Source organism: Bos indicus x Bos taurus, chromosome 18 (assembly GCF_003369695.1).
Source record: "Bos indicus x Bos taurus breed Angus x Brahman F1 hybrid chromosome 18, Bos_hybrid_MaternalHap_v2.0, whole genome shotgun sequence".
Lineage (NCBI taxonomy): Eukaryota > Metazoa > Chordata > Mammalia > Artiodactyla > Bovidae > Bos > Bos indicus x Bos taurus.
In genome coordinates, this window is record NC_040093.1 from 8928149 (window position 1) to 8995050 (window position 66902).

General features: G+C 53.8%; 6 protein-coding genes, 1 long non-coding RNA gene and 4 other non-coding genes across 17 annotated transcripts in view; 8 read left to right on the forward strand and 3 right to left on the reverse strand.

The window, feature by feature from the left end:
- The first annotated feature begins 2951 nt into the window (after positions 1–2951).
- On the forward strand, positions 2952–9365 carry KLK15 (kallikrein related peptidase 15). Its single transcript, XM_027515006.1, has 5 exons — positions 2952–4374; positions 7402–7558; positions 7861–8144; positions 8270–8406; positions 9034–9365. The coding sequence occupies exons 1-5, from the start codon at positions 4332–4334 to the stop codon at positions 9184–9186; spliced, it is 774 nt and encodes a 257-aa protein (XP_027370807.1). The 5' UTR covers positions 2952–4331; the 3' UTR covers positions 9187–9365.
- Positions 9366–10760: 1395 nt separating this feature from the next.
- On the forward strand, positions 10761–15879 carry KLK1 (kallikrein 1). 2 transcript variants are annotated; one of them, XM_027515009.1, is made up of 5 exons: positions 10761–10856; positions 12648–12807; positions 14538–14824; positions 14955–15091; positions 15665–15879. In XM_027515009.1, the coding sequence occupies exons 1-5, from the start codon at positions 10811–10813 to the stop codon at positions 15818–15820; spliced, it is 786 nt and encodes a 261-aa protein (XP_027370810.1). In that variant the 5' UTR covers positions 10761–10810; the 3' UTR covers positions 15821–15879. The 2 variants fall into 2 exon arrangements, with proteins under 2 accessions (XP_027370810.1, XP_027370811.1); XM_027515010.1 differs by lacking the exons at positions 10761–10856; positions 12648–12807 and adding an exon at positions 13870–14354.
- Positions 15880–16124: 245 nt separating this feature from the next.
- Positions 16125–29966, reverse strand: LOC113876140 (transmembrane protein 202-like). Of its 5 annotated transcripts, XM_027515013.1 has the most exons (6): positions 29689–29966; positions 22924–23118; positions 20359–20559; positions 17433–17579; positions 16960–17142; positions 16125–16803 (listed from the first exon to the last, which is right to left on the reverse strand). In XM_027515013.1, exons 3-6 carry the CDS (start codon positions 20474–20476, stop codon positions 16634–16636), a joined length of 618 nt encoding a protein of 205 aa, XP_027370814.1. In that variant the 5' UTR covers positions 20477–20559; positions 22924–23118; positions 29689–29966; the 3' UTR covers positions 16125–16633. The 5 variants fall into 5 exon arrangements, 4 of the variants coding, with proteins under 4 accessions (XP_027370814.1, XP_027370813.1, XP_027370812.1 ...); XM_027515012.1 differs by lacking the exon at positions 22924–23118 and having other exon boundaries at positions 16960–17088; XM_027515011.1 differs by lacking the exon at positions 22924–23118.
- Positions 29967–30377: 411 nt separating this feature from the next.
- C18H19orf48 (chromosome 18 C19orf48 homolog) lies at positions 30378–37172 on the forward strand. Of its 2 annotated transcripts, XM_027515015.1 has the most exons (5): positions 30378–30443; positions 32305–32342; positions 33762–33800; positions 34805–34845; positions 35273–36871. In XM_027515015.1, the coding sequence occupies exon 5, from the start codon at positions 35327–35329 to the stop codon at positions 36155–36157; it is 831 nt and encodes a 276-aa protein (XP_027370816.1). In that variant the 5' UTR covers positions 30378–30443; positions 32305–32342; positions 33762–33800; positions 34805–34845; positions 35273–35326; the 3' UTR covers positions 36158–36871. The 2 variants fall into 2 exon arrangements, with proteins under 2 accessions (XP_027370816.1, XP_027370818.1); XM_027515017.1 differs by lacking the exons at positions 30378–30443; positions 32305–32342; positions 33762–33800 and having other exon boundaries at positions 35273–37172.
- On the forward strand, positions 32125–32215 carry LOC113876871. Its single transcript, XR_003506609.1, has one exon. It is a non-coding gene; the product is annotated as a small nucleolar RNA SNORD88 (small nucleolar RNA).
- LOC113876870 lies at positions 33584–33677 on the forward strand. The gene has a single exon (XR_003506608.1). It is a non-coding gene; the product is annotated as a small nucleolar RNA SNORD88 (small nucleolar RNA).
- Positions 34625–34718, forward strand: LOC113876872. Its single transcript, XR_003506610.1, has one exon. It is a non-coding gene; the product is annotated as a small nucleolar RNA SNORD88 (small nucleolar RNA).
- Positions 35111–35202, forward strand: LOC113876869. The gene has a single exon (XR_003506607.1). It is a non-coding gene; the product is annotated as a small nucleolar RNA SNORD88 (small nucleolar RNA).
- A 1335-nt stretch (positions 37173–38507) lies between the features above and the next one.
- Positions 38508–43828, reverse strand: ACP4 (acid phosphatase 4). Its single transcript, XM_027515018.1, has 11 exons — positions 43721–43828; positions 43545–43649; positions 43387–43473; positions 42468–42614; positions 42064–42162; positions 41617–41712; positions 40065–40197; positions 39902–39984; positions 39386–39528; positions 38975–39153; positions 38508–38899 (listed from the first exon to the last, which is right to left on the reverse strand). Exons 1-11 carry the CDS (start codon positions 43826–43828, stop codon positions 38784–38786), a joined length of 1296 nt encoding a protein of 431 aa, XP_027370819.1. The 3' UTR covers positions 38508–38783.
- Positions 43829–49161: 5333 nt separating this feature from the next.
- Positions 49162–49670, forward strand: LOC113875628. The gene is made up of 3 exons (XR_003506318.1): positions 49162–49302; positions 49399–49458; positions 49581–49670. It is a non-coding gene; the product is annotated as an uncharacterized LOC113875628 (long non-coding RNA).
- Positions 49671–66717: 17047 nt separating this feature from the next.
- GPR32 (G protein-coupled receptor 32) overlaps positions 66718–66902 on the reverse strand; it is a 965-nt gene continuing 780 nt past the window's right edge. Inside the window, 2 exon segments of the mRNA XM_027514517.1 lie at positions 66718–66753; positions 66756–66902. The exon segment at positions 66756–66902 is cut by the window's right edge and continues 780 nt beyond it. Of these exon segments, the coding sequence (XP_027370318.1) occupies positions 66718–66753; positions 66756–66902 (183 nt within the window).

Below are 66902 nucleotides of genomic sequence, written 5' to 3' on the forward strand. Positions count from 1 at the left end.
GGAGGAGGAGAGTTTGGGAAAAGAGATAAATGAGTTATGACACGCTAACTGAGACAGACCTGGGGCTTCCCCCGGGTGGGTTGGGGGTGCCTCCCAGGAGCGTGGCTGCCCGAAGCTGGAGTATTAGGGTCAGATGGAGAACTCCTTGGAGTGAACCATGGAGCTGATGAAAGAAAGACTCCAGGGAGTGTTCGCAGTTAAAAGACTAGGGCGGGACGAGGGCCTCAGTGGAGGTGAAGAATGTCTGGGGAGATGCCCAGGGGGACATTGATTCCCCACGTCTGACTCGGCCGAGTGGGCGGGGCTAGGGTTGGGGCGTGGACATCACCGCGTCGGGGGCGGGGTGAGAAGGGGCGCCCTCCCCAGGAGCTTGAGCTCAGTTCAGGTAGGAACCTGGGCTGCACGCTGGTGTGAGCTCAGAGTTCCATCTGTGTCAGGGAGACGCTCAGAATACGTGCCTGTGAGAGCTAGTGGGAGGGACAGGTACACGTGTGGTGGTGATGGAAAGCGCTTAGCCTGGCACCTGGGATGCCCTTGCTATGATTACCCCTCGCCACCACCCGGCTAAAGCAGAGGGAGGTGGCTCCAGGGGTGGAGTTGAACAGACAAACTAGGTGACAGAAGGCAGGGTTCATCTCACCCTCCGTGGTGACCTTTGCTGTGATGCCCCTCTCTGGGTCTCAGTCTCCACCGTATGGTATATGTGTGTGAGTCACTCGGTTGTGTCCAACTCTCTGCGACCCCATGGACTGTAGCCCGCCAGGCTACTCTGTCCATGGAATTCTCCAGGCAAAAATACTGCAGCGGCCATTTCCTCCTCCAGGGGAGCTTTCCAACCCAGGGATCGAACCTGGGTCTCCTGTATTGCAGGCAAATTCTTTACTGTCTGAGCCACCAGAGAAGCCCCAATATTAAGGAGGAAGCCGTAATAATATCCACCTCAGGGGGCTGTCAGAACGATAAATGAGATCATGCGAGGCCAACACTCCATAAACAGCAGTCGCTCAACTGCCAAAGCAGTGACCCACTGTGAGTCCAATGGCTTTGAGCACAAATTTGTGGCAAGAAAAGGAGACAAAATAGTTCTAGAGTAGATTCCAGCCTGGGAAGTCAAACTATAGACGGGGTCCCAGGACATCTGAATATGACAGGGTTCTAGAATGCCTAGAGATGTACAGTTCTGGATTATTTTACTATCTTGGGTTTGAGGGCAGGAGGAGAAAGGGTCAACAGAGGATGATGGTTGGATGGCATCACTGACTCAATGGACATGAGTTTGAGCAAACTCCAAGAGATGGTGAAGGACAGGGAAACCTGGCATGCTGCAGTCCATGGGGTCACAAAGAGTCAGGCACGACTTAGCAACTAAACAATGACAACAAGCCTTTCTAGTCTAGAATCCGAAGGTCTGACATTCTAGAGATTTTGAAGGTCTATGGATCTAGAATGACTGAGACCTTAGGATTCTGGAATAACTAAGAGCGTGTGGTTCTGGAATGTCTGAAAGACATCTGGAGGGCTTAGATACCATCATTCTCCCATATTATCTGTGCAGAAGTCAAGGGCTAGGCATTGGCACTAACATCCTTAACAGTCAGCCCCAATCAGGCAGCCCCTTCCTGTACATGTGATGGATTTCCAGAAACATGGAAGAACTATGTCTATAACAGTTCCCATCTTTTGCTGGGTGATCTGAGATCAGTACCTCCTTCTCCTTGTGTCTCCTCATTAAACTAGCCATGATAGTCTTGAGACAATTTCCCAGGATCCTCTATGGTCCTGAGACTAGAAAACAAATCTAAATTTCCAAAGCTTTGGGTTATCTTAGTGATGATCTCCATTCTCCAGAAAACCAGAATCCAGATTTCAAGCACAATAAAGACGATAGGATCCAGAATAGACTCCAGCGTCCCAGTCTCTGAAGTCATGCTCTAGAGTCAGGATTCTAGGAATCTCAGATTCATGGGAAGCCAGGCCCCTGTCTCCCAGTCCAGTCTTTTAAATACACAATACAGATTTGAAACACGAGACTTCACATTTCAGAGTCTATCCATGTAACCTCAGAGTCTAGACCCACACTCTAGAAATCCAGACCCCCAAAACTGAAAATCCAAAATTTATCATTTATATTCCAGGCCCCAGAGCCTCGAGTCCTATATTCCAAACACCAGACTTCAATCTCTTAATCTGGACTCTAGTATTCAGAGACACCAGATCTAGAATCTAAGCCTGAGACCTGGCACTCAAAGGCCAGAGTCCAGGATACAGATTCCAGAAGTCAGACTCCCAAATCCACCCCTGACTCCAGGTCATGAGTGCTTGGTTCTAGGCCCCAAACTCAGAATTCAGAATTGGAGATCCAGAATCAAAGATCCAGAATCCAGAATTGGGATGTTCAGACTGCAAGATCCAGAACTGGGTGTCTAGGTCCAGAATCCAAGATCCAGAACTGAATATCCAGATCCAGAATCCACTGTTCAAAATCCAGAATCAGAGATCCACGATCCAGAGCAGAGAGTTGAGAATCCAGAATCAGGGGTCCAGAACTTGGGGGATCCCTGTCCAGCTCCAGAGTCCAAGATCCAGAACCCTTATCCAGGCACAGGAAGCTGGGCTCTAGAATCCAGTTTCTACACTCCAGACCCCAAATTCCCGGTTTACATGCTCCGGACTCCTGGCTCTGTATTTTGGTCTCCTCCAATTTTCTGCTCTTGCCCTACTGCCTCCTCTACCCCCACCCCCCAGACAAACCGCCCCTGGGAGGGAAATTCCTCCTCATAGACTCAGACAAAAACTTCAGCCTCATAAATGCTCATTAGGCCTTGTCCCGCACCCCACCAGCCACCTAGGCGTCCCCGCCTGTAAACTGACTCCCAGCCATTTCCCACCCCACCCTCCCCGCTCCTCCAGGACCCGGGTGGAGCTGGGAGCTTATAAATTCAGGCATTGGGGTGCCAGCTCCCTTTCTTCTGGCATCCAAGCTGCCCCAGATGCTGCTGGAGGATCTGGAGGGGGTGAGATCCTTGAGATGGGGGAGAGGGCTTGGAGTGAGGAGGGACACAGGTCTGCGCTGGTCTAGGGGAAACAGGAGATGCCCGGGTTCCCGGGAGCAGATATGGACTGCCTGGAGGGATTTTCGTGTCAAGGGCACCTGGGGAGGTCCATGTGTTCTTTACCGAGACACCAAGCTGGACCTGAACCAAGAAAATGTCCTGTAGATGTAAGAGGGAGCTGCAGTGGGGAGGTGGGGGAGGGGAGGGACCAAATCAGAAGGACATCTTCGAAAGCATTTGTACCAGAGCCAGGAACCAAGGTCACGAGTTATCACCGGAGCAGTTCAGCTCAGCACAATCTCCCTGAGGCCTCCCGTGTGCCAGGCGCCTGGCTGGGCAGTGCTGGGGACGCAGAGAGGTGCTGACCTGAGCGTTCCTGGGGATGAAATCAGAGCAGGCACTCTAGGACTCATAAGAGATACCTGCTCAATATCATGGTCTCCCAGCTCAGCTGAGGGCTGAGCCTCAGCGGGCAAATATGAATTCAGAAGCTGAAGGGAAGACGGACTTTAAGCCCCAAGCTTGCCCAGCACCATGCAGTGCTGGGATTCCAGAGTCCAGTCAGGCTGGAACTGCCCTTAGGGAGTTCTGGGTCTGGAAGGGGAGGCAGACACCACTGACTTGGCAGAGGTCAGAAGTGGACCTTGGAGGGAATGGCATACCTAGGAGGAGGAACAGCCTGAACAGAAGTGTAGAGGCATGACATTGCAAGAAGGGAAAAAATGGAAGAATCAACTGCCTCTAGGGCCAGGTCATGAGAGACCTAGCCAGTGAGGCTGGAAGGGGAGAAAACACTCAGGTCGTCACAAGTGAGGCTGGGGGGACTGGGACTTTATCCCGGGGGAACTGGGGGTCTGCAAGGGCTGTGAGTGGAAAAGGAACTGGTCAACTCCAAGCACAGGGGCATTCTGTGGGGGCCATGTGGGAGGACAGGCTGGTGGGGGGTATGGGACTGGTATAGGGTTTGCAGAAAGAATGAATCTTGAACCAGAGCCCTCGGGCAAGTGGATGGTGTTGGCGTCTGCCAGGCCATGGGGACCCCGTGGAGTCTGACTCGGTGCCTGGAGGAACAGCAGACTCCTGCAAGAGGGGGAACCCGGGAGGAAGAGCAAGTTGGGGTGGAGTACAAGGATGCTGAGAAGAGGTGTCTTGTCTTAAGAAAAAGTGGGATGAGTTTGTGCCTGGAGGGGTCCAGGTGGAGGTGTGAGGGGCCAGCCTCACACCAGCTTACCCTCTCCCCTCCCCAGACTTCAGCAGAGCCCTGGTCCCTCCGTCACGATGTGTCTTCTCCTCACCTTCTCCTTCCTGCTGGCGTCTGCAGGTGAGGTGGGCCCAGGTCGGGTCCAAGGGGACCATCTGAGGCTCCCTGTCCCCACCCCCACCTCAGCCACCCACCAACGTCCCCCCCTGGGGTCCCCACCCTACCCCAAGCTCTGTCGGGGGCCCAGGGCTGCTCCGGAGTCCCCGTGATGATGAACGCAGCCCTTGGAGGACCCAGACCTGAGTTCGGGTTCTGAGGCTGTCCCTTTCTCGCTGTGTGACCTTGAGGAAACTGCTTCCCTTTCTGGTCCTCGCGCACCTTCTCTAGAAGATGACCTCCCTGTAACAATAATGGCAACGTTTCCATAGTACGATATAGGTAAAGCTTAGGCATGCATGCATGCTGAGTTGGGTCCAACTCTGCAACCCCATGGACCACAGCCCACCAGGCTCCTCTGTCCATGGGATTCTCCAGGCAAGAATACTGGAGGGGGTTGCCATGCCCTCCTCTAGGGGATCTTCCCGACCCAGGGATTGAACCCGCGTCTTCCTGCATCTCCTGCATTGCAGATGGATTCTTTACTGCTGAGCCCCTGGGGAAGCCCCATGGGTGGGTTCTACTGCCCTCATTTGACAGGGGAGGGGGCTGTGACTCGGAGAGGGTAGCCTCTAGGTCAAGGTGACCCCAGGTGACAGGAGAACTCCAGACCAGGTTCAGCCACCCCCCATGGAGAAATTAAGTGTAACCTGATGCCTCTACTCTGGACAAGCAGAAGGTGGACTGTAATTAACCTCTCCCCACATGATCCTCACTCCTGGGGGCCCCTCAGACCTCCCCCCAACCCCGCTGCCAGCCTCCCCTCTGGCGCTCTCCATGATTCCTCCTCTCTGCCCCCACCCTGTCCCCCCACCTGCCTGCTGCACCCGACTGGGGCCTCCACCCTCCTCCAGCTTCAACTGGCCAGGTGCAGCCTCAGTGCCCAGCTGTTCAGCCCGCACTCTCCGACCTTCTCCGTAGGACAACCCCACCCTTCCCGTGTTAAGCCCCTTGTCCACCACATCCGCGTTCTCCCCCCTCCCCCGGCCTGGCCAGGGCCCTTGGCCCAGTTCCTGACCCCGGAGCCGGGTAGCGTGTGGCCATTTGGTATGGCTGTGTGAAGCCCGCCCCGGTGTGCGTCTCTGTGTGCCTAGGGAGCTGTCACCTTGAGGAGACATATCCACATTGCCCAGTGCAGGGGGTCATGATCTTGACCCTTCCCTGTTCATGTACTTGTGCACAGTGCAGTGTGGGTGGGGGGAGTGTGTGTGTGTGCAAAGGTTACCTTATGTGTCTACATCCTGACCACACATGTGAACCCGGTCCCCAGCTGTGAAATGCAGTTAGTGACCTTGAACACCAAGGCAGTGACTTGAAGGCTGATCTAGAGATGGATAAATGTGTCCTGTCCTGGCTGCCTGTGTCTCCAGCAATGTGTCATTGACCTTGAATGCCACCTCTGTGTTCCATGTCTCCCTGGGTCTGATCTAGTGGGTTCACATCTGAATTCTGGCCCTCTGGGTCGGTTCTATAACTCTGAATCTCCACAAAGTGGCTTGGGAAGGAATCACAGTTTTGACCTTGACTATATTTATGTGAATCTGCACATACATCTGGCTTCCTTTGGCTAAATTTGTGTCGATGACTTGAAGATCCACATGTGTGCCTACATAAGTAAATCTGTATGTCCTTTATTTAAGATAACTAATATTTATTAAGCAGTTACAATGTGCCAGGCATCATACACACCCTCTCTCTTTCCCTCTCTTGCTCTCTCTCCCACTTAATTCTTAGAACGATCCCATTATACAGATGAGGAAATAGAGGCACAGAGAGGTCAATTTGCTCAAAGTCTTGCAGATAATACATTTGAATACAGGAGTTTTTACTCTATCACTTCAGATTGAACCACTACACTATAGATTCATGTTGGTGACCAGTCTTTGGGGACCTGAGTGTGTATTGGTGTCTCTTCCTGTGTACCCTTATTAAAGATTTCACTTTGTTGTTCAGACCCCATGTGCAAGTATGCAAACCTGTGACCCTGTATATGCAGACCCACACAGGAGACTTGATCTGAGCTTCTATGTCCAAATCTGTGTCTGTAAATGTGTGTGTATGCACACACGTACATACACTAACTATCCCTATTCACATACACACATGGAGTTCTGTGCTGTGATTCTTAAAGCTGCAACCCACGTACGTGCAAATGAATTTCAGCTTAAAGTGTTGGCAATATCAGTTCCTACGTTTAGAAGACTGCCCCTATGTTTGTCCATGACCTTGTGTGGCCACATCTGTGTCCTTGTAAGACACTGCGTTTGGCTGAGATGTCCAGACTCTGGAGCCAAGACTTGTGTCATACATATTGAGAGGCCACATCTTTTTGATGGCTGTGACAGCTCAATGGGTGACCTTGAATGGCTGGTTCCAAGTGACCATCTGTCTGGACCTGAATCTATCATCCTTGTCTCCACTTCCTCTCACAGACGGCTTCCTGCCCTCTTGTCCTTTCCCTGTCCTCGCTCCCAGAGTCCTGTATCAAATGGGTGGGGGCTAAGGGCAGGGACACGGTTCTGGAGGGAACAAGCAGCAGTTGGAGACTTCCCTGGCTGTCCAGTGGTTAAGACTCTGTGCTTCCACCGCGGGGGACCCTGGTTCAAGCCCTGGTGGGGAAACTAAGATCCCACATGCCACGTGACACGGCCAAAAAAAAAAGCCCTTTTTTTGTTTAAAGTAGCTGTTGTAAAAGCTAGAGAGAAAGTTGTGCTAAAAAATCAATAGCAGGGGCAAAAAAAAAAAAAAAATCAACAGAGGTGAATTTCCTTAGCAGTCCAATGGTTAAGACCGGGGCTTCCGCTACAGGGGCCACGGATCGGTCCCTGGCTGGGGAGGTTCTGCATGCCACTGGTCGAAACAACAACACAGACAACAACAGGGACATCTGAAGAAGTTGGGGGAATGTGTGGTGAGGGCAGGGTGCAAGGAAGTGTAGGGTGCAAGGGAAAGGACTCTTCCCTCAGGGATCGCCCCTCTCTCCTTTCTCAGTGGCCCAGGACGACAGTGACAAGGTACGGAGGGATGAGGAGTGTGTGCCCCACTCCCAGCCATGGCAGGTGGCCCTCTTCGAGCATGGACGCTTCAACTGCGGGGCTTCCCTCATCTCGCCGCAATGGGTGCTGTCTGCAGCCCACTGCCAAACTCGGTATGAATGCTTAGGGTCCTGAGGCGGCGTGGTGGGAGGGTCTAGGAATCTGAGAATTGTGGATTCTGAGGGAGAAAAAAAAAAGAGCTGAAACCGGGAGATTGAGTTCCGGGTGTGTGCATGACTTTGGCACCTTGGTCTCTGAGAGGCAGGGGCTGGAACTATTGGCTCCAGGGCCTTAGGGAAAGCGTAACAGGATCTCCAGATTCCCAGAGGGTCTGGGAACTCCGAGTTAACCGCCCCTTGATATTTCTGTCCTCTCCTCACTGGGCTTGCTGGTAACCACTCGCCCGCCCGCACAGCTTCCTGAGAGTGCGCTTGGGCGAGCACAATCTGCGCAAGCGCGATGGCCCGGAGCAACTGCGGACTGTTTCTCGCATCATCCCACATCCGCGATACAAAGCGCTGAACCACCGCCACGACTTGATGTTACTGCGTCTAACCCGACCCGTGCGTGTCACCGCCGAAGTGCGCCCGATCCCGCTGCCCGCGCGCTGCCCCCAGGCCGGAGAGGCCTGCGTGGTGTCCGGCTGGGGCCTGGTGGCTAACAAGGAGCCTGGGGCCACAGGGAGCCCCGAGTCACAAGGTGCGTAAAAGGATGGAACTGGTTGTCTGGCCTCCCTCGAGGACCTTATTCTCCAGGGCTCTCAGGCGGAGGGGACAAGGGCCTGAAATTTTACAGATTCGCTCCCACTCTACCGTCCTCTGCAGTGAGACTCCCGGATAGGTTGCACTGTGCCAACATCAGCATTATCTCCACCGCGTCTTGTAACAAGGACTATGCAGGGCGACTGATGGACACCATGGTGTGTGCGGGCGTGGAGGGCGGAGGCATCAACTCCTGTGAGGTCAGAGCTGACAGGGAGCCATGGAAGGAAGGGAAAGGGCGGGGAAAGGGGTTTGGGAGTTAGAACAGGGGGGCGGGTTTTGCTTGCTGTGGGCCAGGGAAAATGCTGAGGATAGGTTTGAGGAAGGGAGAATGAAGGGCCCTTAGGATGGAGGTGAGGTGGGAGATGGGCTTAGAGAGGTGATGGGTTTGGGTTGTGTTTGGGGTGGATGATGTGGTTTGGGCTGGCCGTTGAGGATGGGTATGAGTTTGGCTTGTTTTCAGATGGTAAATATATCGAGGTTAAGTGGAGGATGGAGATGAATTTTGTTTGGGATCCAAAAGACGGAAAGATTGGGGCTGGGTTGTGTTCAAAGTGAGGATGGACGTGGGTTAGATTAGATTTTGAATGGCAAAGGTGGGGGGTCAGGTTGGGTTGCTGGGTGGGGGGGGTGCAGTTGGACATGGGTTGTATCGAGCTGTGTTGGGTTGAGGTTGGGTTCGAATGGTTTGGATTAAATTGAGTCCTCGTATGTTGAGCTGGGATGGGTTTGCATGGGGGTGGAGGTGGATTGGGTTTTGTTTGAGATTCTGAATGGTGGTGAAGATGGGAATGGGTTCCCATGCAAGCTTCCCCTTCTTCCCACAGGGTGACTCTGGGGGACCTTTGGTCTGTGGGGGTGTCCTGCAGGGCATTGTGTCCTGGGGTGATGTCCCCTGCGACACGACCACCAAGCCCGGTGTCTATACCAAAGTCTGCAGCTACTTGGAGTGGATTAAGGAAACCATGAAGAGAAGCTGACCGTTTGGGCCTACCACCTATGTCCCAGCAGCCCCATCCTGGCCTGGAACGGAACTGGGCCATCCCCCCAAGACCCGATCCAAAGCCCAGAGATTAGCCATGGACTTGCCTGTCTGAGACCAGAGCTGGTGCTCATGGTCACCTGTTTGATACCAAAATAACAGAAAACACTGATGCAAGCTTCTCTGTGGAAGTTTCTGCAACTTACTTCTGGGGGTGAAGGGAAAAAGGGGTCAGAGACTGGGAGGGGAAACCAGAGCCACCAGATCCTGGTCCTTTTCACCCGCTGCCCTGATCTTTAGGTGAGAAGAAACGACATGAAGCAGGGCCCTCTCTGTTCATTCAGCACCTTTTGATCTTGAGCCAAAGATCCCACCTCAGTCAGCCTGGCTTTCCCCATCTCATGTTGCTGTCCTTAGGATTAAATGATGTGATTCATAGGGACTTATTTGAATAGTCCCTGGCACTGAGAAAAGACTGTATTTCCGGACCCCAGTGCAAGGACGCAGTATACATGGGATAGTCGAGAATGACTTCCTTTTCTTCAAGATTGAGTTCTGGGCTTCCTGGTAGCCATGGCAAAAAGGCAAAGACTCTCCTTTCTGTAGGCAGGTTCCTGACATGCAGCAGAGGTTGGGCCCCCGTGAGCTGCTTTGAATCTAGTTCCTGACCCCCCAAATGTGATTTTTTTCCCAAGGTCACCGAATGTTGGAGCACATGAACCTGCCTTCTGATACCTAAATATTTTATGGAGGGGAGGGTGGGTTGGAATTTGTGGAGAAAATCTCTTCACCCTGGAAGGCAGGTATTCCAGGATCTCTGGGATTTTGGAGGACATGACTTTGAGCATCCAGACTTGGGAAACCAGGAGGAGGTGGATAATGGAACACTCCCATTGTCTGGGGGTCGGGGGGACATTAGATTTTGAGATGCTGGGAAATTCACTCTGGAAACCATTGAAATGTCATAGTTCTGCATCTGGAGATGCCAGGATTTGGTGAGGGGTACCTAAGACTTTATTATGAAAGGAACAGTAGATTTAGGGACCTGGATTCCAAACCTGGGAATTCAAGAGTCAGGGCCTTCTGAAAGCCCAGACTTATATTCTAGAAGGTTGCTGGAACCTGAGATATTGGCATCTTTGGCTCCAAGAGGTTCAGGGAGAAAGGAATCAGAACCCCACTGCTGGTATTTGAGGGTGCATTGGGTCTTGGGGGTACATAGCCTTATGTGGGGTTAAGGTATCTGGGGCTTGGTAGTGGAACTCAGTGGTTCCTCCACCATCCTGTTCCTGCCCCCACTCACCCCTCTCCCCCTCTGCTCACCGGCTCTGGCCCCACGAGCAAGCTCCAGGCCCTGCCCCGGCTGGCTTCTGGCCGCAGGAATGCTTCCAGCGCGATTGAGGGCCTGCAGAAGAACAGGTGCTCAGTGTCCCATCTGTTCCACAGCTCTCGGGGTGGGAGAAGGTTGTCCAGCCCCCAGGAAGCAGGGGCAGGGCTTGAGCCAGCATCTGGTTGCCAGCAGGGCAGGGGTGGAGCCCTGGGGAAGGGGAGGAGGGCTTTAAAAGCCTCCTTCGGGGAGGCTCCCCAGCTCCAAGCTCACCGCCTGCCTGTCCCTGGACACCATGTGGTTCCCGGTTCTGTGCCTTGCCCTGTCCCTGGCAGGGACCGGTGAGACAGTGGGGAAGATGGGGGAGGGTGGGGTTGGGCCCTGATTCTCCAGCTATCCCCCCATCCCCGCTCCGTAACTCCTTCCCCTCCCACCTGGCACCTCAGCCTTCACCCCTCCAACCCTGTCCAGCCCAGACCAGGATACCAGGCTCTTTCTTATCTCTCCCAGCCACACCCTAAAATCCAGCCTGTCACTCCTCACTGTCACCTTGCTCCCACCAGGTCCTTCCTCCCTCCTGGGAAACAAGCAGGGTTTCCTCCTCTTCCCCACTCAGATCCCCGCCCCCGTCCACTTTATAGGGTGGATCCCCGTCCATGTCTGTCTGTCTCTTCCAAGGAGCACCCCCAACCCCATCGGACGCTGGGACCCCAAGCCCCCGCTGCTCTCCCTAGTTCTCTATGGCCAGATGGTCTGGCTTTTGAATCCCCAAGTCCTACCACACCCTGGCGATTCTCCCCATCGAGCTGTCAGCTCTCAACTGGCTCCTCCAGTCTTGCCATCTGATGCCCCCTAAGCTCCTCAAGATCCCCGAATTCCAACTAGATACCGATGCTTCTTCAAAAACAGACTTTCTGGTCTGTGACCAGGTGGGCCTCCCATCTGGTGTGGGAGGTTTTGGAAGTGTCTCTTCCTCCCCTCTTTGTTCCAGAATCTCCATCCCACACCCCCAGCCTTCTCCCCACCAGGAAAAATATCCGGAACGCACAACCACATGCCCCTTTCCATGTGGGATTTCCGTCCTCCCCCACAAGCCAGCTCTTCTCCAGCTGAACTCCTCCCACCCAGCTCTGGTTTTCTGGGACCCCCTGCCACCTCTTCAAGATCCCAACACACACCTTCTCAGCCCAGCTGTCCTGTCCCAAGATACCTCAACATCCGATTCTAAAACCTCCCCCATCAAATGAGTTCTGTGTCCCCACAGCTGCTTGGCCCCTGGCATGTCTTCCCCTTCGTTTCTATTCTGGCCCTGCCACCAGGAGAACCCCAGGTCCCCAGACCGTGAGCCCCATCCCAAGAGCCCCATCCCCATGAGAATCACCTGAATCCAGAATGACCACCATTCCACCTTCCCTCCTCCCGAGCTCCTTCCCAATCTGACCCCAACCCGGTTCCAGAGCTCTAACTCTTCTTAGATTGTCATTCCTGGTTTGCAGGACTCTGACCCTCACAGGACTTCTTTCCCAGTCTAATCCTTTCATTCACTCTTTGATCCAGAACCCCAGATTCTCCCAAATCTCCCAGCCCCAATCCAGGAGTCCCCAGATCCCTCTGATGCTCTTCTTGGCCCCTCTAACCTGAATCTGCAAATCTGCCTTCTTTCCAGAGCCCCAGTCAGCCCCTGCCCTAACCATTTCATCAGCCTTCGAGCCCTTTCATCCTCCGAACCCTTCCTCCCACAACCTCAGACTCAGCCTCCTGGGGACTTTAATCCTCGGTTTCCCCTCCCAGAACCCAGAGCCTCCCTTCCTCCAAACCAAGAAACCAGGCCATCCAACCCCCACACCAGATGCCTGCTGTACACGCTGTCTTGTCATTCCCTCCCTAATCCCCGGGGTCAGCTCTGTGCTCTGCAGAGTCTCCACACCCAGGATCGGCCTCCAACACCACCCCACCACCCCAGGGATGGCCCCCAGAATTCCAGGCCCTTTGCACGGCCCCTGGCCCATGTCCTTAGGCCCACCCCCAGCTCTGGTCAGGCACTCCCACGGCCCTACAATCCCACAACTGGGGCCCTTCGCCCCACTGCGTTGCCCACCCTCCCCACCTGACCCGGCGCACCCCCTCCGCAGGCGCTGTGTTCCCCATTCAGTCCCGGATCGTTGGAGGCCAGGAGTGTGAGAAGCATTCCCAGCCCTGGCAGGTGGCTATATACCACTTCAGCACCTTCCAGTGCGGGGGCGTCCTGGTGGCCCCCCAGTGGGTGCTCACAGCCGCTCACTGCAAGAGCGAGTGAGTAGGGGCAGGGGGTCTGAAGGGGGCCCCCGTGCACACAGGATTAAGCAGCCAGCACTGACCCTCGGGTGGGCTTCCCTGGTGGCTCAGATGGGAAAGAGTCTGCCCACAATGCCGGAGGCCTGGGTTCCATCCCTGGGTCGGGAAGATCCCCTGGAGAAGGGAGGGTCGGACACGACTGAGCAACTAACACACACACACACACACACACACACACGCAGGCACTGTCCCCTCGGATAACCTCAGGGGAACACACACACACACACACACGCAGGCACTGTCCCCTCGGATAACCTCAGGGGAGGCTGGGGGCCTCAGGCAGAGACGGGGTTGGAGGGGGTTGTGGTCCAGGGTCACAAGGCGAGAGAGGCAGGGCTGGGACTGGATGACCCCAGGGAAGCCTGCTCCACGGTCGTCTGGGTCTCTTGAGTCAGTCCTCCTAAGTGTCCCTCTGTCTTTCTACGTCTCCCTCTGTCCTGTCAGTCTCACTAACTGGTTCTGTGTGTCTGTAACGACGATTTATGTCTATCTCTCTCTCTCTTCTGTCTCCAGATCTCTGTCTCTCTCCCTGTCTCTGTCCATCTCAAGGTCTTTGCTACCATCTTTATCACCCATGTGTCACCCTCCATCTCTCTGCCTTGCCCCCCATCTCTCTGTCTCTCCCTGTCTCTGTCTCTCTCTCTCTCTGTCTGTCTCTGTCTCTGTCTGTCTCTGTGTCTGTCTGTCTGTCTGTCTGCCTCTCTCTCTCGGTCCCTCTTCCACCACTACTGAGCACGCCTCCTCCCCAGAGAAACGGAAGAGACTGTCCCCATCCGTGTACAGAGGGTTGGCTCTAGGGGGACACAGAGAAGGGCTGGTGTCAGCTGGAGCTGGGGAGGCGGGGGCAGTGGAGGGAAGGAGGAAGAAGAGGGAGGGAGGGAGCTGGGGCAGGAAGGGGACGCCGACCTTGGGCCGGGGGCCAGGCCACCTGCCCGCTAGGGAACCAGCCCCTCCGCGGCAGCTGAGCTGGTCCCAGGCCCCGCCCCCTTCCGCCCCGCCCCGCCTCGCCCCCTCCCCCCTTTTCTCTGTCAAACTGACCCGCTCGCCTCCTCTGCCTCTGTTCCTCATTCTCTCTTCCTCCCTCCTCCTGTGGCCCCGTTTTCGCTCTCCTTGCTCCTTCTGTCTTTGCCCTCCCTTCCTCTTTTTTTTGGTCTATGTCTCACCGTCTCCGTCTCTTCCTTATCTCCGATGTGCTCTGTCTCTCTGTCTCTCCCACCTCTTTCCCATCCCCTCTACTGTTCCAAGCTCTTTTTCACTCCGTTTCTTTGTCTGTGACTGTGACATTGTCACATTCTCTTATTTTTGCGCTCACTGTTCTCTGTGACTCTATCTTTCCTGTCTCTCTCTCCTTCGCCCCTCCTTTCCTGTTTCTCTTTGGACCCCTCCTCATGGTCTCCTGCTCCGTCTCCCTTTCCTCCCCCACTGCTTGCTTGTCAGTCCTGTCTGACTCTTTGGGACCCCATGGACTGTAGCCGCCAGGCTGCTCCGTCCGTTGAATTATCCAGGCAAGAATACTAGAATGGGTGGCCATTCCCTTCTCCAGGGGATCTTCCCGATCTAGGGATTGAACCCGGGTCTCCCGCATTGCAGGCAGGTTCTTTTACCGTCTGAGCCACCAGGGAAGCCCTTCCTCCGCCCCGCCCCACCCCACCCCCACTCTCAAGGTCTCTATCCTCTCCTTCCCCCAGCAATTACCAGGTCTGGCTGGGTCGCCACAACCTGTTTGAGGACGAAGACACGGCCCAGTTCGCCGGTGTCAGTGAGGACTTCCCAAACCCAGGATTCAACCTGAGCCTCCTGGAAAACCACACCCGCCATCCAGGAGAGGACTACAGCCACGACCTCATGCTGCTCCGTCTGCAGGAGCCCGTCCAGCTAACACAGAACGTGCAGGTCCTGGGTCTGCCCACCAAGGAACCCCAACTGGGGACCACCTGCTACGCCTCCGGCTGGGGCAGCGTCAAGCCAGATGAGTGTATGCTGGCACCGCGGAGCCCGGGCACCGGGCACCGGGGTGGGCGGGAGGAGGGCGCTGGGGACCTGAACTCCAGAGTCTGAGGGAGGTGTGGGGTCTGGCCGCAGCCGCCTCTCTCCCTGGCCCGCAGTCTCTTATCCAGACGATCTCCAGTGTGTGGACCTCACCCTCCTGCCCAATGAGAAGTGTGCCACAGCCCACCCCCAGGAGGTGACAGAGTGGATGCTGTGTGCTGGACACCTGGAGGGCGGCAAGGACACCTGCGTGGTGAGCCAACCTGCACCCCCCCCCCACTCCGGGGCCTTCAAGTGCTGGGGGAGGGGGCTCAGATTCTGCGCTGGGGTTCAGAGCTAAGCAGGCATCTGTCTGCATCCTGCATCGCTTCGCAGCTGTAGCTCGCTGCCCCCTTTCCTTCCTGTATCCCCAACCTCCACACACATCAGAGTTCACGCGTTCCTCCCTCTGACACATATTTCCGGTCCAGTCAGAGAAAGCCTCGGGGAGAGATGAGCTTGAGGGTGGGAGGGTCCTGTAGGGTCCTTCTCCTCTTCCGCACTGACCTGCCTGCCGGGACCATCTTGCTCCTGAATCCTGCCCATCGCGGGCAGGCACTGGACCCTGAGACTCCCTCCCCATCGGCAGGACTCCAGCCACTGTCCCCTCTGTTGGAATCCGCGCTGATGTTCTTAAGGGAGTGGGCTCTGGAGACAACTATCTCTTTCTCCAGACATGGGGAGTTACTGTCTGGATCTGTGCACTCGCGTCTAAGTGCTAGAGCTCACCAGGCAAAACACTCAAGTCTTTGCTAACCTCTCTCACACTCTCCCCTTTGTGCTGTAGGGTGACTCAGGGGGCCCGCTTATCTGCGAGGGTATGTTGCAAGGAATCACGTCATGGGGCCACATCCCGTGTGGCACTCCCAATAAGCCCTCCGTCTACACCAAAGTGATTTTGTATCTGGATTGGATCAATAAGACCATGACTGACAACCCCTGAATGCCCCCGCCCTGTCCCTTACCCCTAGTAAAATCGAATATGCATCAAATTTGCATCAAGTCTTGGTGTCGTTTGGGCTTCCAGACGCTGGACACCTGGGAACTCGGGACCCATCCAGCCCAGACTAGAGCCTCCCTCCCCAGCCCTCCCGGACTCTTGGCGGGAGATTTGCAGTTATGAGCAGCGGGGAAAGGAAGGGTCAGAGAGGCAGGTGTAGACAAAAAGGCTCAGGCCCCAAAGGGCAAGGCAAGGACTCTGAGCCCCACTCTTCCTTGGAGGGAGAGCAGGAAACGGAGGCTCGGACTCTGAGAGAAGGAACCCACGTTTTATTAATGGCTGGGAAAGCCAGGAACGTGAAGGACGGTGGAAATGTAATTGCAAGCCACGCCCCCCCGGGGTAGGGCCTGTTTCGCCGATGAGCGGGGCGACATCCAAGGCTGGGCAGTGTCATGTCGGTCCGGGGGGCCAGACTGGACGTTCTGGGGCGGTGCTAGCCCTCGGAGGGGTAGAAATGCCTATAATGGAGTGAGGCTTCGGGCCACCGCCAGTGAGAGCCGGACACCCGGGGGCGGGGCCTCGCCAGGCTCGGGGGCGGGGCCACACCGCTCTGGCCGCGCGCCGAACGCGAGTGGGCAGCGTCGGACTTCCGGGGTGGGGGCAGGGAGAGACTTGCTGGGCGGGAAGGCCAAGGTGAAAGGGGTGGCCCGGCACCTGGCGGCGGTTACTATCAGTGTCCTGAGAAGCTCGGGTGCAGCCGGCTTCAAGAGGCTTGGACGAGGCTGGAGGTGGGGGGTGGGGGCGGGGGGCAGGCTCTTAAACGGACAGGTCCTCGGCGTGCTTGGAGCCTGCGTCCGACGACAGCTGTTCGGATATGGACTTCCGGGTGTTCTGCAGCGAGGCCCACCGGCGGTAGCTCATCCGCCGTTCCGTGGAGGACGTCCCTTTGCCCCACATGCCCATGTAGTTTAAGTAGCTCAGGATTCCTGGGGGCGGGAGTGGAGCTGCTAGATGGCCCCCTAGGCCCCGGCCCTTCCCTGTAGGCTGACCTCCCGTGGGGTCCACCCCAATCCGGTCCGAGGCCCTGCCTGGTACGCTCGCCCGGGGCCCCACCCCCTGCCCTGCCGAGACCCCGCCCTCACCGGCCCACAGCATCAAGGCGCTGGCACCCCAGCTCAGGTAGGTGGTCACCAGGTAGGATACCTGTGGCCTCGGTTTGAGCATCTCGCAGTTGGCTATAAAGAGCGTCAGGCTGAGGAGAATCAGGAGCCCTGCACTGAGATGGGGCCAGAGATGGACACGAGGCTGGACAGGGACCCAGAGACCTCCAGAAAGAGAAGCAAGCCAGAGACATCCTCTCCCACCCTGCATGACTAGTGTGCCCGTGCGCGGGGACACACACATTCACGACAGAAAGATACCAGGAGTGGGGAAACAGGAAGAGAGTGAGGGATATAGTAGTTAGAACTGAGAAGCCTACAGCAAGGGGCAGGGGCGGGGGGACGCAGAGCTCAAGAGACATTCAGAGACCCAGCTCAAGAGACATTCAGAGACCCAGCAGGACAGCAATTCTGGGACACGCCTCCCCGAAGCCTTTCCCCAGGGCGACACTTACCAGTGAAGGAGCTGAGGGTACTGAAGACGAGGTCAGTCTTGTTAAGACGGCGGAGTGCTGGCCGGAAGGAGAAGCCCATGGCCAGGAGGAGAACTAGAGCCAGGATCACGGCCAGGATCATGAAGCCCATGCTCATGTGGATGAGAACTGGGGGGAAAGGAGGTAATGCCCCAGACTCACCCCTACTCTCCAAGGTCATCCTCCAAAGTCATCCCCAACAGACACCCCTGAAGTTTAGCCACAGACATCCTCAGTATCGCCCCCAATGCCATCGCCAAAGTCACCTCCTAGAAACTCCATGATTCCCACCCTCACAAAGTCAACCCCATGTACCCATAAAGTCAACCCCAAATCATCCCCACTTTCTTTAAAAAGTGTGAATCGCTATGTTGTACACCTGAAACTTATATAATGTTGTAAGTAAACTATACCTCAGTTTTAAAACAAGTCATTCCCACTTGCACCCTCAAAGTTGTCCCAAATCACCCCCTTCCCCCAAAGTCAACCCCAGTCATTCTCATAATCAACTCCACACATACCTCTAAGATCACCCCACAGATGATCCCTGAGTCACCCCCACCCACATCCTCAAGTTCAGCCCACAGAATCATCTCTAGCATTTCTAGAATTATCCCCACAGACACCCCCAAAGTTACTCTGCTCGTACTCCCAAAAGATTTCCCACAGCAGATCACGTTTATACCCTCAATACCAACCCTCCACTCCCAATAGCACCCTCGAAGTTACCCAGGACAACTCAGTCACATTAATCTGTAAAGTCACCCTACTTCTCTCCCACTCATACCCCAGGGTTCCCTAAGGACCCCATTCACACCCCTAGGCCTCCCCATATATACCAAGGTCACCCCTAGAGCCCCTCACAGACATTCTCCAAATAACCCCCCAAATGTCCCCCAGAGCGCACACACAGATATACACACAAGAAAACTTCCAAATACTCTAAAATCAAAGTACCTAAAAGACATAATCACACTCAGTTTGAAATTGACATCCAGTTTTCATTTCAGCATGACAAGAGTTTTAGCCCCTTCTGAGAATTACATATCTTCCTTTTAGCCCTTTCCTACTTTACCTACTTTTGAACAGCGCAAGACTGTTTCATCCAAATGAGCTAAAACTCCATCTGCTTTGTTACTGGAAAACCGCATGTATATACAAAATAGAGATCGTGCTCTCGGGATCAATAACATAATCCTGGTTCAGTGTTTTTCACAACATACTCTGCCTTCTGGGATCACAGAAGTAGTCATGTAACTCAGGCTGAGTCAATCACAGTGCCCCAGTGACTTAGGCAGTGGTGATTGGCTCAAACATGGGCACATGGACCAAGGCCAACCAAACTCTTCCCTGGGACTTTTTCTAACTGAAACTGTCAGGTACCAGCTCTTTCCTCTCTAATCAAGAAGATTATCAGCTGGGAACTGCCTCAGACTTACATCCAGCCTCATGGAATCCAGCCAACCACAGAATGACATCGTCCTAACCACAATAAAATGGTTCAGGGAGAAGTGAGAAATCTCAGGGTAATAAATCTGGTCCTATGGGAGCCAATCCTGAGACCCTCAGAAGACAAGTTACTCTCTTTTCTCCATGGTTGTGTACAGGAAAAACAAAATGGGACCCCAGAAACTGCTGACAGCCCCACTGCCGCTGTACAGCACAGCTTGCCTGAGGGCCCAACACACAGGAAGCCTTCAAGGAGAGATGGCAAGAGACAGACACCTTTTGAGCACCTGGATCCAGCAGTACCTGAACCTGAACAATTTATGCCTATGGACTTTTCTGTAACTTGAAACGAGCTTGAGTTTGAGAGGTATAAGAGAAAGAAACATCCCAAGTAAGTAAGATTAATACTACATAATGTTCTGAAAGTTTTATGAGAACTTATTTGCGATCTGAAATGAAGGTAGGTGCATTGACTTGGGGCAGGGGTGGAAATCCTTATGATAATAAGAAACCTGGATGAAACACTTACTGTAATATGTGCCAGGTGCTATTCTAATTCTTTTGTGTGTTTTAACTCATGTATTCCTCAAACAGCCCACAAATAGGTACCAATATCACTGGCATTATAGACATGAAGAAGCCAAGCCACACAAGGGTAAAGAAATATGCCCAAGGTCACTCAGCTACCAAGTAGCTGAGCCAGGGTTCAAACTCAGGTGTTCTGGCTCCAGGGTCTGGGCTGACTCTGTGGTAATGCTCAAAAGCACTGGAAAAGCAGAGACCTATAAGGAAGCAAAATATTTCTGGGCTTCCCTGGTGGCTCAGCAGTAAACAATCTGCCTGCCAAATGCAAGAGACACAGGTTCGATCCCTGGTCTGGGAAGACTTCCACATGCCTCGGGGCAACTAAGCCCATGCACCACAACTACTGAGCCTGTGCTCTAGAGCCCAGGAGCTGCAACCCACATGCCCTAGAGCCTGTGCTCCACAACGAGAGAGGCCACCGCAGTGAGAAGCCCGTGTACCGCAACTAGAGAAAAGCCCACACAGCAATGAAGACCCAGCACAGCCAAAAACAAATTGTTATTAAAAAAAAATTCCTGAAGGAGCTAGAAGCCATCTTGTTTTCTTTTTAAAAAATAAAAATAAAAAGAGTGGGAGAGAGAATGATGGTGTCTTTAGCCATCTAATCATGAAGCAGATTGGGGTTTGGCCAAGTGTAGTACTCTTCTTCCCAAGCATAGTGCCACTCCCGTTGCCTCATAAGCCGCATACAACTCCAGGAAACTCCCTCCCAAGGCCTTCAGAGAATTTCCAGAGAGCCCCTCAAGAATCCTAAAGATTTCCCTGGCAATCAAGAACACCCAAAGAGGTTCCTCCAGAGGTTTTCTCTGTTGATCATCTCTAAAGACCACCACCCCATAGAGAGCCCCAAAGCCCGCCCCATCCCCCCACTGACCCGTGACTTGGCGCAGGTCGGCACATGTGTGCTTCTTGCAGTTGGTCCAGAAGCCCACGTAGCCAGTGTAGGCGCCGTGCAGGTAGGCCATACGCCCGTCCAGCACGCTGAGCAGCATCGCGGTTGCCAGGATGATGAAGACAAGACACCAGGCTCGCAGGACGAACTTGCGGTCCTCCTCCCATGAAGAGATCGGTTCCACTGGGGAAGAACAGAGTTCCTGGGGCCTGGCTCAGCCTGCACCACTGTTAAATCCTGGTTTCCACCTTCGAACACAACCACATCCCCCCGCCCGCCCACCCTCACCTTGCCTGTTACCCTGTATGCAGTTCCCTTCCACCCACAGCCATCTTCCCAACCCCACCCAAACCCCAATCCCAGCTGCATCCTCATCTCTGTTTCCTGTCCCACCCCAGCACCATCCACAACCCCATGCCATCTCCAGGATGCTCCCTGTCCTAAACCCCGAACACAACTCCATTCCCATCTCTGACCCTGACGGCGCAGGTCACCTCCCACCTACAACCCATCCTAAACCCAAATCTACTTGTTTTGTCTCCAGCCTCATCTTCTGTTCCCTCATTCCCCAAATCTCAGCTCAATCTCTGCTCCCAACATCATCCCCTTATCTTCATCCCTGTCTCAGATCCCAACCCAGGACACGGACAACTGTGACACGGGCTCCCAAGGGTGCTCACGAGGCCAAGACCCATGATGTCAAAAGAGTCCCCACCAGGGCTTCCCTGCTGGTCCAGTGGTGAAGAATCTGCCTTGCGATGCAGGGGACACCCATTCGATCCATGATCCAGGAAGATCCCACATGCCTCAGAGCAGCTAAGCCCGTGCGCCACAACCACTGGGCCTGTGCTCTAGAGCCAGGAGCCGCAACTGTGGAGTCCATGTGCTGCAATTACTGAAGCCCGAGCTCCACAACAAGAGACGCCACTGCAATGAGAAGCCTGCACGCTGCAACTAGAGAGTAGCTCCCACTTTCTGTAACTAGAGAAAGTCCTCGTGCAGCAATGAAGACCCGGCAGAGGCAAAAATAAAAGAGTGGACACGGGTGGTGCACCCAACAGTCACCAAGGGCTATGGGAAGAGACCCAGTCTTTGGCAAGATTCAGGGAAAGGTTAGGAGACAGAGAGGCAGAGGAGAAGTAAAGAGAGCAAGACGACACGTAGAAATTGAGAATAAAGGGATGAAATTGATTTGTAGAAGGCCCTGGGGTAAGGGGAAGGGTGGGAACAGGCAGGGGGAAGGAATTAGAGATTCAGATCTCAGGCCCTCCAGAAACTGCAAGAATTGACCTCAGATGTGGCCCGTGACCCAGCGCTGCCACCGCTGTGTCTAGCCCTGACCCCACCCAGGGCCCCTCTCCGATCCTGCTCTGCCTTCACCCTGACCATTCCTGATCCTCTTCCCCTAACCCTGCCCTGTCCTGACAGCTCTCTGACCCAGCTGTGACCCCATTCCTGACCCAATCCTGAGCCCACCCTGACCCAGTCCAAGCCCCCATGTCTCTCACGAGCAGCTAGAGTAGAACATGAGTCCATGGCCAACGTCCCAACCTCCTGGAACCCCTCCAACTGTCATGGAACCTCCCCCCCAGCCTCAGTGCCAGGCCAGACTAAAGCTCCGAGGCCTGCCTGTGGACAGTGAGAGAGACCACGACCGACAGGAGAGGGGACAGAGAGATTCAGACCCTGAGGGACGGAGCAGGAGGCCCAGGAGAGACCAATGGGCTTCCAGGAGGATACAGTGATGGTTGGAAAAGGGGGATGAGGCGGTTGGCAGGGTGTTGAGTGCATCCAGGCACCGGCCTTGTCCCATATCTCCACATGGCCCAGAGGTCCCATTCTGGTCAACAGAGCACTCAGCCGGATTCCCTCCCGGCCGCTCCCAGCAACTCCCAAGGTGAGACCCAAAACCTTTCATCCAGCACCTTCAGGTCCTGGCTCAGTAACCAAGACTCTCAGTCCTCCCCCGAGACTCGCCGGGTCAGTATCCAAGAGCCCCTGCCTATCATCCACAGTCGCCGGGTCAGTATCCAAGACCCTCAGCCCAGCACCCTGACTCGTCGGGTCAGTATCCAAGAGCCGCTGCCCATCATCCACAACCGCCGGGTCAGTATCCAAGACCCTCAGCCCAGCACCCCGACTCGCCGGGTCAGTATCCAAGACCCTCAGCCCAGCACCCCAACTCGCCGGGTCAGTATCCAAGACCCTCAGCCCAGCACCCTGACTCGCCGGGTGAGTATCCAAGACCCTCAGCCCAGCACCCCGACTCGCCGGGTCAGTATCCAAGAGCCGCTGCCCATCATCCACAACCGTCGGGTCAGTATCCAAGACCCTCTATCTATCAACAGTCACCGACTCAGTATCGAGGACACGACGCCTGTCATCGGCTCTCACCGGGCCAGCATCCAAGACCCACTATCCGTCACCTACAGCCGCCAGTTCCACCCCCGAGACGCTCCCCCAGTTTTCCAAAGTCGCCTCTTCAGCAGCCAAAACCCCCTGCTAACTACTCGCACCCCTCTGACCAACATAAAATCAGTGACCTACCACAGCCAACTAAGTGTCCAGGGTCCCAAGTTAAGTCTTCAAAGCTCCACGTCACCAGTCCGGGCCAGAGTCGACGTCCCCCTCTCAATTACTCACAGTCCCGAGGCCAGTATCAAAAGCGTCGAGTCAACTGTCTGGACCTCCCAGGAGACCATCAGAGACTCTTTGAGCAGCTCCCAAATCAGCCAGTCCATCCTGGAAAACAACGCTCAGAACTTACCATCGGCCTCCTTCGAGAACAATGCTGGCAGGTGAGAGGCAGGGGTGCAGGGAGTAGGGCGGCTTTGGGGTCCAGAGTTCTAGGAGGTGGGGTATCAGGCAAAAGTCAGGGACCAGGGAGGCACGGTCAGTATACAAGGTAGAGGTCGGACTTAGGGGTGGCAGGGATGAAGGCTGGCCCTGGATGGGGCACGGCATAGAGCCTGGACCTGTGATTCCACCCAGCGATTGGAAGGGGCGGTGGCAGCTCCTGGAAACTAGGATCTGGAGGCCAGGGAGCCTCAAGGCTGTTCCAGGGTGAGCAGGTCCTAGAGGGGGGACCTGGGGGATACAGGGCATGGAGAATGGACACAGAGAAGAGAGAGTCTGAATGTCAGATTGCCCAGGATTCTGACACGAGGACCTAGAAGCGGGGGTGGTCGGCTGGGCTGGCTGGCTGGACCCGATGCTGACCCTGGTGGTGCGCCGCCCACTGCAGGTATCTGGGCAAGTGTAGGCTCAGCCACTGTCAGCTGCCCATGGGCTGGTGGCTGCTGCACGAGGCCAAGAGGATCAGCCGCCAGCTGAACCTACTGCTGAGCCTGGCCAGCATAGTCATCATCGGTCTCATCTCTCTGGGCCAGCCCTGGATCCACTTCCAGGTGCCCCTGGCACCCCTGGGGGACCCTGGCTTCCGGACCATCCCCATCGACACCGTCTTCGTCGTCCGCTGCTCGGATATGGCCTGCCTGCACGAGTATGACCAGAATGCTTGTAAGGCCTGCCCTATACTCACTACTCCTGGGGCTCCTCTTTCCTCTTTGTTTCAGGGACACTCCCCGCCTTCCTGCCTCCCCAGGGTTGATCCTCTCTGCCCTGGGTTGGTCCTCCTCCTCCCCATGGCGGGTCCTCCCTTTTCCCAGGAGGGTCCTCACTGCCTCAGAATCATCCTCACTGTCCCTTGCTCATTCTCACCTACGTGATACTCATCCTCACAGTTCTCACAACCTTAACATCTTACACCCTACCCCTAAGGAATCTGTCCACATCGCATCAAGTTGGTTCCTCAATGCCCACCCCGCTCATCACTGCCCCAAAACCTGTCCTGACTGACCTGGAGGTGCATACCTTAATGCCGAAGGCATCTATCTGCCTCAGTCTCCCTTCTCTAGAGCCCAGTTTCAATTTTCTTACAATGCCGGCGGGGGGCGGGGGGCACAAAGAATTCTCAAGGAAGACGGCTTAACAATGCCCCTAGGCTCCCGGGAGACCTTCTCCCCGCCAGGCTCGGGGCCTGAGGGCCTATCCCAGTGTTCCTGCTTCTCTTCCTCCCCTAGACTTGCTGGACTTTGCCTGGGCCTTCCTCCTGGTCGCCAGCATTACCAACTTCATCCTCTGCATCATTCTAATAAACATCATCTTCTCCACCAACTCCAACGTGCCCTTGCTGGACTTCTCCAATGTCATCATCACAGCCCTCACAGGCACGGCGCTGAGACCCTCCCCTGAGGAGCCAAGTCAGGAGCGCCCAAAGCCCGTCCTGATACCCAGCCCCTCCCCACCACGCTCCAGTCCCACCTCCGTCCTCGCCCTTCACCCCCCCACCCCAAGCCTGTCTCCCTCCACATCTCCACCCCATCTTAGGACAGATCGGTTTCCAACCCAACTTCTCCAGCCCCGACACCAGCCTCCACGTCACCTTCCGCCTCCACCACCAACACACCTCCAATTCATTCATATTCCCATGCATGATGTCCGTTCTCGTCCCCACGCCCACTTCGACATTACCTTCTTTCCAGCCCCCAAACAATCCCTGTTACCATCTCCGACCCCTTTACAAACCTTGACACCAAAGCTCCATGCCTAACCCATCCTCAAGACTCATGCCAAATTCAACCCACCCCTGTCGCCTATGAGTCTCAACCTCCAACTCAAGCCCCATCCATCTCTGATCCCGTCTTCTTCATCCCCAACCTCAACTACCACCAGACCCTGATCACCTATGACTCTCACTCTCAGACTCAACTCAATGCATTCCCGCCCCCATCTTCTCACCTGTCTCCAATCCATCCCCATTCCCAACCCCAGCTCAACCTCATCCCCCTAAACCTCAGAGTCCATCCCACAAATATCCACTGTCCAATACTCAACCCCGTGGTCAGTTTCAACTCCATCCCAGATCCTATTTCACCATCACCACCGCCACCACCAGCTCTGTGATTTTGTTCAAGCTAGGTCGTGTTTCTGAGCCACAGTTTTCTCATCTGTAGGAGGGGGGTGAAATTCCCTACCACGTGGAGACACAGGGAGGACTGAATTAGAAAATGTCAGTACATGATGGCAGCTATTTAGCTTTGCACACAGCCTTGCCATGATAGTCCTCTCTCTTTTCCAAATAACTCAAAATCGATATTCTGATTACAATAGTTTAGTTTTCCATTTGCGTGCCAAGTTCTGCTTTTTTCGAAAAGCGGTGGCGGGGGTGGAGAGGGGGCTGGGGGGGGGGGAGGGGCACTTTAATTTGGAAATGAAGGATATTGTGTTCCTGTCTCCTGTAATAATTGATCACAACAGTCTGTTGCATCAAAAGAACATTTTTGGAGAGTGATAGTAGGGGCAACAAGAGAGAACACCCAGCTTCCTGTTTTCTTGCTAGTAAAAGGTATTTTATCCAGTTTGTCCAGTAACTCTTCCTGATTGTTTAAGGAACAAAGTGTAGAAAACATCTCTGCTTTGTGTCATCTAAAGTAGGACATTTCTCTGTAAGAAAATCACATCTGGGACTTCCCCAGCTGTCCGGTGGTTAAGACTCCATGCTTTCAGCACAGGAAGAATGGGTTCTGATCCCTCATTGGGGAACTGAGATCCCGTGTGCCACTGAACGCAGCCAGAAAAAAACATTTTTTTTACCCACTCCCCCTTTTAATTAGATGGAAAGCACTTATCTCCTATATTATTTTTCAAAACCATAAAAATTACCCTGTGCTCCACTACAGGAGGGGAGGAAAAAGAGTCTTTTCCTTTTCACAAATTGTCTTTTTTTTGTTTTTTAAGATTTATTTATTTTTGACCTTGGTGGGTCCTTGCTGCTGCACATGGGCTTTCTCTGGCTGCAGTGAGTAGGCACTACTCTTCACTGATTACAAGGCTTCTCCTTGCGGTGGCTTCTTAGCACGGGCTCCAGGGCGAGCAGTCTTCAGTAGTCGAGGCACATGGGCTTAGCTGCCCCACAGCATGTGGGATCTTCCTGGAGCAGCATCGAACCCATTTCCTCTGGATTGACAGGCGGATTCTTAACCACTGGGCCACCAGGGGAAGTTCACCAATTATCTTTAAATTCATGTCATTTCAAAATAAAATTAAAATATTCAGAATGATTAAGTTTCTTGTCCACTGCTTCAGAAACCCAAAATTCAACACCCAATAGAGCAATGATAACCTCAGTTTTTGAGGACCCACTGTGTGCCAATCTCAATAACTCCTCATGACGACCCAAGGAGATGGGTCCTACGACTACTCCCATTTTACAGATGAGGGAAATGAGGCTCAGAGAGATGGGAGTGGCTGCCCTGAGGTGGGGGATACAGAAGCAAGAGCTCCAGTCTGCTAGCTCCAAAGCCTGTGGTTTTAGACGTCACCGTCGCCCGGCTAAAGAGCCAAGCCTTGCCCTTACCCACGTCCTCCACCACGATACTGTCAGGAGCCTGCTTTCCTGCCTGTGAGCAGAGGTTCATGAAGGTGAAAGCGAGTGGGAAAATAAGGAGCAAGACCCTGGCAGCCACGCAGTTCTGGGGAGGGGTCCTGACACACGGGACGCCTGGCCTCCTAACACCTGTACTCATGCAGGGACCAGCATGATCCTGGGTATCCTGTTCTACCTGATGCAGGCCCGGGAATACCTGCAGGAAGGCATGACCTACAAACTGGGGTGCAGCTTCTACCTGGCATGGACCGGAGTCTTCTTCTTTGTGATGATTGGTCGGGGCCAGGGCAGGGTTGGGGTTTGGGGCTTGGGCATGGATTCCAGGATGCAGATGGGGACCGGGGTGGGATAGATTGGGGATGGGGGGGAGCTTGTGGACAAGGAGGACTGGACTGAGGAGGGAGATGGGGTTGGGGATGGGCATAGGGCTGGATGTAGGGGCAGGGTTGGGGTTTGGATTTGGGAATGGGTTGGGGACCGCATAGGGGTATGGGGCTAAGTTTGGGTTTAGATGTGAGTCTGGGGACGTGACAGGGAGCATAGCTGGGCTTGGAGAAGCGACTGGCATCAGGCTTGGGCTGGTGAACTCTGCGCCTCACCCTCTCTGCTCTCTTCCTTCCCCTAGGTTTCTTTTCCTATTTGAACTACATAAATTTCTGGTCCCTCCTGGCGAACCAGGCCATCTGGACTTAAGAAGTGGGAATGTCCCCACCCTCAAGTCTGCTCTGGCGGCTCCCTGTCGAGCAACCTACCAGCCCTTCTCTCTAGCCCCCGACCCCCCACCAAGAGTCTTGTCCTTTTTTCAGTCCCCTCTGAAATCCCTCCAACTCAGATTAATGATGTGTATTTTCAAATAATCTGTACTTCTCACCCAGAACGTTTGTTTAGTTCAGTACCTTGTAAGCGGTCCCTGGAAATGCCACGCCTCCTTGGGGCCCTCTTGGGGAGAGGGATGGGTTGGGGAGGGACTTGGGGGAAAGAGACGGGAGAGGTTCCTGGCATACAGATGGTGCTCAAGCAATGTCTGTTGAACAGCTGACTCTCCCCAAGCTCTCTGGGCTTCATTCTTCACACTTGTGACCCCCTAACAATGTGCTCTTCCTGGCACCCACATTTCACCTCTTGCCCTTACCCCTTACAGCTCCTGCCATCACCCCTTACTTCTCTCCACACAAGTCTATTCCTTTAACTTAAAAAAATTTTTTTACAGTATCCCACTCCTTCCCTATTTATTTATTTTAAAGGCTGTTACATGTAGCCAGTTTTTGCAGATGGTTTGGGGGATAAAGACAGTACAGTTGTCCCTCGGTATCGGCAGGGAATTGGTTCCAAGACTCCCTTGGATACCAAACTCTGGGGATTCTCAAGTCCCTTATATAAAATTGCAGAGTGGATTTCCCTGGTGGCCCCATGGTCAAGAATCTGCCTGCCAATGCAGGGAACATGGGTTCAGTCCCAGGTCCAGGAAGTTTCCACGTGCCATAGGGCAACCAAGCCCATGTACCACAATTACTGAGCCCACACTCCAGAGCCCATGCTCCACAACAAGAAAAGCCACCACAATGAGAAGCCCCCGTACCACAGCTAGAGAGTAGCCCCTGCTCACTGCATCTAGAGAAAGTCCATGTGCAGCAATGAAGACCCAGCACAGCAATAAATTGATTTTAAAATTGTAGGGTATTTGCATATAAACTATGCACATCCTCTTGTACACTTTAAATCATCTGTAGGTTTACCTATAATATGTAATGTAACAGAAACGCTATGTAAACAGTTGCTGAGGCACACACCAAATTCAAGTTTTGTTTTTTGGAACTTTCTGGAACTATTTTTTCCCCCCAATTTTTCCACCTGAGATTGGTTTAAATGTGAAATCTGTGGACACAGAAAACCAACTGTACCTTAATCTAGTTAGAGTTTAGTCTATAGTATGTGCTCATTAAGTGTTGTTACAATAATTGTTCCTCTTGTCGCCCACAAAAGGCTTTCCGATGTATTCATTTTTAACAAAAAGTGAGCTGCAACTATGTGCAAGACACAGGGTCTATAGCCAACTGGACACAGATCCTAGTCTTTAAGGAATTGACAACTTTGCAGGGAGGAAAACCTCCCCTACCCTGCAAAACCCAAAAAGTGCCCACAAGTAGATATGTTAGGAGAGAAGAGCTATGAAGGGAAAGAACAGAGGGTCAGGGAGACCAGTCTGGAAAGGAGAGGGTCTGTTATATAGAGTGGACAAGCAGGGGCTCCATGCTAAGTTGACCTCTGAGCAGAAACAGGACTGAAGAGACAGAGCCATGGGGACTGATTGGGGGGAAAGAGTTCCAGGCAGAGGAGACCACAAAACCAAAGTTCCTGGGGTAGAAATGTCCTTGACAGGATCGAGAAAGACCAGGGAGGCCAATGTGCTGGTGGAGCCTGAGCAAGGAAGAGAGAGGAAGGAAAGATAAGGGCAGAAAGGGAACAGAGCCCAGGTCACTCTGGGCCGTGTGGGCCACAGTGGGGACTTTGCATTCCTGAGTGAGGCAGAACCAGTGAAGGAAACGTTGTCACTTCTTTAACGTGCAGAGTTTAGGTCTCTTCCTTTTACTTCAGATCACAGTCTCCTCACTAGACGGGAGAAAACCCCAGTGATCAGGGGAACCAGCTAAAGCGTGTTCTATTCACACAAGGGAATACTTAGCTACTGCTTAAGGAATGAGGTCACTGTGTACTGATGGGAAGAGACTACGTATGGGACAAACTGGAGTTTTTTGTTTTTGTTTTTTTTAAAAAAGCATCTTTACCCATAAAACGTGTGTGTGTGTGTGTGTGTGTGTGTGCGCGCGCCCGCACGTGTCCATAAAATAAAAGTCCACACCAACCTGTTGACATTGGCGACTGTACGCAGTAGGAGGATTGAAGTAGAGGTTTCATTTCATACGTTTAAAAAAAAAAAAACTTTTACAATCATGTCAGTTGCAAGACACTCCTCAGATCTCCAACCATACCAAGACTCTAAGTTTCCAGGCGAGCCCGGGCCTCCAGCCCGCTCCTACCTCGACCCAGGGCGGGGGCCAGCCTTCCAGCCTCCGCCTAGCCCCCTCCCCACCTCTCACTGCGCAGGCTCGGCCTCTAACTCGGCGCCACGCAGACGCTTTCCCGGAACGCCCCCTTGTCAATCTCCGCGCTGGCCCCGCCTCCCACCCTGCGGCTGGGACTGTCTGAGTAGGCCCCGCCCCCGCAGCCACAGCGCTCACCCCTGCCGCGCTGGCAATCCCAGCGGCGTCGCCTTCCGGCTCCGCCCACATTCAGGGAGGGGCCGGAAGGCGCCTCTCCCCCATGGCCCGCCTCTCGTGCTGTTCACAGAATTGCCTGACTCTAATGCAGGATAACTGCCCCCAGTATTTGCTTGCTCCCATTTTCTCCGCCTCCTGGGCCAATGTCTCATCTCCTGTAGGAAGATTATTATTCTTATTTCCTTCCTCAAGCACCAAAGTACAGTTTCTGACACCGGCGTCTGTGCTGGACACCTCGGGGCAGGCCCACCTGGCGCCGCGGGGCGGGCCGTGCGAGCGGCGCGCGCAATAAAGCAGAGCGCGCTGCGACTCGCACGTGCGTTGCAGAGAGTGAGGTTTGGGTGAGCTTTCCCCTGTGGTTCCTGTTTGCGGGAGGGCGCGCGTTGGGGACTGGGTCACGCGTGTCGTGTGTGCCCGGGGCTGCAGCGGGGCGGGCACGCCGTGGCGGGGACGGTGTCAGGGCTTTCGTAAGCACTCGGCACCCGCACCTCGAGGCGGTCCCTGAGTGTTCCCTTCGGGGCGGGCAGTGGCTCGCTCGGAGAGGGTGGTGGCTCCCTGGGGGCGCCCAGCGGGTGGAGGAGGAGTCCTGCTGCCGAAGCGAACGCGGATCCCCCGGGGCTGGCCCTCCTTTGCGCCTCAGTCTGGCTGCGCCGTGTCTGCTGCCCACGTTTCAGGGCTCCGCCATCTTGTCCATTTCTGGAGTTATTTTGCGGGGTGGGGAGATGTGGGGGAGGTGGGGAAGGTAGGTTTATGACAGTCTTTCTGCCTGGAGGTTTTCCACTCCAGTGTTAGCTTACACGTGCTTTCCTTAGGAAATCTGTATTCTGATTTCATGTGGCTGGCGTTTTGTGCGATGTACAACAGAGGCCGCGTGGGAGGTAGAGACAGGACCTCGAGGGTTGCCAAGGAAGGAGTGGGATCTCTTAAGTGAATTACTGGGTTCTCTTAAGTGAATTACTGGGTTGTGTCAGAACCAGAGGGGAGTAATTGTCGGACAAAGCAAAGGGGGCCTTCGTTCACTTTCAGGAGTCATTCTGACACAGTCATTTAAATACCAGTTTTGTGCTCGCTCAGAACATCAGAGTTTTGTTAAGCGTTAGTTCTGGGCTAATGGGGCTTTCTGGATAGCGTTTTCCCAACTCCCGAGCAATACCACACCTCCTCCAAGGAGATTCAGCCCAGGAATAGCTAGCAGATTTTCTGTTTCTCTACCACAAGCCAGCAAGAATCTCCTCCAGCTTTATTTCTCCTTTTAGAAAACAGTTAATTTTATCCTAACCGTTGCCTTGTCACAAGTGGAAGGCAGTTTCTCATCCATTCATCACTCCTTTGCCACTGTCCCATATATTCCCTTTTCAGGCCTTTTCGTTGTTAAAATCCCCAAACATACAGGGAAATAGACGCTTAACAGTACGTTTCACCATGTTTGCTTTTTGTGTACTTCATGTTTTGGAAATAAATTTCTTATTTCATCCAAAATCGTGAACACAGTGTCTCTCAAATAGCATTTTTTCTATTTAATGACAATGGTGTCATCGTCCTCAATGAGATTAAATCGTTCAGGAGGCCATCTCCTGTCTGCTTTGTGGTCATAGTTCCTGTCATTTCCAAAATGTCTGTCACTGTTTTGTTCAAAACTGGCTGTGTTTTAAGGATCTCTGGTGACTGCTTCTGCTGCTTGTACTTCAAGGTTTCTCTTTGCCTCCTTATACACCACCCTCCACCCCCTGGACAGTTTCTTCCAAGGGATTTGCATCTTAGTAGTCACTGTTCAGGGTCGGTAGCCAGTAGAGTCAATTCTGGAAATCTGCAAAACTGGGTAAGGGGAGTAGTCAGCAGGTTCTCTCCACGTGGGTTTAGGACAGTCCTTTGTGGACCTGTGACACTGGGGAGGTGAAGGCATCTTGGTGTCACCACAGGGAAGGCTGTGGGCTTTTGTACCCTGTGGAGGACTTTGTGTTTTCCAGTCTCTAGGCACTGGGTGACGGTGAGTGGCCTTGGGACCTGGTTGCAGAGGGACCCGGGCTCCTGTGATGTCCAGCACTGGGCTCTGATTACCCCCTGAGGACGCAGTGCCCCCAGGACCTTTGACACCTGGGGATCTGAGGGGCCTTGGTTTTGATGTTCTCTGGATCCGCCCCCAACCCCCCTCCCCCCCAGACTCTCTTCCCCCACCCTCACCAAATCCTTCCTGTGTTACAGGTGTGTCTTCAAGCTGAGGGGCCACCCACCCCACCTTGGTAAGAACCCTTGCTCCCAGTCCCTGACCCACCCAGATCTAAACTGTCTCACCCTCATTTGGGGTGACTTTGCATCAAACATCTCTGTGACCTAGTTTATCTGCCAGCAATCATGCAAAGCCCAACTGTCCTGTTCTTGGGCTTAGAGATGTTAGTCAAGTGATTGCTCTCCTGAGCCTCAGTTTCTGTGTCTGTAGAGTGGGTACAATCCATCAGGAGCAGATGGGCCCTAGTCCTCTGCCCAGTTGGGTGGGGGATAGTGATGCCCCCTGCCTTCAAAGGTAGGGTTTGAATATAACAAGGAATATGGACTGCAGAAGGGGAAATATATAGTCTGTCCATGGTATCCATGGGGATTGGTTCCAGAGCCCCACAGATATGGAGGGCCCAGTGTAAGTTTTTGGGTTTCAGGGGGAAAGACTAATCCAAAGTCTGATTTTCAGACTCAGCAGAAAAGAAGCAGAAAGGCTGGAAGCACTATCATTGTCACATTGTAGGGTGGTGGTTGTGGGATTTGTAGACAGTGTACCTTTCAGCAGAGTTTAGGCAGCTTCCCATGAATCATGCATATGTAAACTGATACAGTTATCAGGTTTACCCTCAATTTACACAATAGCCACTGTCAAAGAACATGGTTTATCTGGAGACTGTCTCAAAATGTTTCAAGTCTTACAGAGTGTTTCACAATTGTTTCAACAGCTAAATCATCAAATAGGCATGGGTATGTGTGTTACTGGAAAACAAACAACTGTTCCCAGTTCTAGGAGGGTTCCTCCCCCCCCCCCCCCTATTCAGTGAAGTCTGGGCCTAAATCTGTATTCCCACTAATAAGGTTGACTTGAAATTGATGGAAATAGATTACTTTCTAAATACATACTATGGAGAACTGGAAGTGTAGTCTCTGGGGAGGTTTAGATTCTTGCTGACAAGTACTTGAGGGGGTGAGAAGCTGTGTCCTCTGAAGGGTTAGCTCAGAATGGGGAACATTGGAGCACCTTTTTGGAAGGGCTCTTCTCTTCATCCAAAGTGGTGTGGGCCGAGAGGGAATTTCTGGGGAAGTGTGGAGTTGGGAGGATGCCACTTGGACAGGGATATGTGAAGGGGCTGAGAAGAGGAAGCCCTAAGGGATGTGTAACACCTGTAGATTTATGAGGCAGCAGAACTGGTGAGATGGAAGCGTTTTATTCTGCATCGGCCAGTCTGAGGACGGCGGGATTGGGGTGTGGGGTTTGAGGGCACTGGGACCCCCGTGATGGCCAGCACTGGGCTCTGATCTCCACTGAGGACACGGTGCACCCCGGGACCTTTGACACCCGGGGGTCTGAGGCGGGGTCCCACCTCTGGGGAGAGATGGAGGAGGGGGCGTGGTTGCTCCACACCCCACCAACCTCCAGCTCCCCAACCCCTTACTGTCTGCAGGTGGTTCCTCCAGGAGTTGAGCAGCCTGGCCACCCTTCGGTAAGTAAAGAAGAGACTCCCCTTGTTATTAATACTGTAATAATCATAATCCAATTTACAACGGCATCAATTTGTTAATAAAATGTATAGAGTATGGTAATATTAATAAAGATGGATGCTGAGCACTTAGTCTGAGCCAGGCCGCATTTCTAAGCCCCAGAGTCATCCCGCCAATAACCTCATGATTTGAAATAGGTGCACTTTTGTCACCACTTCACAGCTGAGGCGGAGGCACATAAAGATCGCGATTTACCCATCCTCGGCTCCTTCTGGCCAGGAGGGGGCTTATTTCTGCAGCCCCCATCCACATTCAGGGGGACCGGGTGGTGGGGGCTTTCTCTGTCACCCCTCTTCCCTACAGTTGAGCATACAGGACCAAGGAGGTGGATTTTGATTCGTGGTTTTGCCACTTTTGACATTAGGGCACCTTCATGATGTGTCTGCAAGGATAGGGCTGGGGCGCGGTGTGTGTGTGTGTGCGCGTGCGTGCGCGTACGTGCTTGTGCGTGCTGTGGGCCGGCCTCCCCTGAGGTCCCAGGCCCCACCCTGCCTGGGCTCGTAGCTAATGCCTCAGCCAGTCCTAGGGATTGCCCAGGAGGTGGCAGAGCTAGGGGGTCCTTGAACAGTCAACCTTTGCAAGTCACCCTGAAAAGTAATGCATGCTCCCTGAATTCCTGTGGCATCCGCTGCAAAGATGGAGGGGTGGTGGTAAGAGGAAGTGGATGCAGGAAGGGCTGGGGCGAGGAACAGGCCAGCCTGGGGTGGGGGGTCGGGGGTTGGTTTGCAGAGAGATGTGCTCACTTGGTGCCGAAGGGGCCGTGTGGGGGACCTCCCATGATGTCTAGCACTGGGCTCTGATCTTCTCTGCAGACGTGGTGCTCCCCTGGGACCTTTGACACCCAGGGGTCTGAGGGTCCCGGGCTCTGGGCAGAGGTAGATAGGGATTGTGATTGCTGCACCCCACCAACCTCCTCTTCCCCACCCCCATGCCTTCCCGTCTGCAGGCAGTTGCTCCAGGAGTCCATCAGTTCCTTCAGCCCTCCCGGTAAGAACAAGTTCTTAGTGGGTTGGCCAATGCCGTAATCGTATCGAACTTATCAAATGCAGAGATGGTGGTGGTGGTGGTGGTATCCGTACAGGCAGATGCTGAGCACTAAACTATGAACCAGGCACAGTGCTAGGCACTGAAGGCATTTAATCTTCACAGTAACCCCATGATGGGGGCACGGTGGGTGGTGTAAGGTATAAGGGGAACAGCTTGGGGTCTGCGGAGATATCCGGTATCCGGGCTCCTGAAGGGGCCGTGCTTGGGGCCCCTGTGATTTCCAGCACTGGGCTCTGATCTCCCGTGAGGACACGGTGCCCCCCCAGGACCTTTGACACCTGGGGATCTGAGGGGCTCCCCCTCTGGGGAGGGGTTTGGGGAGGGTGACTGTTTCCCTGCCCAACGCCCCTCCGTGCCCTTCCCGCAGCTCCAGCGGCCGCGCCCCTCGGCATTCTCGCTGGACCCTGCGCCTGGAGCAGCCATGGCGGGGAGGGGCGACCGCTACTACACGTACACCGAGCTCCTGGCCATCGCGCGGCGCTTCCGGCAGAACCCCAACGAGCTCATGATCAGCTGGATCCTGCGGGTGTATGACCAGGGTGGCCAGGCCCTGTCCCTGAATTCCGGGGAGCTGGCCCTGCTGGGCGACCTGACCGGCGATGCCGTCTTCAACTACCGCTGCAAGGCCCTGCGGGGCGACTGCAAGACGCTGCTGGCCTGGCTGCTGCTGGCCTGGCGCCAGCGCTGGGAGTCCTTCCTGCACTTCGAGGCCACCGAGCTGCCCTTCCGTCCCTGGACCACCATGGAGGAGGGCATCCAGCTGGTACGCGAGCTGGGCATGCTCGACTGGATCTACCGTGAGCCGCCGCTCCCCGAGCCCGCCCGGCTGGCGCCGGAGGACCTGCCCTTCACGCAGGGCCTGCAGCGGCGCCTGCTGACAGCCGCGCCCTCCGAGCTGCGGCTCTCGCTGGTCAGCCTGCTGGTCAAGGGCATGACGGTGCTGGAGGCAGTGATGGAGATCCAGACCATCGCCGACGTGGGCCTGCTCTGGCGCCAGAGCCAGCCGGGCCGCGCCAAGCTCATGCTGGGGCCAAACCCCACGCGCAAGGACCTCATGGGCTGGCTGCTGAGCCACGGCGTGCCCAAGGAACGCGTGGACAAGCAGCCCACCAAGGTCCTCCTGGAGCTGTACATCAAGGAGGCGAAGCGCAGCCGCGGCCACGCCCCCTACGGGCTAGGGGAGGAGCAGCCTCCGCCTCCCCCGTACTCCGACCAGGCATGTGGGGAGGAGCCACCGGTGCGCCACGACTAGGTGCCCCCTGTCCTCGGGACTGGGACCGGGACCTTGTAGGGGAGATGCAGAGCCTTGGCCGGAGTGTCCAAGGAGCCCCAAAGAGGGGTGGTGTCTGTGCCCCCGGCCACCCGTGGGCATCACCGGCCACTGCTGGAGGAAAACAGGTGGCTGGCTCTTGGCAGCTGCTGCTGGATGCAGGGAGAGAATCTGTTACATTTCCAGTCTGTTACACTTTAGCCCAGTGGGCATGGTGGGCTGGGTGTGCCTTCTGCCCCCACCACTCTGCCTCATGGCCCCCAGCCCCACCCCCCAGGCACTACAGGCCAAGTGGGAGACCCTGCCGCCCACACCATGAAAGCACTTTGAAGTTTGTTCCCTTTTTCTTAAAGTTGTTGTTTATTTTGGTTTTTTTAATGCAATATTTTTTTTACTCTATGATCTTTAGCAGACAACACTTGTTTTTTAGCGGTGCTCGTTTCCCCCTTTGTGAAGGATTGTCTCTTAAAAGACTTTTTTTTTTCTTCTGCAATGACTTTATCTTAAAATGGAGTTTTGTCCTTTGCTCGCCTGCGAAGGGGACGGCCTGTCCCTTCCTGTTTCTCCAGCTGCGTGTGTGGCTGGAGGGTCTGTCACCTCCGCGCGAGGGGCACTGTGGCCAAGAATCCCAGCTTTGTGAGGATGGACAGCCCTAGCAGGTGGTACCACGCATCCATTAAAAAAAAAAAAAAAAAACCCCGCGTGTCACTCCCTGTGAGCTGTGGTGTTTGGGTGCAGGGGTGAAGCTGGAGCCAGAACCTACCCCTAGTGAGGCCAGGGGTTGGTTACGTGGTCTCCATTGACACCCCTCCCCCACCCCACCCCCAGCTGTCTGCAGAGGAGAGCACCGGGCTCTTGGTAGGCCATGGAGCTGCTCCAGCAGCAGGGTTAGGTGAATCATCTAGAGCTTTCCTTGGGTCTTCTATGGCTCTATGGGGCTTCCCTGGTGGCTCAGTGGTAAAGAATCTCCCTGCCAATAAAGAAGACACGGGCTCCATCCCTGGGTCAGGAACATCCCCCTGGAGGAAGAAATGGCAACCTGATCCAGGAAATCCCATGGACAGTGGAGCCTAGCCGACTACAGTCCATGGGATTGGACATGACTGAGCACTCACACATGGATCCATAAGCAAGAGACTATGTTCCTGTACCCCCTCCACCCCCCAAGACCATGGAGTGCAGACAGCATTCCTAACCCTTCCCTGAGGCCCTGTGACTGTCCTGGAACTCCAGGGGTGATGGTGGCCTGCGTGCTCATGACCCGGGCAACCTGGAGGGCCCAGCTCCCCTGCCCCACGATGCTGGGCGGTGGGTAGTGCCAGGGAGGGTGTACTGGCCCCACTTGGGGCAGGCGGAGAATTTTCCTGTCTTATCTAGCTGTGAGGACCCAGCTGTTAACCTCAGCCCTTCTTCTCCCATGCCTGGGGTGTCTGGGTCTGTCTGAACACCGAGCCCCCACCCCTGGTCCTCCAACTCTGCCCCATCTAATAGGCACCAAGTGGCGTTACAGAGTGCCCACTGCACACCAGGCTACTTGTACAGTCAGATGGGGTGTCGACACGATGCTGGTGCCCCAGACTCCTACTTGGTGTGTGGGGAAGGCAGAGCCTCCTGGGTTGAGGGGTGACCGAAGCCCCACAAGAGCAGGCCTGGCATCACCCGGTCTAGGACAAGCACCCATGAGCCTGCTGTTCATTAGGTGTGCGGTAGCTTCCCTTGGTTCAGTGCCCGCCCACAAATGAAGCTCCTGATCTGTACCTTCCACTGGTACAAATGGGACCTCAAGGCAGCCACTGGCTACCATACCCGGCAGTGTTCAGGTGGGGTCCCTCCCCCTTCAGATCATTGTAGCCCCTGCTATGCTAGGCAGCCCTCCGGCAATATTACTGTCCCCACCTGCTCTGCTGGTTCCCAGGAGGTTAGTTTCAGGGGTGGGGGAGTTTTTGCATCAAAGGAGGTGGGGCTCAGTTCAGTCGCTTGCGACCTTCAGCTCGCCAGGCTTCCCTGTCCATCACCAACTCCCGGAGCCTGCTCAAACTCATGTCCATGGAGTTGGTGATGCCACCCAACCATCACAGGTGGGGGCACAGAGACCAGTTAACCCAAAGTCACGGCCTCTGGACAAGTCCCAGCAGGCTGGCAGTGGGACCAGGCTTTGAATCTCAGCTCTCCCAGAAGTGTGTAACCCACAGTGGGGGACTGACCCAGAGCACAGGTGATGGCACCTAGAAACGGGTTTCCACACGTACACGCTGTGCTCCCAAGCATGTTTAGAAACGTGCACGGAAACACCCATACAGGTATTGTCCACAGAAGCACAGGACCACGTAAGTATGCACATGAGTGTAAAGTATGTATATACACAAGCACTACACGCATTCGTGCCGGAGTGCACGCGTGGATAGCCGTCCGCGTGCACCTGCACACAGACCCATGCACCCTTCAGCCCACAGTCATCCATAGGGCCACGTGTGGCTTCCATGCCTGGGAGCCCGCCCCCGCGTTCCCCCCGGCGCGCACAGTAAGTCACAGAAGCCAGAGGAGCGGGTGAGCAGAAGTGTTGGGATCCAGGTTCAGTTGTGGGGGAAGGGGTGCCCGGTTTCCTGGCTCACACGGGGCCCCCCCAGGCCCGCAAGCAGCCAGGTCTCCAGGCCAGTAGGCCCAGCCCCATGCTGAGGGCCGCCAGCACGGCCACAGCCCCAGCCAACAGGGGCACCACGGTGGCTGCGGGGAGAACACGGGGGTGTGAGTCTCGAGACCGGCGCCCCCCACTCCCACCCCAGCGCCGAGGGCCGTCACCTGCGGGGGTGGCGGGCTCGTGGGAGCCGTGGCAGGGGATCCCGTGAGCCGGAGGCCGGGCGGGGGCCGTCAGCTGGCGGAATCGGCTTAGTGGGCAGGGGGCTGGGCACCCGGGGAGGCGGAGAGTCAAAGGCAGACCAGCAGAGTCGTTGCGGTAGAAGAGGGAGACGGTGACATTCCTGGAGGAAGAGAGGAGGTACCTTGGTCCGTCCTCGCCTTCCCTGCCGCTGACTTTGAATCTGGAGAAGAGCAATTGGATGGAGCACGGCGTTTCTGACTTCTATCCCTGCCAATACCGTCCCTTTAAACTCCCCCGCCTGTGCCTGGGTCACGCCCTGTACCGGGGTCTCCATCCCTCCTCCTCGCGAGCGTTCTGGCCCCGCCCATTTCCGGGTACCGCCCCTTCCTTACCCTGAGTGGTCGCCGTCTGCGTTGTCGCGGTCTGCGTCGCCCAAGCGCCGCCGGAACTCAAAGCCGAGGCAGGCGGCGTAAGGCGGTGTGTGCCCATCGTAGAGACCCAGGGCCCCCTGGAGGGCCAGGAGAGTGCTGTCGTGCTGCGGGCGGATCCAGGGCTGAGTCGGGGCTCCTCCAGATGGCCCTCGGACCCCTTAGAACAAATCCCGCCCCCCTCAAACCTCCTCGACCCTGGAGGCAGCCCCACCAGTTACAGGTGGTCATTTAATAAATGAGTGGACAGCTCAGCCAAAAAGGCTGTCCTTCCAGAAGAACTGATTTCTTTCCCATCATCATATTGTCACCTCCCTCCTTCCAGATTCCATATCTGGTGATGTGATCTGGGAGTATGGTTTGGAGATATATGTTACTCAAGGCATGAGGCTGAGGTTCCACCAGTCCCCGCTCACCCAAATCCCACCCCCTCCCCATCCCTGTGCCCACATGGCACTGCCTCCCTTCCCAAAGACTTACAGCGGAATACATAACCATCTTGAGTGGCAGCCCCAAGCGCTGCACCCGGGAGAAGTTGGCCAGGATGGCATCTAGCAGGATTCCTGACAGGGCAGGTCAGAGAGTTAAAAACCCTCCAAAGGAAGGCGCCTGGGCCTCCCAGCCGCCCGGCTCCACATCTCACCCCCACTCAGCTGGGCCTTCTCCGCTGCCTGGGGTGGGCCCACGTGAGCTCCGATATCCAAAGCCGAGATCTGAGCTAGTGTCTGCAGGACATCTGGGGAGGCCCAGGATGGTAGGGAAAGACCATGGGCTTGCTGGGGAGAGAGAGAGGGGACAAAGTGGCCGCGATGTCCTGAGTTCTTCATGCTCCCCTTAGACCCACCACGATGCCCCCCTCAGCTGCAGTTCACTCTTCCTCCTCCTCTGGAGAAGGCGATGGCACCCCACTCCAGTACTCTTGCCTGGAAAATCCCAGTACCGGAGGAGCCTGGTGGGCTGCAATCCACGGGGTCGTGAAGAGTCGGACACGACTGAACGACTTCCCTTTCACTTTTCACTTTCATGCATTGGAGAAGGAAATGGCAACCCACTCCAGTATTCTTGCCTGGAGAATCCCAGGGACGGGGGAGCCTGGTGGGCTGCCGTCTATGGGGTCACACAGAGTTGGACACGACTGAAGTGACAGCAGGGAAGGGAACCCTCCTCTGACGCCCTCATAGGTGAGGTCTGGTCAGGAACTTACGGTGTGGGTAATGTGCTAAGTTGCTTCAGTTGTGTCCATCTCTTTGCGACCCTATGGACTGTAGCCCACCAGGCTCCTCTGTCAATGGGATTCTCCAGGCAAGAATACTGAAAGGGGTTGCCATGCCCTCTTCCAGGGGATCTTCCCAACCCAGGGATCAAACCTGCATCTCTTACCTCTACTTGCATTGGCAGGCGGTTCTTTACCACTAGCACCACCTAGGATGTCCTTGGTGTGGGTAATAGCGATTATTAATTAACCATAGTAATGACCATTATTCCAGAAGCCCTTATCAGAAACCCCTGGGGCTAGGGCTGTTTCAGAATTCAGACGTTTGGGGGGACTTCCCTGGTGGCCCAGTGGCTAAGACTCTGCACTTGCACTGCAGGGGGTCCAAGTTCCATCCCTGATCAGAGGACTAGATTTCATATGCTACAACTAAGACCTAGTGCAGCCAAATAATTGTTTAATTAAAAAAAATAATTCAGACGTTTGCAATTTCAGAAAGGTCTGGTGGTGAGGGTAGTATTAATATATACCTCGTAACACATTCTGTGGGGGCTGGGGCAGCCGCCTTAGACACACACTTTGCTCTTCCCACCATGCAATTAGGAGCATTCCCATTAAGTGGGTAAGCAAGGACTGCCAGCCTCATGCCTCTTCAGGTCAGCGCCTGGGGCCCAAGCTTTGCCTTCCTGCGCTTTTCCGATTAGGGAACTGGAGGATTGGAACAGCAAACACGTAGACCGAAAACGCCTCACTGTGTGCCAGGCGCTATTTTAAGCGCATCGCGTGAATTAACCCCTTTCGATCCAATCAGCAACCCAAGTTGATACGAATGTCGCCATTGTCGTCGTATAGATGGAGAAATTGAGGCACTAAAGGTTAAGTGACTTGCCTGAGGGAACACAAGTAGTAAGCGGCAACGCTGGGATTGGAACCCAGAGCCCTTAACGACTTAGCCGGCTGGGTGAATGGGGCAGGGGCCCACCTGGCAAATCAGAGTGTCCAGGACCTTCCACGCCTTGCGCAGCGGCTCCCCGACCAGCGGCAGCCCCGTGAAGTTCTCCAGGCGAGTCAAGAAGTCCTGCAAGCACCGAACCGGGATGGGTGAGCCTGGCAGACGTCAGCACCCCTAGGGTCCAGCGGTGTCCGGCCGGCCCCGCTGGCCCTGCCCACACGCCCCGCCCCCTTCAGCCTGCCGGCCCCGCCCTGTCCTGTGGGTCCTGCCACCTCCCACTGGCCCCGCCACAACCCGGTCGGCCCCGCCCCCTCAGCCTGCCGGCCCCGCCCTGTCCTGTGGGTCCTGCCACATCCCACTGGCCCCGCCCCATCCCGGTCGGCCCCGCCGCTTCAGCCTGCCGGCCCCGCCCTCTCCGGCCCCGCCCTGTGCTGTGGGTCCCTCCCCATCCTGCCGCATTGGGCCGGCTTGGCTCACCGTCCAGCCCTTCAAGGCGGTCTTGTACTCGGCGGCCTCCGTGGCCTCCCTCAGCAGCTCACGGTATCGGGGACAGCTCCGCGTAGGGAACCTCAGCAGCTGGAGGAGACTGAGGCTCAGAGGGGACAAAAGTGTGACCGGGGCCCGACTGAAGACAGGGAAGTGGGACTGGGGGGGCGTCCTGTCTCCAGTCCACGGTTTCTCCCAGATATGGCTGAGCAGCGAGGGGTGGGCCGCTAGCCCCATCAGGACAACTCAGCCCCAGGGAAGGCTTCCTTGCTGTGGTTCCAGGGAGCCCCCCATCACCCCCATCGGGTCCGAGCCTGGTCTCTGAGCCGCTGGCCCTCTCCATCTGAGTCCCTCTCTCCATCCCTCCCGCCCCCAGGCCAGTCCAGCCCCCTGACCTTGTCCTCAGTGACCGGCACCGTGTGCACAGGGATGGGTCTCCAGGTGGCCTCGGAGCGCCCTGGGGCGGCCTCAGGGAACAGCCCCGCCAGGTTGGCCTGAGCACTCTCCAGTGTCCGGTCAAAGTCTGTGCTGCGAATGTACACCTGGATAGGGGGTGAGAGGACAGGCCAGAAGACCACTGTCGGGGTCAGAGGTCAACTACAGTAGCAAACCAAAAGCTTCAGATTCAGCTCAGGGTCGAAGGTCAGGTGTTAGGGGTCAAAACTCAGGGCAGGTTCAAGGACCTGGCCTTCAACATTAGAAGTTGGTATCAAGGGTCAGAGGTTAATGTCAAGAGCAGTTGAGGTGGGAAGTTGGATGGACACTGAGGATTAAGGGGATCAGTTGAGCCAATGAAAGTCAGAAAGGAAGATTAGAGTCACTGAAGGTGGAAAGTTAGAGGTCAAGAGAGGAGGGCAGGTTGGAGGTCATGAGATCATATCAGCAGGAATGATCCTATGGTCATCTGTCAGGAGACAGAGGAAGATATAGAAAAGTCAGATTTGATGAAGGGTAGAGGTCAAAGGTTGGAGTCAGAGAGCAGGTAGAATCAATGAAGGCCAAAGACAGAATCAATCAAGTTTCGAAGTCAGAGGGCCTGGCTGGAGTCAGTGAGAGTCAGAACACAGAGGTGGAGATCTGAAAATAAAAGTCAGAGTTGATGGAGGTCAGAGGTCAAGATGTGACTCAGGTTGAGATAGAGTCAGGGGTCAGTATGGGTTAGTTGATGGTTCCGGGGGTCAGAGATCAGACCTAAGGTTCAGGTCAGGTGGATGGGGGTCAAGGGCCAGAGATGGAGGCCCAGGGAGGCACTGGAGTCAGTGGAGGTCAGAGGTGAGAGGTCATGAGGTAGGCTGAAGGTCAGCATGGCTGTACCTCTTCCCGCCGGTACTCGGGGCTCAGAAAGTCCTCGTAGCGGCTCCTCAGGAAGCGGCCCAGCTCCAGCTGCTGGCGGACCCCCTCCTGGGGACAGAGCCGGTTCAGCGGACCCCTCCCCACCCCACCCCACCCCAGACTCCATCTGAGTGTCTCACCTCGGTCAGCTGGCCCAGGCCACGTGGCCACAGGGTGGATGCAACCTCCTTGTGCGGGTCAGTGGGGTAGGAGGCCAGTGGGGCCCGGTCGCCATGGCGGAACACCTGGGGAGGGGACCAGGTCAGGGCCAGGCTGGGGGACGTGAGGGGCTGGGACGGGGCAGGGGGCACCTCACCACCGCCACGAAGACCAGGGGTCCTTCCGTCAGGGCTGGGGGCAGCAGTAGCAGCAGCAGCAGCAGGAGAGGTCCGGCGGGGTGGCCCCGAAACCCTGGCCCGGCCATCTCCACACAGCCAGACGCTGAGCTCAGCGCACTGTCTGCACCGCAGCCCCACCTGCTCATTACCCCCGCCCCAGCACCCCCCCACCAGAAGAGCAGGTCCCAGCACGCCTCCCCCTGGATCCAGAACCCCCGATCCCCCAGGGCCTCTGTCAGCCATGGATTCACCGGGGATGTGTCCGTTTAATCTTTCCCGCAACCCCAGGAGATGTTGATCTGATTGCCTCTGTCTCCGTGGTGTGGATGGGGAAACTGAGGCACCGTCAGGGTAGGCAGTCTGCCTGAGGGAACACAGCTAGTGAGTGGCAGAGCTGGGATCTGAACCTAGTGCCCTGAGAGTGGGTGCAGAGGGAGGGAGACCCCCACCCCTGCCCCACATTCTAGACCCTGCCTTCTCCTTGCTCCCTGCTCTGCCTGCCACGTCTGTTCTTTGAGGTTCTCTTGAACTTCTTGGTGATTTCATCTTCTTTCAGTGCCACTCACAGCTGGCCAAAGCCAGCATGGCCCAGAGGCTGAACACCCATACCCTGGAGCTGAGACAGGTTGGGTTCAAACCCCAGCTTTGCCACATATAAAGCTGTGTGATTTGGGGCAAGTTACTGCCCCTGTCTCTGCCTTTGTTTTCTCATTCATAAAATGGGGACAAACATGGTCTGTACCTCAGAGAGGTTCTTTGAGAATTGACAAGTTCTAATAGATTGGGAGTCCTACTAGCTCAGTGGTAATCTGCCTACCAATGCAGGAAATGTAGGAGACGCAGATTTGATCCCTAGGTCGGGAAGATCCCCCCGAGGAAGAAATGGCAACCCACTCTAGTATGCTTGCCTGAAAAATCCCATGGACAGAGGAGCTTGGCAGGCTACAGTCCATGGGGGTCAAGCATGCACGCAATGCAATGCAATATATTCGGCACTTAATCCAAGGGTTTGCAGAGTAACTACTCAATAGTGTCAGTGATTTATTGCTGTGTAACAGATCACTGTAAAACATAATGAGGACTTCCCTTGTGGTGCAGTGGATAAGAATCTGCCCTCCAATGCAGGGACACAGCTTCCAGCTTCGATCCCTGGTCTGGGAAGATTCCACATGCCCTGGAGCAACTAAGCCTGTGCGCCAAGGAACTAGATCCCCGCACGCCACAGCTAAAGATCCTGCGTACGGCAACTAAGACCTGGCGCAGCCAAATAAATGAAGGAGACCACAGAGAGCTCCCTGGTCTCTCCCATCACAAGAGGAGACATTAAGTAACTGGCCATCTGTGAACCAAGAAGCCAGCTCTCACCAGACACTGAATCTGCCGGGACCTTGATCTCTGGATCTCCAGCTTCCAGAACTACGAGAAAGAGATTTGTGTTGTTTAGAAGCCACCTCATCTATGGTATTCTGTTGCTGCTACTGCTAAGTCGCTTCAGTCGTGTCCGACTCTGTGCGACCCCATAGACGGCAGCCCACCAGGCTCCCCCGTCCCTGGGATTCTCCAGGCAAGAATACTGGAGTGGGTTGCCATTTCCTTCTCCAATGCAGGAAAGTGAAAAGTGAAAGTGAAGTCACTTAGTCGTGTCCGACCCTCAGCGACCCCATGGACTGCAGCCTACCAGGCTCCGCCGTCCATGGGATTTTCCAGGCAAGAGTACTGGAGTGGGGTACCGTTGCCTTCTCTAACAGAATGGTATTCTGTTAGAGTGGCTCAGATGGATTAAGACAAGCCCCAACTCAAGATCCTTAAGGTAATCATTGCTGCAAAGTCCCTTAAGCCATGTGGGGGTTCTGGGGGTTGGGGTGTGGGCAGTTTGGGGTTATGACTCAGCCCACCACACAAGTAAATAAGGGGTGGCCCGCTCCACCCCTCTGACCCACTTTCTGCCCTTCTCCTCCCTGTTCCATACCTTTAAGAAAGCCATCTGTCTTCAGCACCATCCTGGCCCCTCTACTCTCTGGGTCCCCTTTGGGGTCAGCCAGTGAGGGGAGCAGGAGCTCTGAGGGTGGTGCTGGCTGTAACACAGCTTTCTTAGGGGAGGACCCTGTCCTTTGAGGGTCTGGTGACATGGATCTCACCCGTTGTAGCCTATGGTGCATGTGCTAAGTCGCTTCAGTTGTGTCCAACTCTTTGCAACCCTATGAACTGTAGCCCACCAGGCTCCTCTGTCCATGGGGATTCTCCAGGCAAGAATACTGGAGTGGGTTGCCATGCCCTCCTCCAGGGGATCTTCCTGACCCAGGGATTGAACCCATGTCTCCTATGGCTCCTACATTGCAGGTGGATCCTTTACAGCTGAGCCACCGGGGAAGCCCCCTTGATGCCTAGGCGTGTGTATTGATTCACTAGGGCTGCCGTAACAAACGACCGCAAAAGGGCTGGTTTAGGCACCAGAAATTAATTAATTTTTAAAAAATATTTGTCCGTTTATATGGCTGTGTTGCATCTTAGCTGCAGTGTGGGCTTCTCCGTAGTTGTGGAGTGCAGGTTTAGTTGTCTCGAGCTTGTGGGATCTTAGTTCCCTGACCAGGGATCAATGCAGAGTCCCCTGCATTGGAAGGCAGATTCTTAACCACTGGACCACAGAAATTTATTGTCTCACAGTTCTGGAGGCCAGGAGTCCGAAATCAAGGTGTCAGCAGGAAGTTGGTCCCTCCTGGGAGGAAGGATAGGTTCCCAGGCTCTCCCTAGCTTCCGGGGTCACTGACGGTCCCTGGCTTTCAGGAGCATCACTCCAGTCTCTGTCAAAACGTGGGCCTCTCCATGTGTGTCTGTCTCTGGGTCTCTTCTCTTCTTATAAGGACACTGGCTATGACCTGATCTTAACTGGATTTACATCTGCAAAGACCCTATTTTGAAATGAAGTCACTTTCACAGGTACCAGGGGAGAGGACTTGAACTGACCTTTGGGGCGGGGGGATTCAGTTCAATTCCTACCAGGTGGCAACAGCTCCCTGATTTTTCTAAGCCCAGCACTGTACCATCCCGCCAGCTGTGAACATGAGCCCTGCATTAAACCTTTTTGAACTGCACCTGCCACTTTCTGCTGCAACACTGAGACAGAACATCCTTCCAGATTTTTCAACACATATATATTTTTTAAATGTTATTTATTTGCTGTGCCGAGCTGTATGCAAGATCTTAGTTCCCCGACCAGGGATCGAACCTGTGTCTCCGCATTGGGAGCACAGAGTCTTACCTGCTTTGGGAGCACGATCTTAACCACTGGACCACCAGGGAAGTTCCAACACACATTTTAAAAATATCTGTGTGCTTTTTACTGAAATGAGATCCTGCAATTTTGTAACGACCTCCTACTTTCCACGTCAACAGTACTTTCACCTCATCTAATAGCCACTCAGAGGACCCACATGTCTTCCCAAATATCATGTACAGCTGATATATCCAAGCCAGAACCCAGTTCAAAATCACCCATCGAACCTGGTCATGTGTCTCTTACAGATTTGCTCAAGTAGAGCAAGCCCATGTGCCTTGGGTTTTTTTCTTTTGTTTTGTTTGGGGACACAGACTTCTTGGAGAGACCCTGCCAGTTTCCCCGTTGAATGTCTTACCTTCTTGGTAAGGTATCATTTCACAGCCGATTCTTGTCATTTCCAGGTTTTAGGTTGTATAAATCCACTGGAAACTCTAGATTAGCAAGTACTGAATCATTGCTTCTAGGAGTGTATGTGTATATCACATAGCTTATAATTTTAAATCCAGAAAGGTACTCATCTGGGCCTTCCCTGGCAGTCCACTGGTTAAGAAGCCACACTTTCACTGCAGGGGTCATGGGTTCGATCCCTGGTTGGGAAAAGAAAGATCCTGTATGCAGAGCATTGTGGCCAAAAACTAGAAAAAAAAAAAAAAGCAAATATAAAAAACTATTCAGCCAGGTAGATGACTTTTTTTTTTTTTTTTTGCTTTTACTTTTTTTTTTTTTACAAACTAGAAAATTTGCCTAAGGCCACCCCACTCCCAAGTGCCAGAGCTGGAATTCAAACCCATCCCATTGGCCCCCAGAGCAGGAGTTCCTCCCTAGCCCCGCCCTCCCCCTTCCTCCTGTCTCCAGCCTCCGGGCTGCTCTCTGCTCACAGCTGAAACAGGAAAACAGAGAACTATCACCTCTATCAGCCACAGCTGGGAATGTGCATGTCCTCAGTCTCAAACTGTAGCCACTCTGTTTAGAGATGGAATCGTGGATAACGAGGGCTGACTGCACTGGTATCTCTGTCCTCCGTATCTCTCCTAACCTCAAAATTAGTCCTGAAAGATGGACCCAAAGAGATTCAGATGTCTACAGACACCACCTGCTGAGAAGGAGGGCTGGTGGAGTGAACAACAGGGACCACTGGAGGGCTGTGGGAGTCCCAGGCGCATCACAGAGCCCTTGGCCCAGAGATGGGGAAGTTGTTACCTGCGCCGATTTCTACCTTCATAACTGGTGCTCCATGAGATGAAAAGATGGTTGCTCCTTGGAAGGAAAGCTATGACCAGCCTATACAGCATATTAAAAAGAAGAGACATCACCTAGACAACAATGTTCTGTATAGTCAAAGCTGTGGTTTTTCCAGTAGTCATGTATGGATGGGAGAGTTGGACCATAAAGTAGGCTGAGCACTGAAAAAGTGATGCTTTTAAACTGTGGTGTTGGAGAAGATTCTTGAGAGTCCCTTGGACAGCAAGAAGATCAAACCAGTCCATCCTAAAGGAAATCAACCCTGAATTGGAAGGACTGATGCTGAAGCTGAAGCTCCAGTATGCTGGCTACCTGATGCAAAGAACTGACTCATTGGAAAAGACCCTGAGGCTGGGAAAGATTGAGGGCAGGAGAGGAAGGGGGTGACAGAGGATGAGATGGTTGGATGGCATCACCGACTCAATGAGCATGAGTTTGAGCAAGCTCCAGGAGATGGTGAAGGACAGGGAGGCCTGGTGTGCTGCAGTCCATGGGGTCACAAAGAGTCGGACACGACCGAGAGACTGAACAACTGCTGCTCCCGCCCCCAAAACTGGTGATGGGGCTCTGGAAGGCTCAGCTCCCCCACTGCTGTGTCTCTCAAGCTTTCGTCTGGTGGACACCATCGGAGGAAATTTTGCCTGGGCCACCTCACCTGCTCTGGCCTGCAGCCTCCTCCTGCTCCTGCTCCTGCTCCGGGATGTTTCTGCCACTTAGAGCTGATCCTGTTCCTCCCCTGCTTGTGGCCCTCCCGTGGCTCCCCAGCGCCCTCTGGGGTCGTAGGTCTGGCTTCTCTCATCTCAAATATTCCCGTCTCAGAGTTCAGATGCTCCCTGTATCCAAGTGCCCATCTACCCCAAAGCCTCCGGGGCGAGGTCCCTTCTACCCAGAATGCCCTTCTCCGGTCACCATGGCCACCATTCTGGTCTCCCCTCAGGGTTCCGCCCGCTGGTCTTCTCTGTCTGGCTCAGAGGATCAGGAAAGGGAGAGGGAGGCCAAGAAACCCAGAGTCTGGAAATCATGGCCATGAACTTTCAGGAAGTGAGAAGGGGCCCAGTGGGCGGGAGGGCGGTGCCCCAGGGCAGGGGTGGGGGTGAAGGGAAGGGATAGGTCCTGACCTCTGACTCCTCCACCCAGAATGTGACCCTGGCCATGGCCGTATTCACCATCCTTGCTTCCATCTACTTCTTCAACAAGGTGAGTGGGAAGGGGGTGGAGGTGGCAGGCTAGATCTCGGTCGCTTCAGCCTCTGTGTTATCATCTTGGTCTCTCTTCCCTTCCTGTTTCTGTGGATCTCTCTGTCTCTTTTCCTCTTGTAGGCTCAGCAATGAGAAGATAGAGCACCACCTAACCCAAGAGTCCTGCCTCTGTCCCGACCATGACTCTGCCTCTGAGACCAAATAAATGTGACTGAGTCAGCACACCCTGTTCCACCTCATCAGGCCAGCAGGCACACCGCCTCCAGCCAGCTCTGTCTGAGGTCCAGGCTTCTGGGTCAGAGAGAGGAAGCCTGGATTCCTGGGTCTGGGGAAGTTGGGGACTAGCAAGATAGACTCTCAGATTTGAGGCTAGGGTCCAGTCATGGAGCTGAGTTTTGAAGGATGAGTAGGAGTCTGTCAGAGTTTAGAAGGGGAAAAGACATTCCAACTTGTGTGCAAGAGCACAGAGAGGAGAAATAACAGGGCTGATTCCCCACCTGGTACCAACACAGACTGCTGTGTACTTCAGATTTATTTCTTCTCTCTGAGCCTTGGTTTTCTCCTTGGACTCCAAAAGGCCGTAGCAAGGACAACCTGACATGAAAGATGTGAATGGAATTTGCAAGCTACGGAGGGTCTGTAGTGGTCATCTTCACTGTCACATTGTATCAGCACATCTTTCTCTTAGCAAACTCCTATTCAGCCTTCAATGCCCACTGTAAATGCCCCTTACTATAAAAGTATCCAGACCTCCAAACACATAGTCAGTTACCCCCTCCGTCACTAACTGCCTCCTCCCCACTCCCTGTCTCCATCCCCAGTAGGTGGAATGCCCTGGGTGACACGCTAGCCTTTAGTTGACCTTTATTTATTTTTTTCATCAGATAAACATTTCATTTCAATTCAAGATTTGAAAAGGAGACTTCTGAGCAGAGTGACTGAACATCCTGGGTTTCCCAGGGAAGGCCTAGCAAATTCTAATTAGGAATTGATTTATAGTCTTACTATAATTTTGGCTTGCGGAATGCAAACACTTTGGGCCAGTTATTCCAGTATAATTGGGAATCGTATCCTCTTTATTTCTTCTTTTTTATTTATTTATTTTTAGCTGTGCTGGGTCTTCATTGCTTTGAGGACTTTTCTTTAGTTGCAGCGAGCAGGGGCTCCTCTCTAGTTGTGGTGTGCAGGCTTCTCGTTGCTGCCGCTTCTCGTTGCAGGGCACAGGCTCTAGGGCTCATGGGCTTCTGTAGTTGCAGCAAGTGGGCAACTAATAGTTGGGTGCACAGGTTTAGTTGCTCCGCAGCATGTGGGATCTTCCAGGACTGGGAGTTGAACCCACATCTCCTGCACTGGCAGGCGGATTCTTTACCACTGAGCCATCAGGGAAGCCCCTTTCTTTAATTCTTGAAAGTGTCCTGATTTAAAAGGTAGTCTTACTTACAGAGGGGCTGGCTTCCCAGGTGGCACTAATGGTAAAGAACCCGCCTGCCAGTGCAGGAGACTTAAGAGGACATGGGTTCGATCCCTGGGTCGGGAAGATCCCCTGGAGGAGGGCATGGCAACCCACTTCAGTAATCTTGCCTGGAGAATCCCATAGCCAGAGGAGCCTGGCAGGCTACAGTCTATAGGGTCCCAAAGAGTCCAACACAACAGAAGCGACTCAGCACACAGCACTTACAGGAGACCTTGTTTGCAAAATGACCACACGAGGGCGGTGTTGGACCATGTTCCCAGCCAGAACTTGGTCCCCTGGTTCTAGTAGGGAAGTTAGTTGATTTCTGCGAAACCGGAATTCTGTGACCTGGGAGGGGAAGCCTTCCTTGAGGCTTCCTCTCTCCCTGGACCTTAGCCCTGCCCCCCATCTCGCTCCTCCAGTCCTCCCAGCGGTCCTTCTACAAGCAGAGCTGACCTGTCCCTCCCTGCACACAGTCCCTCCCCTGGGGATAGCTGTCCCAGCCCAGGAGACTGGCATCGCAGCAAGGTGTATCTAACCTGACAGCCCTCCAGGCTTTCTTTTTAAAGTCTCACCCAGTTCCCACGCCCCCTCTGTAGCACACCCTTGCCCAGCTGCTAAGTTGTGTCTGACTCTTTTGTGACTCCATGGACTGCAGCCTTCCAGGCTTCTCCATACATGGGATTTTTCAGGCAAGATTACTGAAGTGGGTTGCCATTTCCTTCTCAAGGGGATCTTCCCGCACCAAGGATCGAATCCAGGTCTCCTCGAGTGTGTCTCCTCTATTGGGAGGCAAATTCCATAAGTAACTGAGATGGTTTAAAAAAAAAAAAAAAGAAAAACACACCCCAGGGCCATTGCACATGCTGTGCTCCCAGCCTGGAGCATCCACCTCTATTTTGTGTCAGTTCCACCTGAAAGCCTTCCTAAAACCCCTCCCGATCAGAATCAGGCTCCCTACCCCTCACACCTTCCCCGCTCCTCACCCTTCTCTGCAGTGACTGGGAGCCTGAGGGTGGGGCTGCAGAATAAGATCTGACTCCTCTTCCACCCCCAGCATGGGTCTTGGCTATCAGTGTTTGTGAAGCAAATATTGACAAAGAAATTGATCTTTGTGTCCTCCCCCCTCCACTCCCACATCCAGGGTTTTCAGCCATTGAGGGCTGGGCTTTCTCAGTCCCCTGGGAGCTATCGAGGTTGCATTTTCACAACCACAGGCACTTGGGGATGGATGGGGTTCAGCCTGCACTCAGCCCTGGGACTCACTGGGGAGCTTTTGAAACTCCCAGAGCCCAGCTCTATTCTGGACCACTTAAACCACAACACCTGGCGGTGGGGCCCGGGCATTGATTCGAATTTTAAAAGCTCCCCCCAGAGATGCTAATGGGCAGACCAGGGTCAAGAGAGGCATCCCAGCAATGTGTTTTCCAAAGACAGAAGAGAGAGGTTTTCCCCATTGGAGCTTAGCAGGTTTCTTTAGAATGTGGAGCAAAAATTAACCTTTAGTTTGGAAACATTAGGGAGTTTGAAAACCAAAGATGACCAACGACATCCTTCCCCAGAGGCTGGGCCACTGGAGAGATGCTTAGGAGGTGCACGCGTGTTTCAAAAGGCAGTGAGAGAAGGTGAATAATAACGTGTGTCCCAGCGGCCCAGAAAATCTGGTGGCCCAGAGCTGTCCTGTGTTGCTCAGTCCTACCTATGGGGACCAGGACATCCCAGTGGGCATGAGCCTTACACGGTTTTAGCTCCGAAAGTCCTATAGCCCAGTATTGCATTGCTGAGTCCTGGCAATAACCGGGAGCCACCTGGGAAGCCCTAGCATGGACCACAGCCTGCCAGGGTCCTCTGTCCATGGGATTCTCCAGGCAAGAATACTGGAGTGGGTTGCCATTTCCCTTCTCCAGGGGAATCTTCCCGACCCAGGGATCGAACCCGGGTCTCCTGCATTGCAGGCAGATTATTTACCATCTCAACCACCAGGGAATGGTTGGTTTTGTCTTTAGATCCAGGCCCATGTCTGTCTGTCTGTCTGTCTTCCCCTGTCCACCTGTCTCTCTCCACTCATTCGCCTCTCCTTCCCTTCTAGATGAGTTCTATTTCTACCTCCTCCCAGGTCTTCTGCTGTCCTGTCTCCCGCTTGGTCCCTCCCAACAGCCTGACCCGTCTCTCACATTCTCTCCCTGCCGTGGCCCCGTCTGTCGCCCGTGCGTGTGACGCTGTCACATCTGTGTCAGTGCCCCCTTCTCCCTCCCGGCATCTCTCCCCACCTTGGCCTGATTTCTCTCTGCATCCCTGTCCCCCTCTCTCTAGGTCTCTATGCCCCTCTCTAAACCTCTATCTCTCTCAGCATCTCACATTCTCCAGAATTTGATAAGATGGGAGACCCCCCTCCCCCCGCTCTGTCCCCATAAAAGTCCCCAACCCCTCCAGGGATTTCCCTTCCAGTCCAAACACAAACTGCTTCAGTGTCAGGCCAGAGGATGAGCCTGGCTGACAAGGTTCCCCAGCAGGCGTCCTGTTAGAAGGGTCAGCCCGGTTCACCGGGCCCCCGCAGAGTTCGTAGAGCCGGCGTGCCCAGGACCGGAAGAAGGAAGCAGAACGCCCTGGCCCAGAAAACCGCCCTTCGGGCTGCGCGATGGCTCTGCGCCCAGGCCTGCTGGGGCATCGAGGAGTAGCAGTCCCTGGCCACCACCGTAGAGGGTCAGGAAGGCCAGGCCGGAGTCCAGGTGGCGGAAGATGCCACCCAGGGGCCAGCCAGAGCGCGTCCGGGTGAGGGTCAAGGGCGGGAGGACGGTGAAGGCGGCCGAACCAGGCAGCTGATGGGGGCGGAGGCAGGAGGGCCCTGTGGCTTGGACCACCGGTCTGGGGCTGGCCGCCTCCAGGAATCACGAGATGAGGGCGGCGGCCGGGGAGTAGAGGAGGAAGAGGGTGGCCTCCGGTGGGCTAGGGGCTCCAGGGGATGACGACGGCCGAGTCTCCAAAGGGTCCCCCAGGGGCGGGATAATGCTGTGGGGACTGCCAGGCCTCCACGTCAGCAAGCTCCACACCCAGCCCCCGCCACCGACTTCCCCATCTCAGGGAGGGCCCCACCATCCACCCACGCCCCAGGCACGGTCCTCTCTCCCTCCCTTCCCCTCTCCCCTCACAGTCTCACCCTGACTCTGCCCTGTCCCCTCTGATCCGACCCCACCGTCCCTGACCAGTGCAGGCTTCCAACTCACCTGGCTGGATGCTCAGCCCAGCCTCCTCCCGGGCCTCCCTGCCTCCAACCATCCCATCCAGTCCAGAGCGAGCCTGCCCCTCCTCCCCTGCTGAGAGACCTCCCCTGGCTTCCCCGGACCCCTGGCCAAAGTCCCCCCCCCCCATCCTAGAGTGGAGACCCCAGGGTGGTCCCCTGGCCCACCCTCCTCTGCAGCCCTTTTCCTGTCCTCAATGCATGGTCGCATCCAACCACTCCCAGAACTAGCTGTCCTGGTCCATCCTCTCAGGAGACCCGTATCCTTCCAGGACTGCAGGACCCTGGCTGTGCCAAGCCCCACAGGGTGGCTGTACTCTTAACAGCCCCATTTTCCAGATGGGGAAACTGAGGCTTGGGGAAGGGGAATTCACTTGCTCAAAATCAAAGCAGACAAAGCAGAGCCTGGATGTGCACTCACATCTGTGTAACCTCCGAGTCTGGATGTTAACTCTCGGGGGTCCTGCTCTGTTCGCAGGCCTCCGTCTCCCCACTCTGTATCATCATTGTCCTGAGCTCACCGGCAGTTGGGAGGCAGGGGTCTCCCAGGCTATCTGAGCAACAGCCCCAGGCCTGGTCTCTCCCAGAGGAGCCAGGATGGGACAGCTCACAAATGGATAGAAATCAGAGGGCTGGAAATCGGAGGGGCCACCATGCAGGTCTGAGCACGCGTCTCAGTTTCCCCATCTGTGAACCGAAGATCAGCTTGTGTGCCTGGGCACTGCCTTCCCATCGTCCCCAGGATGAGATCTGAGCTCCTCAGCCTGGCCTTTGCAGCCCTAACCTGCAGAGGCTCCACCCCCATCACCAGTCGCCAGGCTCACCAGGTCCCTTCCTTCTGCTCGGAGTTCCTAGAACAAGCCGCATGATTTCATGCACCCGTCCAGGCTTTCTCCTTGCCATTTCCTCATTCTGGACCACTTTACTCTATTGGTCCCATGCACAAACTCCTGCTCAAGCTTCGGAACCCAACTGAGTGCCACCCTCCCTTAGAAACCCTTCCCTACTACCGCATACCACACCAGACTACACCAGGTATCAGACTTCACTGTGAAGTCTCTGAGAGGTTCAAGCTAAGCCAAGTCAGGAACAAAGTGTCAATTACGTAGGGGGCAGTGTGCCTTCACAGGCCTCATTTTAATTTAGTCTATCTTTTTTTAAATAGTATACTTTATTTTTTAGAGTATGCTTTATTTTTAAAAAAGCTTTTTAAAATTAGTTTATTTGGCTGCATTGAGTCTTAGTTGAGGCATTCAGGATCTTTCATTTTGGACTCTCTAATTGTGGCTCTTGGGCTTAGTTCCCCCTGGGTACGTGGGATCCTAGTTCCCTGACCGGGGATTGAACCCATGTCCCCTGAATTGCCAGGCAGATTCTTAACCACTGGACCACCAGGGAAGTCCCATTTTAATTTACTCTTCCAAGAACGCTGTGAGGACCGTACTATTGTTGTCGTCATTTTATCAAGGTGGGGAAGCTGAGGCAAACTTAAATAACTGAGCCATTCAGTCAGTGAAACAACTGAGAAAGGAATCCAGGTTGACTGACTCCAGGATCTGAAATCTTAACCATTGTGTTATTTTCCCTAAACAAAGTTAGACTGAGTGAATAAATGCATGAATCATCCTTGAACAACCAACCCACACAATGCCCCAGGACATGTTTGTAAAATGAATGAGTGAGTGAATGAATGTATTCCCCTCTTTACTTGGCAAACTCCTCTTCACACATCAATTCCCAGTGCAAATGCTTCCTCCTCCAGGATGTTCTCCATGACTTTTCCAGACACAGTCCTCCTACAGTCCCTCTTCTTCCCTCTAATCCCCTTAATCCCTCCAGACTGGAACTGTCTGTGCCCTAGAAAAATAGGCTCCCAAAAGGCCAGTTCATATCTATGTCCCCAGTCCCCCCCAGCTCAGGACCACCCTCACACGAGGCCTTAGGATGTATTTGCAGGTGCAGCTCAGGGTCTGGAGACCAACCAGAAGGAAAAAGAGGCTATAACCCAATGATGGGGAAGACATACAACACCTCAGGCTGGTCCTCCAGTAAGGAGGTGGCTGAAGCTTCAGGGCCCAGAGCAGGCTGAGTGAGCACTATACCAGGAGTCCAGAGATACCCGCCTCCTCATATGACCATATACCTCATCCCTGAGCTCCAGTTTTCTCGTTGAAGGAGAAAGGTCCATAGACAATTGGGTAGTGAATAATAAGCACATCACAGGGACTTGCCTGGAGGTCCCGTGGTTAAGAATCTGCCTTCTGATGCAGGAGACGCAGGTTTGATCCCTAGTCAGGGAACTAAGATCCCATAAGCTGCATGGTGCAGCTAAAAACAACAACAACAAAATTAATAATGGGCTTCCCTGGTGGCTCAGTGCTAAAGAATCTGCCTGCTAATGCAGGGGACATGGGTTTGATCTCTGGTCTGGGAAGATCCCACATGCCCCAGAGCAAACTAAGCCCATGCACCACAACTACTGCGCCTGTGCTCGAAAGCCCAGGAGCTGCAATTACGGAGCCCACGCACCGCAACTACTGAAGCCCGGGTGCTCTAGAGCCTGTACTCCACAACAAGGGAACACACCGCAGTGAGAAGCCTGTGCACGGCAACTGGAGATAAGCCCGTGCAGCAACCAAGACCCAGCACAGTCAAAAATAATTTTCAAAAAATTAATAATAAATGAAGATGCTACCTGCAGGCTTTGAAGACAGAGGAAAGAGCCATGAGCCATGAAATGAGGGCAGCTCCAGGAGCTGGGAAAGAGAGAAAGTAGATTGTCCTCCAGGGCCTGGTGACACCCATCTCGGACCCCTGGCCTCCGGAATCATGAGATAGATGGATGCTGTTTTAAGCCACTAAGTTTGTAGGAATCTGTTACACTGACCATAGGAAAATAATACCCTCCTTTTGTAGACCAGCCACTGGAGCCTTGCTGAGGGCCACACAATCGCTGAGTAAGAGGGGGTAGGAAGTTGGGGACAGGCCTCAGGGAGAGGGGCATCTGGACCCCCAAATGGCCAAAGGGGAGGCCTGGAGAGGGTGGCCAGGCTGTGGTGGGAGGGGTGGGGCTGGCTGTGGGGAAAGAAGAAGCAGGAGCCAGGGAGGGTGGGTAGGGAGGTGGGGTACCTACTCTGCCAGGCTTCATCTTGTGGCTCCTGTGGGCTTCAAAGTGCCCAAGACTGGGAGGCGGGGGTGAGAGGAGGGAGGAGGAGGGGGTCTTGGATTAGAGCCCACTGCCAGCTTCTCCCTCCCTTCCCCCCTCCAGCCCTGTCTGTCCTGTCCACCCCACCCCCATCCCCACCAGCTGGTCCCTGCTCAGGCCTCCTCCTCTATCCCCAGACCTTTTCCCAGCTAGTGTCCATGCTCACAGGACCCAAGATGGGTCTTTCTACACCCAGGGCTGGCCTCACCCCTCCCCTGCTCACCCTCTGTGGCTACCCAGTGTCCCTGGACAAAATCCCAGCCCTTCAGCCTGCTCTTCTCCCACCGTCGCCCATCAGATCCCTCGGTTTCCCTGTCCATGGCATCACCCTAAGCTCTGGGCGCTGCACCCCTGGTACCTGCTCTGTCACAGCCATGACCACTGCAGTCCTCACTGCCTGTGTCCATCTCTGTGGCAGGTCAGTCTCTCTGAGACCAAGGGCCCTGGCCTGACTCCTCCAGGGTCCCCAGCATCACCCACCACAGGGGAAGCATATGAGAGGAGTGGGTCCCCATTTTCAAGTGCGAAAATCCTTTAACATTCTATTAACCCAGCTATAAGCAGCCCATCCCTGGTGGCTCAGTGGTAAAGAATCCACCTGCCAGGGCAGGAGATGCAGGTTCAATCCCTGGGTCGGAAGATCCCCTGGAGAAGGAAATGGCAACCCACTCCAGTATTCTTGCTAGAGGAATCCAATGGACAGAGGAGCCTAGTGGGCTACAGTCCCTGGGGTTGCAAAGAGTCCGACACGACTGAGCGACTAACACAACAACAACAACAACAAAACAAAGCCCAGGTCTGGGTCAGCGTGAGTCTGAGGTGACGGGGAGGGACAGCACACCCACAAACCACGTCCAGGCCTGGGAGACCCTGATGCTGCTGCTGCTCAGTAGCTCAGTCGTGTCCGACTCCATGCGACCCCATGGACTGTAGCACCCCCCCCCCAGGCTCCTCCGTCCATGGGGAGTCTCCAGGCAAGAATACTGGAGTGGGTTGCCATGCCCTCCTCCAGGGGATCTTCCCGACCCAGGGACCGAACTTGCATCTCTTATGTCTCTCGCATTGGAAGTCAGGTTCTTTACCACTAGCGCCACCTGGGAAGCCCACGGAGGACACAGACACAATGAAACAGACAAGGGTGTAAGACTGTCACGTTGTCGTGCCTTCACTTTATTCCACACGAACAAGAATGGGCAGCCTGAGACCCACAGCACGGCTCACCGTGTCGCCCACGGTGCTGAGTTTGAACCCGATCCTTGACATCCTGACCCCAGCTGAGACCTCGGGCGAGGAAGTCTCTACCCCAGTCAGGCTGCACGAGGACTGGAAAGGATTCGGGTGCTCAGTCAGCAGGAACAGAACCTATGACTCGGCAGCCGCGGAGGGAAGAAGGTTTCAGGTGTCAAGGGGGTGAGCAGTCTTCTGACACCTATTTTCCGACATGTGATGACAGTCTGTCTGTCTCCCACGGCTGGGAACGTCTCAAACCAGGCCAGATCGGGGGCACCGCCTCCCATCTCTGGGTGCTGAGAGACACAGAGGTACTGATTAAAAGCATGCCGTAACTGCCTCCCTCCTGACTGGGGGGTAAGTCTCTTTCTGTGCAATCCTACTATTCAGGCTTGTCTTTCCTAGGCTGGGAGCTGTGTGAGGGCAGAGGCTACGGCCTTGGCAGGCATACCCGAATCCCCGGGAATGGCAGAGATTTATACCTACTGTGTGCTCGGTCGGTACTTTGTGGGAACAGAGCGTGGCAGCATGGGGTGGACGTGGAGGCTGTGGGTTCTCAAGGGTGGAACCATAGCCCCTCCCCTGGAATGTTGGCCCCTCCTCCTTGAATGTCAGCCCCGCCCCCCCTCCCCCCACAGGGATGTCTGTGCCTTCACAATTCAGGAAGAAAAAGACATTTATTGATTTGGCTGTACAGGGTCTTGGGCTTCCCAGGTGGCGCTAGTGGTTAAGAACCGGCCTGCCAATGCAGGACACGTAAGATTTGCGGGTTTGATCCCTGGGTGAGGAAGATCCCCTGGAGGAAGGTGTGCCAACCCACTCCAGTATTCTTGCCTGGAGAATCCCATGGACAGAGGAACCTGGCCGGCTACAGTCTATAGGGTCGCAGAGAGTCAGACACGACTGAAGCAACTTAGCACACTCACAGGCACAGGGTCTTAGTTGTGGCATGTGGGATCTAGTTCCCCAACCAGAGATCAAACCCATGCCCCCTGCACTGGGGGCACAGAGTCTTAGCCCCTGGATGACCAGGGAAGTCCCTCTTCTTCACCTTTTATTTTTAGTGCCTAGAACCACGCCCTTCATCTGACAGGCATTCAATAAACATAAGCGGGCGGACTAGTGGAGTCAGACCGCTCAAGTCTTGAGTATCATTTACTTGCTGTGTGACCTCTGATAGGTTACTTTACTTCTCTGGGCTTCGTTTCCTCATCAAGGGGGCATAATCGTCCGATCGCCCTCATAGGATCAAGTTGCTGGAATTCTCTTGTTTGTAAAGCTCTGCACTAGGACCTGGTGTCCAGGACACGCTCAACACCTGTGAGCTCATACTTATGGGATGAATCAAGGGGTGAATCGCCCTCTTGGATCCTCATAGAAATCTTTTTAGCAGGATTTCAGTCCCTGTTTGACAGAGTGAGAATCCGAGGCTTGGAGCATCCTCCACTTCCCTCTGCCCCTCTTCACGGAGGCTGAACAAGGAAATGCCGATTCCCAAGCCAGGCCTCGCCCCCAAAACCCACCTCGCCCACCAGGACGGGCTCTCCTGATCAAAGACAACAATCTCCCCAGGAGAGTCCTGCAGCTGCTGTGAAAACCACAGAGTCTCCTCGGAAAACTGCTTAACCGATTTCATTAGGAAATCAATGCAAATTAAAAACCTCGCCCGGATCCCACTATTCTCCTCTGAGAAGGCGGAGATCAAAGAGGCTGACTTCGCGGTTGCGTTGGCAAGCTCCAGCAAACCGCCTTTCCGAGCTCCCGGTGGAGTCTTGCTAGCAACATCTAACACGCCCGCTGACCCTGCCCGTCCCTGAGGAAAGATCTAACAACAGATGACAAGATTGATGATACCAAATACGTCACCCCACCCCACCCCCACCCCCGCGGTGCCAGGCACGGAACTGAGCGCCTTACCCACAGTAACGCGCCTAATCAACGCAGTGACTCTTTGAGGGCGGTGCGTTCTGTTCCCATTTCACGTAGACGGAAACTGAGGTGTAGGGAATGAAAGCGTCTTGACGGTGTCACCCAGCTACACGCGGCCAGTCCCTGGTGGCTCAGACGGTAAAGCGTCTGACCGCGACGTTGGAGACCCGGGTTCTATCCCTGGGTTGGGAAGATCCCTTGGAGAAGGAAATGGCAACCCACTCCAGTACTCTTGCCTAGAAAATTCCATGCCTGGTGGGCTACAGTCCATGGGGTCGCAAAGAGTCCTACACAACTGAGTGACTTCACTCATGCCACCCTGCCTTCATGGAGCATTCACCAACCTACACAGGTAGGCATGTAACAGGATGCTATTGTAGGAGAGAGAGAAAGAACCAATTTCTTTATCAGTTCAGTTCACTTCAGTCGCTCAGTTGTGTCCAACTCTTTGCGACCCCATGGACTGCAGCACGCCAGGCTTCCCTGTCCATCACCAACTCCCAGAGCTTGCTCAAACTCATTTCCATCGAGTCGGTGATACCATCCAACCATCTCATCCTCTGTCATCCCCATCTCCTGCCTTCAATCTTTCCCAGCATCAGGGTCTTTTCCAATGAGTCAGCTCTTTGCATGCAAAATTTCTTTATGCATGTGTGGTAAGTCACTTCAGTCGTGTCTGACTTTTAGCAACCCCATGGACTGCAGCCCGCCAGGCTCCTCTGTCCAAGGGATTCTCCAGGCAAGAATACTGGAGCAGGTTGCCATGCCCTCCTCCAGGGGATCTTCCCCACCCAGGAATCGAACTGGCTTCTCTTAACATCTCTTCCATTGGCAGGCGGGTTCTTTACCACTAGTGCCACCTTTATATTAACCACTTCTTTTCTTTTTTTGTTAATTTCTGCATTAATATCTATCCATGCTTTCTTTCAAATGTTAGTGCATTCAGGGACTGGAAACTCAGGAATGGTGTTTCAGATGCTAAGACTTCTCCCTCCCAATGCAGGGGGCACAGGTTCAATCCCTGGTCAAGCAACTAAGATCCCGCGGGCCACATGGCAAATTAATAATAATGATTCCTCCTATGAAAAATAAAATTTGTTTTTTAAAAAATTATAGTGCATTTGCTTTATTGCTCTTTTTCTAGACTGTTGTTTTGTTCATTTCATTTCTGTGAGCATTTTTCCTAATTCTCATTTGCAGCTATAGCTTTTCCTCAGAGTTCAACTTTGGCCCCTCTTCACAAGTTTTGCAGTGTTATGTGCTCACTTCTAAGGGCTTCCCGGATGGCTCAGCAGGTAAAGAATCCACCCGCAAAGTAGGTGACAGTCTAAAGGGTCGCAAAGAGTCAGATACAATTCAGCACACACACACATGCTCATTTCCAAATAAATGACCCTCCAGTTTTATTCTTCCTATTAGCCCAGGAGTTACTTAGAGGGTGTTTTGAAATGTACGAGACATTTGAATGCTTGTGGTTATTCCTTGTTATTAATTTCTAAATGTGGATGTGGCCTGTATTGTCTCTGCTTTTGACAATCAACCTGTGCTAAGTTTCTGACTCAGTCTATTCTTGAGGAAAGCGGAGAATATCTTTGCAGGACTCTGATTTGTTTTAAGGACATAAAGTTCGTTATTGAGACACCTAGGAAATTTCAAATGTGAATTGGTTTCATTTCTTTTTTTTTTTTTTTTGCAGCATGTGGACTTTCTGTAGTTGCAGCGAACGGAGCTACTCTTCCTTGCAACGTGCAGGCTTCTTGCAGTGCCTTCCTCAGTTGTGGAGCACAGGCTCTAGATGCATGGGCTTCAGTAGTTTCTGCACATCGGCTCAGTAGTTCTAGCTCATGGGCTTAGGTGCTCCTCAGCGTATGTGGAATTTTCCCAGACTGGGAATCGAACCTGTGTCTCCTGCATTGGCAGGCAGATTCCTATCCACTATACGGCCGGGGAAGTCTGAATGTGGATTGTTAATTAGATAATATCAGTGTTAAAGTTCTTGAGGGTGGTGATGATATTATGGATATCCTTAGGAGACTCAGATTACAGAATGTGCAGATAAAATAGCATGATGTCTGTCCCTACTTTCAAAAGTTTCAGAATATGCTAGAGGTGCCTCTGACCACTGAATCCATCAAGAGAGAGCAGCTGTGCTGTGGGCTTCTTCCCTTGGCCTCCCAGACTTCACAATCTCTCTGCGGGTCTGTTCATCAGGGCGGATACGTCTCAGTGCGTAAGTGTGTGTGTGGAGAGATTAGATAGACAGATGGGTGTATGTTTAAAGAGAAAGATACACAGAGAAGTAGAGAGAGAGGAGACACTGACAGAGAAAGACAGAAATAGAAGCAATAGAGAGATACACAGATGAGAAAGTAGTGGGGAGAGGGAAAGAGAATGGAAGAGAAAATATATGGACATGGGCAAATACTAACGTTTGATAAATTTAGTTGCAAGTTATACTGTATTATTCTTGTAGTGGTAGATTTGAGCTGTTTCAAATGAAAAAATTCAGAGGAAAAAGGCAAGTCAAAAAAAAAAAAAAAAAAAAAGAGAGAGAGAGAAAGAGAGAAAAGATTTAGGGACTTCCCAGGTGGCACTAGTGGTAAAGAATCCACCTGCCAATGCAGGAGACATAAGAGATGTGGGTTTGATCCCTGGGTCGGGAAGGTCCCCTGGAGGAGGGCATAGCAACCTACTCCAGTATTCTTCCCTGGAGAATCCCATGGACAGAGGAGCCTGGCGGACTGCAGTCCATGGGGTCTTACATAGTGGGACATGACTGAAGCAATTTAGCATGCATGCACTGGTGGTCCAGTGGTTAAGACTCCAAGCTTCCAAGGCAGGGGGCATAGTTCCAGTCCCTAGTCAGGGAACTAAGATCCCACATGTTGCATAGTGCGGCCAAAAAAAAAAAAAATTTTTTTTTAAGATTTATTTTAAAAGTTGGGATAGAGGTTATCTCTGAAGCAGATGGAGGGGTGGTTGGGAGGGAGAGGGAGAGGGATGCTGGGGTTGCTGATGGTGCTCCACTCCGTAATGCAACATTGCATGGACGTTCGGTTCAATTCAGTCACTCAGTCGTGTCCGACTCTTTGCAACCCCATGAATCGCAGCACGCCAGGCCTCCCTGTCCATCACCAACTCCTGGAGACGGCCCAAACTCATGCACAGATGTTCAGTTCACGATATATCAGTTCTTCCACTCCGGTTTCTGTGTTGTTCAAAATGTGGATAACATGGAATAATTTAAAGTTTCCAAGATATCACTGAAGCATACTCAAAGCAACCTAAATGCTCATCAGTAGTGGGTTGGTGAAATACCTGTGGTCACAGTATATACAGGAAACACTTGCCCACCAGCACTGAAAAATAACGTCAGACCTGCTGTATTTACATCCAAGCATTTCCAAGATACACTTTTAATGAAACGCATGCACACCCACAATGTAAGATAACATACACACATGCTCTGTTTAAAAATGCTTATGCAGCCTTACCTAGGATATCTGGAAGGATACACAAGAACTGACAAGTCTCTAGCGAAAAGAAGAGGGAATGGAGGATCTGGAAGGAGGGGGAGAATCATTTTTTTCATCTTTTTTTTAAAAGGTTCATGTATTTATTTTTGACTGTGCTGGATCTCCATCGCTGTCTGCGGGCTTTCTCTAGTTGCAGTGAGCGGGGCTTGCTCTTTGCGGCCGTGAGCGGGCTTCTCATTGCGGTGGCTTCTCTTGTTGCAGAGCGTGGGCTCTAGGTGCGAGAATTTCAGTAGTTGCGGCAGGTGGACTCAGTATTTGCAGCTTCCAGGCTCTAGAGCGCAGGCTCAGTAGTTGTGGTGCACGAGATTAGTTGCTCTGCGGCACGTGGGATCTTCCAGGACCAAGGATCGAACACGAGTCACCTACGTTGGCAGGCGAATCCTTAACCACTGGACCACCACGGAAGCCACTCATTTTCTTTTCTTTTTTTTTTTTACTATGTGCCCACATTATCTTAAAGTTTTATTTTTTTGATAAACTGATTTCCCAACTTATTTTTAAGGTGCTTCTATCCTTTCTGATGCTCAGACATTGTATGGTTTCATCCTCTCCCCATCTGTGAAATAGGAAAGCATTTGGTCTCATTTCACCGAGTTGAGAGAACTGAGGCTCCGGGTGGGGAGTTCACAGGGCTAGTCAAAGCAGGACCAGAGCTCGTGCTTCTGATTACAAACAAGTAGGATTATCGCTTTTGATTTGGGTGAAAAAAAAAAAGTTTGCCTCTACCTAGAAGCAAGGGAATGGTCCCCTGTGACCGACCACTAGGATTTCTTTTCCCAGAAAGGAGTATTTATTATATGTATCAATAGGCTGCTATTGGATTCCAGTAACAGAAAACCTGACTCCAAAGGGCTTTGACAGTAAGGAGATTTATTATGTCGCTCACACAAGTTCAGAGGTTGGCAGCATAATAGTTAAGGAATAGATTCAGCAGCTGTAACAGACACACAAAACAACCACCACTTCAATGAGCTAGAAATGGAAATCTCTCTCTTCACGGCATGGATGTTAAGTATTCCAGGGCCAGTATGGGGACATGTCATTTTCCATACAGTTCACCAGCACGGATTCCATGGCAGATTGCAAAAATGGCCCTGGTTCTGCATGTTCTTCTGTATCTATGCTCCTTTACAATGTCACTTTGCAGATTTTCCCATTGTGAGGTGGAATCTTTTTTCCTACCCCTTGAAGCCAGTCACGTTGAGCAAAGTGTCAAGTGTAGATCTTAGGCTTCCCCTCTGACTCTTGCAACCCTTCCCAGCCACCATGTGAAAAAAAACCCAGTCAGCCTGCAGGACGATGAGAAATATTAACACATGGCTTGAACAACTCCACCATCCTAGCTGAAGGCCAGCCACTCCTCCCAGAAACCCTCACTTAGCTGACCCATTTGTTGTTGTTCACTCAGTCGTGGTCCAACTCTTTGCAACCCCATGGACTGCAGCACACCAGATTTCCCTGTCCTTCACTATCTCCCAGAGTTTGCTCAAACTCATCTCCATTGAGTCAGTGATGCCATCCAACCATCTCATCCTCTGTCATCCCCTTCTCCTCCTGCCTTCAATCTTTCCCAGCATTAGGGTCTTCTAATGAGTCGACTCTTCACATCAGGTGGCCAAGGTATTGGAGCTTCAGTTTCAGCATCAGTCCTTCCAATGAATATTCAGGTTTGATTTCCTTTAGGATTAACTGGTTTGATTGCCTTGCAGTCCAAGGGACTCTCAAGAGGCTTCTCTAGCACCACAGTTTGAAAGCATTAATTCTGTGACACTCAGCCTTTTTTATGATCCAACTCTCACATTCACGCTGCTGCTGCTGCTGCTAAGTCACTTCAGTCATGTCCGACTCTGTGAGACCCCATAGATGGCAGCCCACCAGGCTCCCCCATCCCTGGGATTCTCCAGGCAAGAATACTGGAGTGGGTTGCCATTTCCTTCTCCAATGCATTAAAGTGAAAAGTGAAAGTGAAGTCGCTCAGTTGTGTCCGACTCTTAGTGACCCCATGGGCTGCACCAGGCTCCTCCATCCATGGGATTTTCCAGGCAAGAGTACTGGAGTGGGGTGCCATTGCCTTCTCACATCCGTAGCTGACCACAAATGTCTGAGGAAGCCCAGCCAAAACAGAAAACTGCTCAGCTGAGCCCTGCCCAAGGTGATGACCCAAAGAAATCACAAAAGGTTATTATTTCAAGCCTCTAGATTTGGAGATGTTTTTTACACTGCAAAGCTAATGATACACTTTCATTCTAGACAATGGAAAGGGTGAAATGGAGGAATGGAGGGCAGGCACCTTCCATTAAGGGCACTTCAAGGAAGTTACATTGATTACTTTCACTCACATACTATTGGCAGGAAGTAGTCACAGGGCCATCTCTAGTTGCAAGGGACACTGGGGAATGAAGCCTTTTTTTCCTTGACTAACCTTGTGATTAGCCTGAAACAAGTAGGAGTCTCACTATAAAGGAAGGTGAAATAGATTTTGGTTCGGGGGCGGGGGGGGGGGGGGGAGGGGAACTAGATGTTTCTAATGGAGAGATTTAGATAAGAGATTGCCAGGAAGACTTCCTGAAAGAAGAGGCAGGATTTGGCAGAGTCTCAGAAGTCAGCCTCAGGAAGGGGCTGCAAACTAAGCAGGAGGGCTTCCAGCTTGTATCTGAAGGTTCCCATCATCCCCTGGGGGCTTCACCTTGGGGACAGGCTGATTGAAAAACCCCTCCTCGCCAAATGCCCGGGCCAAGACAGAAGGTAAAGACTGGAAAACCTTCTCTTGGAAATCTCTGCCAATGAAGACATACAGGAAAGGGTTGAGGCAGCTGTTGAAACAACCCAGGGAGAAGGTAGCCCAGAGGAT

Coding starts and splice junctions, on each gene's coding strand:
- ACP4 (XM_027515018.1), bottom strand. CDS start 43,828: ATGGCCGGGCCAGGGTTTCGGGGCCACCCCGCCGGACCTCTCCTGCTG. Junction 43,474..43,544: donor GCCTGGGCCAGCTGACCGAG/GTGAGACACTCA, acceptor CTCTGTCCCCAG/GAGGGGGTCCGCCAGCAGCT. Junction 39,154..39,385: donor GCAGACGGCGACCACTCAGG/GTAAGGAAGGGG, acceptor CTCTTCCTCCAG/GAATGTCACCGTCTCCCTCT.
- KLK15 (XM_027515006.1), top strand. CDS start 4,332: ATGTGTCTTCTCCTCACCTTCTCCTTCCTGCTGGCGTCTGCAG. Junction 8,145..8,269: donor AGGGAGCCCCGAGTCACAAG/GTGCGTAAAAGG, acceptor CGTCCTCTGCAG/TGAGACTCCCGGATAGGTTG. Junction 8,407..9,033: donor GAGGCATCAACTCCTGTGAG/GTCAGAGCTGAC, acceptor TTCTTCCCACAG/GGTGACTCTGGGGGACCTTT.
- C18H19orf48 (XM_027515015.1), top strand. CDS start 35,327: ATGGCGGGGAGGGGCGACCGCTACTACACGTACACCGAGCTCCTGGCC.
- LOC113876140 (XM_027515011.1), bottom strand. CDS start 29,740: ATGAAACCTCTACTTCAATCCTCCTACTGCGTACAGTCGCCAATGTCA. Junction 17,580..20,358: donor CGACCTGCGCCAAGTCACGG/GTCAGTGGGGGG, acceptor CTTTCCCCCCAG/TTCTCATCCACATGAGCATG. Junction 17,143..17,432: donor TACCCTCAGCTCCTTCACTG/GTAAGTGTCGCC, acceptor CTCTTTCTGGAG/GTCTCTGGGTCCCTGTCCAG.
- KLK1 (XM_027515009.1), top strand. CDS start 10,811: ATGTGGTTCCCGGTTCTGTGCCTTGCCCTGTCCCTGGCAGGGACCG. Junction 10,857..12,647: donor CCTGTCCCTGGCAGGGACCG/GTGAGACAGTGG, acceptor CCCCCTCCGCAG/GCGCTGTGTTCCCCATTCAG. Junction 12,808..14,537: donor GCCGCTCACTGCAAGAGCGA/GTGAGTAGGGGC, acceptor TCCTTCCCCCAG/CAATTACCAGGTCTGGCTGG.